Below are 72089 nucleotides of genomic sequence, written 5' to 3'. Positions count from 1 at the left end.
CCTTCATATTTCATTGGTGTAACTTGTACTATCTCCTCTTTCATTTCTGATTTTATTTATTTGAGCCCTCTCTCTTTTTTTCTTGGTGAATCTAGGTAAAGCTTTGTCAGTCTTTTTCAATATTTTCAAAGAATCAGCTCTTGTTTCATTAATCTTTTCTCTTTTTTCTGGTCTCTATTTCATTTATTTCCTCTCTGATCTTTGTTATTTTCTTTCCTTTACTAACTTTGGGATTCATTTGTTCTCCTTTTTTTTAATTAATTTATTTTAATTTTGGCTGTATTGGGTCTTCATTGCTGTGTGTAGGTTTTCTCTAGTTGTGGCGAACAGGGGCTACTCTTCATTGCAATGCACGGGCTTCTCATTGCAGTGGCTTCTCTTGTTGTGGAGCACAGGCTCTAGGCACATGGGCTTCAGTAGTTGTGGCACACGGGCTCAGTAGTTGTGGCTCATGGGATCTAGAGCGCAGGCTCAGTAGTTGTGGTGCACGGGCTTAGTTGCTCCACGGCATGTAGGATCTTCCCAGACCAGGGCTCAAGCCCATGTCCCCTGAATTGGCAGGCAGATTCTTAACCACTGTGCCACCAGGGGAGCCCCATTTGTTCTTCTTTTTCTAGTTTTTTAGGTGTAAAGTTAAATTGTTTGATATTTTTCTTGTTTCTTGCAGTGGGCCTGTATTGCTATGAACTTATCTCTTAGAACTTATTTTGCTGCATCACATAAATTTTAGTGTGCTGTATTTCCATTTTCATTTGTCTCAAGCCATTTTTTAATTTCTCCTTTGACGTCTTCATTGACCCATTGGTTGTTTAGTAGCATGCTGTTTAAGCTTGCATATTCATGAATTTTTCCATTTTCTTCTTGTAATTGACTTCTAGTTTCATTCCATTGTGGTTGGGGAAAAGGTTGATATTATTTAACTCTTCTTAAATTTATTTGTTCTGTGGTCCAACCTATGATCTCCCCTGGAGAATGTTCCATGTGCACCTGAGAAGAATGTGTATTATGCTGCTTTTGGATGGAATGTTCTGTGTATATCTGTCAAGTTCATCTGATCCAACGTATCATTTAAGGATGGTGTTTCCTTATTGATTTTCTGTCTGGATGATCTATCCAGTGATGTTAAGTGTGGGGTATTAAAGTCCCCTATTATTATTGTATTGCTGTCTATTTCTCCCTTTAGGTCTGTTAACATTTTCTTTATATATTTAGGTGCTCCTATGTTGAGTGCATAAATATTTACAATTGTTATATATGTTTGTTGAACTGATCCCTTTATTGTTATGTAATGCCCTTCTGCATCTCTTATTATGGTCTTTGTTTTAAAGTCTATTTGTCTGATATAAGTATAGGCACTTTAGCTTCCTTTTGGTTTCCATTTCCATGAAACATCTTTTTTCATCCCTTCATTTTCAATTTGTGTGTGTCCTTCTATCTGAAGTAGGTCTCTTGCAGACAGCATATAGATGGTTATTTTTTATTTAATCCACTTAGCCACTCTGTGCCTTTTGATTGGAGAATTGAGTCCATTTATATTTGAAGTAATTATTGATAGGTGTGTACTCATTACCATTTTCTTACTTGTTTTCTCCCTGTTTTGAAGTTTCCGTTTCTTCACTTTCTGTCTTTCTTTGTTGTTTGATAACTTTCTTTAGTGGTGCACTTAAATTTCTTTCTCATTATCTTTTTTTTAAACATCTTTATTGGAGTATAATTGCTTTACAGTGGTGTGTTTCTGCTTTATAACAAAGTGAATCAGTTATACATATACATATTCTCATTATCTTTTGTGTACCTACTATAGTTTTTGCTTTGTGGTTACCATGAAGCTTCATTAAAACAATCTATATTTTTAACAGTCTATTTTAAGTTGTTAACAACTTAAGGTGAACACATTCTAAAGCTCTATATTTTTACTCTCTTCTGCAGTGTTTATATTTTTGATATCACATTTTACATCTTTAATCTTGTGTATCCCTTAACTATTCTAGTTATAGTTTTTGCTACTTTTGTCTCTTATCCTTCATTTTAGCTTTATAAGTGATTAATCTACTACCTTTACTATATATTTACCTTTACCAGTAAGATTTATATTTTCATATGTTTTCTTGATTCTAATTAGCATTCTTTCCTTTCAGCTTAGAAAAGTCCCTTTAATATTTTTTGTAAGACTGTTTTGGTGGTGATGAACTTATCTAGTTTTGCTTGTCTGAAAAACTCTTTATTCCTCCTTTAATTCTCAATGATAACTTTGCCAAGTAGAGTATTCTCAGTTGGAAGTGTTTTTCTTTCAGCACTTTGAATATATCTTGCCACTCCCCTCTGGCCTGCAAAGTTTCTGCTGAAAAATCTGCTGATGGTCTCATGAAGATTTCTTTGCATGTAACAAGTCTTTTTTTTTTATTTTTCTTGCTGCTTTTATGATTCTTTCTTTGTCTTTAGCTTTTGGTTCTTTTTGTCTTGGTGTTTATCTCTTTGGGCTCATTTTATTTGGAACCATCTGAGCTTCCTGGATCTGTATATCTCTTTTCTTCCTCAGGCTAGGAAAGTTTTCAGCTATTATTTCTTCAAGTAAGTTTTCTGCCCCTTTCTCCCCATCTTCTTTTTCTGGGACCCCTATAATGTGATATGTCCCATAGGTCCCTTAAGCTAGCTTTACTTTTTAAAATTATTTTCTCTTTTTTGCTGCTGAGATTGAGTTCCATTTCCCTGACTTCAAGTTCACTGGTCCTTCCTTTCACTTTACCTAGTCTGCTACTAAAGGGGTTCCTTTCATATATTTTTCAGTTCAATTATTTTATTCTTCATCTCTTTGGTATTTTCTTATATTTGTTTTGTCTTTATTGAATTTCTCACTGTGTTCATCCATTCTTTACCCAAGTTCTGTGAGCATCTCTGTGACAATTCCCTTAACTCTTTATCAGGTAAATTACTTATCTCCATTTCATTAGTTTTGATGTTGTTTTTTCCTAAACCTTTATCTTGTTTGATGTTTTATCTTGTTTGATGTTGTTTTTTCCTGAGCTTTTATCTTGTTTTTTTTGTTTGGAACATAATCCTTTCTTTCTATGTATTAGATGAAACCATGACCTCTCCCAGACTTGAAAGAGTAGCCTTGTGTAAGAGATGAAGCTTATTATTTAACCTTACTCTATTTCTTTGCTTTCTCTCCAGCCATTGTGATTGTTCAAGCAGACTATTTTATTTTTAATATCTCCCAGTGTTGAGAGTGTGTTAAGACCTATCAGTGTGTCAAAAGAAGGTGGGGAGGGATTTCAGTCAGCTCCTAGATTCAGCCTTGTTGGAAGCTAGACCCTCAGGAAACAGCTTTTAAAATATACAAATATATACAGTCCTTTGGGACCACAAGCATAAACCCTGCTGGCCACCAGACCAGGTGATTTGGAGGTGTTTCCTGGTTACAGTTGCAAAAACTGGGGCCACAGGGGAATGTATACACTCCAGTCTGGTAGATACTCTCAAGCTGTTGTGAGATAGAGGGAGAGCATAAATATGATGTCCCCTAGCCTGCGTTTCCTGAGAGCACCTCTGCAGGCCTCTAGAACTGTGCCAGTCCAGAAGCCTACCCCTCAGACCAAAAATCTATAACAAGAAAATAGTCCTCTCTCACAGAAAGACAGGGTATGTTTCAATCTGCTGTCTGTGCAGTGTCCTGGGAGTGGTAGTCTGCCAAGAACCGTCTCTCTGATTTTTACAGTCCTGTGAGACCCAGCAATGAAAGCACCCTGGCCACAAAAGCCAGGTGTTCTCTTGAGTGGCAGCCATAATACTGGGGCCCCAGACAGAAAAACCAAGGCACCAGATATGTGTAAGAGCTCCCCTCTGAGAGATGCTGGCACTCTAGAGCACAGTAGAGGGAAAGTTCAAAGATAACATCCATCTTCCAAGGTCTCTTGAAAGGTTTACAGTCAGCCCTTAGATATGTGTTTAATTAGAAGCCTTCCCCTCAGGCTGCAGCTATAATGAAAAACCTATAAGCTTCTTCACAGAAAGGCTGAGCTTCTGGGCCTGTTGCCTCTTGCTATGGCCAAGAGCCTTAGCTATTTAAGAATACTCTCTCCATGCATTATGGTCCTGTGAGACCTGTGAGTGTAAACCCCACTGGCCACTAGAGCCAGCAATGTAGAGGTGTCCCCTGGCAGCAGCTGCAAAAATTGGGCACCAGACAGGGTATAAGCTCCTCTTTGGGAGATGGAGAGCTGGGGCAAGGCAGAGGGAAAGTGCAAAGATTCATTAAGAGCAAGTATGCCAGACCAAAAGTCTGACCCTCAGGCCAAAGCTCCTGGGCAAGTAAATGGGCCCCTCTCTCAGGAAGACTGGGGATATGTTTTAGTCAACTATCTGTGCCATGCTTTGGAGGTGGTAATCTGCCAAGAACTCTCTCTGATTATTACAGTCCCATTGGACCCAAGGACACAAGTGCCCCTGCCCTCCAGATCCAGATGATCAAGAGACATTCCCAGGGCTGCAGCCACAAAAACCAGGGCACCAGACATGTGTAAAATCTCCTCTCTGGGAGATACGGGCACTGTGAAGTGTGGCAGAGGGAGAGCGTGAAGGTGTCACTCACCAAAGAAAAGGAAAAAGAAAAAGGCACCTTCCAGTGTGGAGAAAAGGGAACCCTCCTACACTGTTGATGGGAAAGTATACTGATACAGCCACTATGCAGAACAGTATGGAGGTTCCTTAAAAAACTAAAAATAGAACTACCATATGACCCAGCAATCCCACTACTGGGCGTATACCCTGAGAAAACCATAATTCAAAACGAGTCATGTACCACAGTGTTCATTGCAGCACTATTTACAGTAGCCGGGACATGGAAGCAGCCTAAGTGTCCATCAACAGCTGAGTGGATAAAGAAGATGTGGCACATATATACAATGGAATATTACTCAGCCATAAAAGAAACAAAATTGAGTTATTTGTAGTGAGGTGGATGGACCTAGAGTCTGTCATACAGAGTGAAGTCAGAAAGAGAAAAACAAATACCGTATGCTAACACACATATATAGAATCTAAAAAAAAAAGATGGTTCTGAAGAACCTAGGGGCAGGACAGGAATAAACATGCAGATGTAGAGAATGGACTTAAGGATACGGGGAGGGGGAAGGGTAAGGTGGGACGAAGTGAGAGAGAGGCATGGACATATATACACTACCAAATGTAAAATAGATAGCTAGTGGGAAGCAGCCACATAGCACAGGGAGATCAGCTAGGTGCTTTGTGACCACCTAGAGGGGTGGAATTGGGAGGGTGGGAAGGAGATGCAAGAGGGAGGGGATATGTGGATATAAGTATATGTAGACCTGATTCACTTTGTTATACAGCAGAAACTAACACAATAATGTAAAGCAATTATACTCCAATTAAGATGTTAAAAAAAATAAAATTAAAAATAATAAAGGCACCCACCAGCTTTAGCTATGTAGAGGGAGAGTGCAAAAATGGTTCCCACCAGCTCATCTGTTCCCAGAAAGTTTCCCAACAGACCCCTGCCCCTCAGGCCTACACTTTTAAGATTGGCAAATGAATCTCTTTGTCATAAAGTCTACGCATTTTTCAAATGGCTGCTTCTGCACTGGGCCCTGTGGTGAGTGTGTGCATGAACCCTTTAAGAGCAGTTTCTCAGTTTGCTTTAGCATTTTGGGTCTTATGGTCACAATCTCTGTTGCTTTCAAAACCAGATGATTTGGGGGCTTGTCTGACAGGTGCAGATCTTAAAAGTTGGGGTGCCTGATGTGGGGTATGAACCCTTTGCTCCTCAGGGAGAAGCTGTGGGTTTGTGATTTCCCTCCTGAATGTAGGTCTTTCCAGGGGTTTATGGAAAGACCACATCTCTGCCTCTTCTACTTGCCTTTGTGTGACCCTTTTCTTGTTTGCCCGTTGGAGGAGTTTCTTAGTTGTTTTTCAGCGGAAATTGTTCCATATGTAGCTGTAGATTCAATGTCCATGGGAGGAGGTGAGTTCAGGATTGTCCTATGTCACCATTTGGGACCACCTCTCTTGCATGAGTTGTTTTTTTTTTTTTTTTAAGAGTTGTTTTGTCAGAAAACTGGTTTACTGGCATGTGAGATTTACTTTTCCCAATATTGTTTTAATTTTTGTTTAAGGAAGACTAGAATAGTTGTTATACCTGTGCTAGAGTAGTCCTAATTTCAATGCATGGCCTTTCTGGGAAATCAGTTGTACATTCAGGATGTTCCACAAGGTCTCTTCACTCTGGCTTGTCAGAACTTCAGCACTTCGTAGCACAGGATCACCTGCAGAAACTCCACTCAGCTCAAAATTCAACAGTGGCTCTTCTCTACCAGACTTCACTTTTTAACCGAACGTTCAAGGGGACTTTCAGAAAGACTGTGGAGCTCTGTCTCCGCACAGCTTTCCCCAGTCTGGGATCTGCATATTTGAGGATCTGATCCTCAAATTTCTAACACCTCTGCAGTGCTAAATCCAATCACTGTATCTTCTACCAAGGGAACTGAAGATTTGTGTTTGGGTCTACTTTCCTGTGCCATAATATGGAGAAAGCCCTCAGCAGAAGGCCAGCGTAAATGTGGAGTTCACTTCACGTACTTCCCTTTCTCAAGGATCTCTGCTCTACGGTAGAGTCTCTCTATTGCCTAAAAATAATTGCTTCATGTATATTGGCCAGAATATATGTATTATCTAGTTTTATAATTGTTTTAGACAGGAGTATAATTCTAATACCTATTACTTCCTCATGGCCAGAATTCAAATTTTTTTCTACAGTGTTCTTAATTTTATATCCAGTCTAATCTCATGAGGAAACATATGGCTAAGAGTAATTTGTCTATATTAGTTAAATGTGTGGGCCTTGGAAATAGCATTCTTAGGCTCAAATTCTGGTGTGGCCATTCCTGAGTTGTAATACTTGGGCAAGTTACCTAGTCTTTCTGTGCCTCAGTTTCTTCATTTATAAAATGTGAATAGTGATAGTTCCTAACTCGAAAGTTCTAGTGGAAGTTACACAAATTAATATATGATGGAAGAACTAAAGTGTTACAATTACCCATACCTAACATAGACTTCTATGGACAAATAAAAATAACACACCCAGGCAAATTGTTACTGCCATGACTTTATCACACGTATAACCAAGTCCTTGTATTTTGTTCCCCAAGGAGAATTTCCAATAGGGAAGAAAATGAAATAATTGATCTTTAAGGTATTTGGTCTAGGCAACAATTTATTGGTTGGTATTTCTCTTCTCCTGACCTTCCACAATGTGGAATAAGTACACTCCAGATGATCATGGTTAAGGTAGGGAAGTGGGGATACCAACCATTGTACTGAATGTTATTTCAACCATCTTCTACGGAACAAATAAATGCTAGAATTAAATGAAGACTTAGCTTCCATACAATACAGTTTGTGCTTTTGTTTAAGAACTGTGCATTTGTTTATCTAATCCACTTATGTTACAAATTGCCATGGGGGTTAAGCATTTAGAAAGTAATCCTATGTGAATGCTTCTCCAACATTTAATTCTCCCTCAACCCAGATTATTTTTTCACTTCTGCAGTTCTGTAAGTCCTCCTCCCCAGTCAGGAAAATGTATCTCCTCGAAGGAAATTGGAATATGTCTCCATCATTTATTGGGTATCACAAACTTTTGCATCAGTTTCAAGTGGTTGCAAATGGAATCTTCACCTACGCCAGCTTCTTCCCCTTAACAAGGGAGAGAGTGACTTCTGTTTCTCCTGGGCATAGGGAAATAGATATCTTTGCTCATATACCACTGCTATGGCCATGTTACTTCTTAGAGTACCTGATGACTATAATAACTTCATACAATAAATGAGATTTTTTTCCCAAAGACCACCTTGATCAGTCTACATGAGGCTAGTGGGGAAAATAATTTTCCACCTCTTAACGTGACTTTTACACTACTATTTATAAAATAGTAGTTCTGTTCTGAAATGTGCCCATCTTCTATCCAGGCTCCCACCCAGTTACACCGAGAGATAGTGCCTCTGCTTGAACCTTCCAAATGGGAGGGACCACACTCACATTGTTTCTTGCTGTGAACCTCTCATTTCCACCCTAATAGCAGGCACATGTGTTTCACTTCACCGTGCTTCACATCTCTCTTCTCCAACAGCAACCACACGCATAGAAGTCAATCCTTGATCTTCAACCTTTCCTTCTCTACTGGCTCCTTCCCATCAATATTTAACATGTTTAAGCCTCTCTCATCTAAAAAAAAACCCCACTAATTCTAAAATGTTATTGATGGATATGAAACACCTGTTCTTCCCCCTTTTTGTAGCACAGCTTTTTGAAAGTTTTCTTTGTAGTCTTCAGTCACTCCACACACACTCATCAACCTACTGCCCTCTGGGTGTTGTCCCAGGTTTACTGTTCACATTGGTCTCTTCCACTCCTCCTGTAAGCATTGCAGTTTCCCAAGCGTATACTATGTCTGCTTGCTCCAAGACTTTTTACGCCCTGTTCCCTTTCTAGAACACTCTCACTGCTATTGGTCCAAATTCTTTATATAATAGAAACTATTTTTACCAAGGTCATCATTGGTGATTCCAGTGTTCCTTTTCAGTCATTTCTGTAGCATTTGATGCTGTTGAAATACTCTCTTCCTCTCAGGCTATGAGTCTGTCCTCTTGATCCTCATCCTCCCTCTAGCTATAACTGTGTTCCCTTCACAGGCCCCTCTACTTCCTCTAATTAAATATTGGTGTTCCTTTAGCTTTGATCCTAATCCAGTTCCATGGAAAATGTTATTCTCTTTCAGCTTCAATTGTCATCACCATCATGCTTTCAAATCTCTTCCCTATTTTATGTCTCTCTAAAATTTCAGAGTAATATATCCAAATGCCTCCTGGACATTTATACTTATAAGTTTACAGCCACTTCAAACTTACCAAATCAAAAACTAAACTCCTTACTCATCCATGGCTGCAACTTCTCATTTGTCACCTATCTAAGTGAGTGTCACAATCATTTTCCTGATTACCTAAATCAGAATCCTGAGTATAATCCATAACTCTATTCTTCTCCATATATAATCAATGACTAAAATCAGTCAATTCTTCATCCATTATATATTAACATTCTGTTCATGTTTCTTCATTTCCATTATTATTCCTTTAATCAAAGTTATTGTCACCTCTTAACTAGATAATACTAGTGTAAGTACGAGTTGCCCTTTCTGCCTCATTTGGCCCTTGCAATACATAATGCTGCCTCAAAGAGCTTTCATAAGTGCAAACTTACATCTGCCATTCCCCAGCCTAAAAGCTTTCTACAGCTCTTCCCTGTGCTAAGGAAAAGTCCAAACTCCATATCACCCTAACATGATATGGGTATGGCCTAATCCCTGCTTATTGTTCCAGGTTTATTTCTCACATTGGTCTCCTCCACTCATCTTCTAAGCTTCAGCCATACAGAATTTATTTCAGTTCCCTGAGCATGTATTATGCCTGCTTGCCTCCAAGCCTTCTCATGTGCTGTTCCCTCTTTCTAGAAAACTCTTTTCACCCCCATTCATCAGGCTAATCCTCCTGTAGATTTCAGATCTCTCTTTGTATGTTCATTTTCTGTGGAAATTTTCTGTAATCCCCTGACTGATCTGGGGTGTCCATCCCATGTATTCCTATTATACCCTGCAATCTCCCTGTAAGGCATATATATTATCTGCCTTTCCTGTAAATAATAAACAATATGACTATGGTACCCGTATCTTTCTTGTTTGCCATTGTGCTCCAGTGCCAGGCACAATGTATGGCATATAAATATATGTTGAAATATGAATGAATGAATATATACATTAAAAATTCCTTAGCAAAACATTTTTAAGTGCCTTCATATTCTTCACCTTGCTGGTGTTTTTGGTCTTATCATATCCCCACAGCCCACTATACTATGTTACCCAAGCACTTATGGTTTTCCAAGGAGATTATATTCTCTGCTACCTCTATGCCATTGCATATCTCAATACCCGTCTCTAGAATGTCCCCACATACCCTCTTCTACTAGATCACTCATCTGAGCCTTCAACTCTTCCACAAACCAATTTTTCCAGAATTCACTGACATATTATGCTCTGGGTTCCCAATACCTGTAGGAGCGTTTATGTATTATAGCACTTTTCACTGGTGCACCAATAGGATTTTTCTCCTCAAAGCTAAAGGAAATATTTTTGTATATCTTTTTATCAGACATCTAGTAGAGAAGCTAGCAAATTACTAGCAGAAGAACTAAGTACTGCTTATTAAATGAAAGAGGGAAAGAAAAATCATAGTCACTTGTATACTCTTCTAGTAGCCTGATGAGAGCAGATAAATTTGGCCATTAGCCTAAAATGTCTGAAAGTCAATTCTCAGGGAACATTCAATCAAATAAAAATTATATATTAGTATGTCTTACATTCCATGTTCATTAAGGGCAAAGTTTGTTAAGCCATTTCTTCATAGTCAATTAAAAAAACTATATTTTAGAAATGAGTGGTAAATCATAACCCCTGAGAAATCTTATCTGATTTGAATAAACCAAATAGTTTTGCTAACTTCATTCTCTAAATAGAAATTCTGCTGCCAACTGTATTCACATTAGATGAAATGGAAGGCCAAAGGCTTCATTTAGTCAACTACACACCTGTTCCTCAGCATGAACTTGATGTTAACCAAATTTTTCAGGAAGAAAAAACTATCTTATTTTGGTTTTAATTTTTAGATATTTTAACATTTCTGCTTTTACAAAAAATATTTTAACAACAATGTTGCCCTAAAATGAGATGCAAAATGTATACAACATATGCATGAAATACATTTTTTATACTCTTAATATAAAAACTAAGGAGGTTAACAATTCAGATAATTATTACATGAGTTATTAGAGGAATAGCATAGAACTAAGGTTGTGATAACATCTAGATTTCCTTTCATGTAAAAGTCGTTTATTTGTTGTTTTGCTGAAGTATTTTCTTAAGAGCTATCATGTTTTAAAATTACTACACAATCCAGTTTTAAGCTTATAATGTTACAAAATTGAAGAGAGAAAAATAACGCATAAAGTGCCTGTGATACCTTTATGTGTAAGTTTGAGAATCATTAAGTAGCTGTCACTCTTTCCAAGCATCAATTACTCTGCTCTGGATTTACTTACTCCACTCTGTATAATGAGCCCCCAGAGCACGTTGCATCACAGGGGAAAGCACACATTCTTCACTTGCGGTCAGTGGGATGTGGTTAATTTGAAATCACTTAAACTATTATATCTGTCAAGTGCAGTTATTTTATTTTCAATTCACATCAGTGTTTTAGTATGCATGTCAGTTACTGGGTCAAACTGGCAGATTAATTTAGGGGCATTCTGTTGCAATGCTCTTTATCACTACCATCAAATGCAGGCCACTGTTGAAAGTTAATACCTGCCCGTTAAAATTGATTGCCAAAGATATCACACTTAATGTAAACAATAATGTATAGATAAGAAAATGGTGCTAAATTAGAGATTATGGCTCACAGTTCCTATAGTATGGGGACATTCAGTGATAGAAAATATTTCAGGAAAATTGGACTTCGAAAGCAACAATATGCTGAAAGACACCTTCAGAATGCTCTAAGAAACCTGGAAAACATGGTGGGGCTTTTCGTATTATTTTAACTTGTTATATTTGCTATAGGCAGGATTTAAAATAGTGTGTATGAGTGTAAATATAAGTGTGTATATGTATATAAATATTGAGAGAGAAAATATGAAGCTATTTTAAGACAATTATTTAAAGGTGAATATTGCATTGATGTAAACAGTCTAGGTTGGACTTGGAAAAAGCAGAAGTAAGGATGCTGCAACACTAGCTTAGTCTATCCCATTAATAAATAGCCAGGAATTAATAAAAAGTAATAGCATTGAAATAAACACTTGGGAAATATACTATCACAATACCATACATACTGCATTAGTAAATAGTATTTTTACCAGATGTAGCCAGGCTTTCATCATTTTATAATACTGCTAACAATACTAAGCATTTGAAGGCCTATGACTTTCTTGGAGGTTTCCTGAATAAGGTAAAGCCCTGATTAATAGTACCTGGGTTGCAAAGATACAAAATTCAAAAAACAATAATAAAAACTGATCAGACACCAAAAAGTTTCATTCCCTCAAAAAGGAAGAACTATATACTCTGGAAACAGTTCTTTGAAGTTATACCTCTTTTATGGAAGTTGTAGGACAGCAGGAAATAGAGCATTGCCTTTATTCACTGGCACCCAGAAAACTGTAACCTTCAAACATCTGTGTGAAACTAGAAGTCACACACACACAAAAAAACAAGCACAGCCCAAGAAGACCCAGAGATGCACATATAGAAGAAACCCACATGAAACCTTCTGACCATGACAGAAACTTCAAAAGGTCTTGCTTTGAAACACTACGTAATACTGCATCAAGGATGAGAGAGCAAAGTATTGCTGGTAGAAAGTAGTGAGATCTTTGCTATCTGGGGAGTGTGAGTCAGAATCTAACCCATTTTTATATCACTTTCTTGACACTTTAGCACCATGAGTCTTGATCGTTTACAATACACGTCTCTTAAAAACTCATGTATTTCTGATCTAGTAAGTAAATCACAAGCTGTAGTACAGCAAAAATGGTAGCTCTAAATTAAAACTATTAACAACAAAAAAAGCTTACCCTTCTCATTAAGTTCTGAAACACATGAGTTCTACCTGTATGTTCTTTGGGGAATATGTTTTTCTAATACCCTGAATTATTCGGTTAGCTAAAAGTTGGGAAAAGCAACCAAAATTTTGCTTTTCTTGAAAGTCTTTCTAGCCATTTTGACACTGAAGATTACATTCTAGTGACTTTGCAAAAAGTATATACTTATGGAAAACAAAAGCATTTAAAAGTAAATATCTTTCAAACTACCTTGACCCTATAGTTAATGATCAGGTTGCTAGGTTAAAAGTGGTTAATGGAAAATATCTTCATTTTGAAGTCAACACAGTTATATGTGAGAGTCCCTAACTTGAGTTTCTGTTCAGGTGTGTTTCTGTGGAAACTAGTTATTAATCAGTAGGATAATAATTGGTATATAACATTACTAAAGGGTTTTGTAGTCAGGTTTGAAAAGCACAAGATTAATCTATTAGACTGCTTTTTATGTTTGGTATGGTTTTACTGTGCTAATATGCACATATATGATCATAGGACACTCTTTTGTAGATCCCACATAAAGGATACTTTGGAGCATTATACATACACATCTAGTACTAGTGCTAAATATAAGGGTTAACTTAAGTTGTTGCATTTTCTCTAGCCCAGCTATTCTCAAACAGTGTTATTCATTAGAATCATCTGTGAGGCTTTACATAAAAATGCCTGGAACACATCTCAGATCTATTGAGGAGGAGCATTGGGGATAGGGTCTTTAGTTGTATGTTTATAAAAAGCTTCATGGATGGTTCTAAAGTGAACCCCTATTTAAGAAACACTGCTGTAAATATTTTTACTTATTTCTCCAATTTTTATCTCCAGTGATATCTCTATATCTCTTATATTTAATCATGTTGTCTTATATTTTGTAGCTCAATAGTCTTCCGTTGAAAGCCAAATGAACATAGCAATATTCTAGAAAGTCTTTTTTGATTGATGTATAGTTGATTTACAGTGTGTTAATTTCAGCTATACAGCAAAATGATTCAGTGATACATATATAGACATGCTTTTTTATATTTTTTTCCAGTATGGTTTATCATAGGATATTAAATATAGTTCCCTCTGTTTTGTTTTATCTCTATTAGCATTATAAGAACCACTCCTATTTCTTTTCTAGCTTTATCAGATGCAATTAATGAATGTTGTTGACTGAAAAGCAAATGAATTAGTGTTCTATAGCATTCACTGTTTTGCTCTTCAGGTTTTTTTTCCATTATCAAAATGTATTAATGGACTTTAATTTTTGAGTGCTTAACTTAAAAATAAATAATAAGATGATGAGGAAATAAGTCATGATTTTATCATCTACTTGTTAACAGCCAGGATGTTTTGCTGCCAGTGATAGCAACCCAACTCAAAGTACTTTAATCAAATATGGAAGGCATTTCTTCTTTTTTTTTTTTTTTAATTAGTTTCTGCTTTATAACAAAGTGAATCAGTCATACATATACATCTGTTCCCACATCCCTTCCCTCATGCATCTCCCTCCCTCCCACCCTCCCCATCCCACCCCTCCAGGCGGTCACAAAGCACTGAGCTGATCTCCCTGTGCTCTGCGGCTGCTTCCCACTATCTATCTACCTTACGTTTGGTAGTGTATATATGTCCATGCCTCTCTTTCGCTTTGTCACAGCTTACCCTTCCCCCTCCCCATATCCTCAAGTCCATTCTCAAGTAGGTCTGTGTCTTTATTCCCGTTTTGCCCCTAGGTTCTTCATGACATTTTTTTTTTAAAATTCCGTATATATGTGTTAGCATACGGTATTTGTCTTTCTCTTTCTGACTAACTTCACTCTGTATGACAGACTCTAGGTCTATCCACCTCATTACAAATAGCTCAGTTTCGTTTCTTTTTATGGCTGAGTAATATTCCATTGTATATATGTGCCACATATTCTTTATCCATTCATCCGATGATGGACACTTAGGTTGTTTCCAGCTCCGGGCTATTGTGAATAGACCTGCAATGAACATTTTGGTACATGTCTCTTTTTGAATTATGGTTTTCTCAGGGTATATGCCCAGTAGTGGGATTGCTGGGTCATATGGTAGTTCTATTTGTAGTTTTTTAAGGAACCTCCATACCGTTCTCCATAGTGGCTGTACCAATTCACATTCCCACCAGCAGTGCAAGAGTGTTCCCTTTTCTCCACACCCTCTCCAGCATTTATTGTTTCTAGATTTCTTGATGATGGCCATTCTGACTGGTGTGAGATGATATCTCATTGTAGTTTTGATTTGCATTTCTCTAATGATTAATGATGTTGAGCATTCTTTCATGTGTTTATTGGCAGTCTGTATATCTTCTTTGGAGAAATGCCAATTTAAGTCTTCTGCCCATTTTTGGATTGGGTTGTCTGTTTTTTTGCTATTGAGCTGCATGAGCTATTTATAAATTTTGGAGATTAATCCTTTGTCAGTTGCTTCATTTGCAAATATTTTCTCCCATTCTGAGGGTTGTCTTTTGGTCTTCTTTATGGTTTCCTTTGCTGTGCAAAAGCTTTGAAGTTTCATTAGGTCCCATTTGTTTATCTTTGTTTTTATTTCCATTTCTCTAGGAGGTGGGTCCAAAAGGATCTTGCTGTGATTTATGTCATAGAGTGTTCTACCTATGTTTTCCTCTAAGAGTTTGATAGTTTCTGGCCTTACATTTAAGTCTCTAATACATTTTGAGCTTATTTTTGTGTATGGTGCTAGAGAATGATCTAATCTCAAACTTTTACATGTCCCTGTCCAGTTTTCCCAGCACCACTTATTGAAGAGGCTGTCCTTTCTCCACTGTACATTCCTGCCTCCTTTATCAAAGATAAGTTGGCCATATGTGCATGGGTTTATCTCTGGGCTTTCTATCCTGATCCACTGATCTATCTTTCTGTTTTTATGCCAGTACCAGACTGTCTTAATTACTGTAGCTTTGTAGTATAGTCTGAAGTCAGGGAGCCTGATTCCTACAGCTCCGTTTTTCGTTCTCAAGATTGCTTTAGCTATTCGGGGCCTTTTGTTTTTCCAAACAAATTTTGAAATTTTTTGTTCTAGTTCTGTGAAAAATGCCATTGGTAGTTTGATAGGGATTGCATTGAATCTGTAGATTGCTTTCGGTAGTAGAGTCATTTTCACAATATTGATTCTTCCAATCCAGGAGCATGGTATATCTCTCCATCTATTTGTATCATCTTTAATTTCTTTCATCAGTGTCTTATAGTTTTCTGCATACAGGTCTTTTGTCTCCTTAGGTAGGTTTATTCCTAGATATTTTATTCTTTTTGTTGTGATGGTAAATGGGAGTGTTTTCTTGATTTCATTTTCAGATTTTTCATCATTAGTGTACAGGAATGCCAGAGATTTCTGTACATTAATTTTATATCCTGCTACTTTACCAAATTCATTGATTAGCTCTAGTAGTTTTTCGATAGCATCTTTAGGATTCTCTATGTATAGTATCATGTCATCTGCAAACAGTGACAGCTTTACTTCTTCTTTTCCAATTTGGATTCCTTTTATTTCCTTTTCTTCTCTGATTGCTGTGGCTAAAACTTCCAAAACTATGTTGAATAAGAGTGGTGAGAGTGGGCAGCCTTGTCTTGTTCCTGATCTTAGTGGAAATGGTTTCAGTTTTTCACCATTGAGGACAATGTTGGCTGTGGGTTTGTCATATATGGCCTTTATTATGTTGAGGAAAGATCCCTCTATACCTACTTTCTGCAGGGTTTTTATCATAAATGGGTGTTGAATTTTGTCGAAAGCTTTCTCTGCATCTATTGAGATGATCATATGGTTTTTCTCCTTCAACTTGTTAATATGGTGTATTACATTGATTGATTTGCGTATATTGAAGAATCCTTGCATTCCTGGGATAAACCCCACTTGATCATGGTGTATGATCCTTTTAATGTGCTCTTGGATTCTGTTTGCTAGTATTTTGTTGAGGATTTTTGCATCTATGTTCATCAGTGATATTGGCCTGTAGTTTTCTTTCTTTGTGACATCCTTGTCTGGTTTTGGTATCAAGGTGATGTCGGCCTCGTAGAATGAGTTTGGGAGTGTTCCTCCCTCTGCTATATTTTGGAAGAGTTTGAGAAGGATAGGTGTTAGCTCTTCTCTAAATGTTTGATAGAATTCACCTGTGAAGCCATCTGGTCCTGGGCTTTTGTTTGATGGAAGATTTTTAATCACAGTTTCAATTTCAGTGCTTGTGATTGGTCTATTCATATTTTCTATTTCTTCCTGAGTCAGTCTTGGCAGGTTGTGCATTTCTAAGAATGTGTCCATTTCTTCCAGGTTGTCCATTTTATTGGAATAGAGTTGCTTATAGTAATCTCTCATAATCTTTTGTATTTCTGCAGTGTCAGTTGTTACTTCTCCTTTTTCATTTCTAATTCTATTGATTTGAGTCTTCTCCCTTTTTTTCTTGATGAGTCTGGCTAATGGTTTGTCAATTTTGTTTATCTTCTCAAAGAACCAGCTTTTAGTTTGGTTGATCTTTGCTATCGTTTCCTTCATTTCTTTTTCATTTATTTCTGATCTGATCTTTATGATTTCTTTCCTTCTGCTAGCTTTGGGGTATTTTTGTTCTTCTTTCTCTAATTGCTTTAGGTGCAGGGTCAGGTTGTTTACTCGAAATGCTTCCTGTTTCTTAAGGTGGGATTGTATTGCTATAAACTTCCCCCTTAGAACTGCTTTTGCTGCGTCCCATAGGTTTTGGGTCGTCGTGTCTCCATTGTCATTTGTTTCTAGGTATTTTTTAATTTCCTCTTTGATTTCTTCAGTGATCACTTCGTTATTAAGTAGTGTATTGTTTAGCCTCCATGTGTTTGTATTTTTTACAGCTCTTTTCCTGTAATTGATATCTAGTCTCATAGCATTGTGGTCAGAAAAGACACTTGATACAATTTCAATTTTCTTAAAATTACCGAGGCTTGATTTGTGACCCAAGATATGATCTATCCTGGAGAATGTTCCATGAGCACTTGAGAAAAATGTGTATTCTGTTGTTTTTGGATGGAATGTCCTATAAATATCAACTAAGTCCATCTCGTTTAATGTATCATTTAAAGCTTGTGTTTCCTTATTTATTTTCATTTTGGATCATCTGTCCATTGGTGAAAGTGGGGTGTTAAAGTCCCCTACTATGATTGTGTTACTGTCGATTTCCCCTTTTATGGCTGTTAGTATTTGCCTTATGTATTGAGGTGCTCCTATGTTGGGTGCATAAATATTTACAATTCTTATATCTTCTTCTTGGATCGATCCCTTTATCGTTATGTAGTGTCCTTCCTTGTCTCTTCTAATAGTCTTTATTTTAAAGTCTATTTTGTCTGATATAAGAATTGCTACTCCAGCTTTCTTTTAATTTCCATTTGCATGGAATATCTTTTTCCATCCCTTTACTTTCAATCTGTATGTGTCTCTAGGTCTGAAGTGGGTCTCTTGTAGACAGCATACATATGGGTCTTGTTTTTGTATCCATTCAGCCACTCTGTGTCTTTTGGTGGGAGCATTTAGTCCATTTACATTTAAGGTAATTATTGATATGTATGTTCCTATTCCCATTTCCTTAATTGCTTTGGGTTCGTTATTGTAGGTATATTCCTTCTGTTGTGTTTCTTGCCTAGAGAAGTTCCTTTAGCATTTGTTGTAAAGCTGGTTTGGTGGTGCTGAACTCTCTCAGCTTTTGCTTGTCTGTAAAGGTTTTAATTTCTCCATCAAATCTGAATGAGATCCTTGCTGGGTAGAGTAATCTAGGTTGCAGGTTTCTCTCCTTCATCACTTTCATTATGTCCTGCCACTCCCTTCTGGCTTGTAGGGTTTCTGCTGAGAGATCAGCTGTTAACCTGATGGGGATTCCCTTGTGTGTTATTTGTTGTTTTTGCCTTGCTGCTTTTAATATGATTTCTTTGTGTTTAATTTTTGACAGTTTGATTAATATGTGTCTTGGTGTATTTCTCCTTGGATTTATTCTGTATGGGACTCTCTGTGCCTCCTGGACTTGATTAACTATTTCCTTTCCCATATTGGGGAAGTTTTCAACTATAATCTCTTCAAATATTTTCTCAGTCCCTTTCTTTTTCTCTTCTTCTTCTGGAACCCCTATAATTCGAATGTTGGTGCGTTTAATGTTGTCCCAGAGGTCTCTGAGACTGTCCTCTGTTCTTTTCATTCTTTTTTCTGTATTGTGCTCTGCATCATTTATTTCCACTATTTTATCTTCCACCTCTCTTATCCGTTCTTCTGCCTCAGTTATTCTGCTATTGATCCCATCTAGAGTATTTTTCATTTCATTTATTGTGTTTTTAATCGATGCTTGATTCATCTTTAGTTCTTCTAGGTCCTTGTTAACTGTTTCTTGCATGTTGTCTATTCTATTTCCAAGATTATGGATCTTGGAAATAGAATCTTGGATCAGCTTTACTATCATTATTCTGAATTCTTTTTCAGGTAGACTGCCTATTACCTCTTCATTTGTTAGGTCTGGTAGGTGTTTATCTTGCTCCTTCACCTGCTCTGTGTTTTTCTGCCTTCTCATTTTGCTTATGTTACTGTGTTTGGGGTCTCCTTTTTGCCAGCTGCAGATTCGTAGTTCCCGTTGTTTTTGGTGTCTGACCCCAGTGGCTAAGGTTGTTTCAGTAGGTTGTGTAGGCTTCCTGGTGGGGGGGACTAATTCCTGTGCTCTGGTGGTTGAGGCTCGATCTTGTCTTTCTGGTGGACAGGTCCACGTCCAGTGGTGTGTTTTGTGGTGCCTATGGCCTTATTATGTTTTTAGGTAGCCTCTCTGCTAATGGGTGGGGTTGTGTTCCTGCCTTGCTAGTTCTTGGCATAGGGTGACCAGCACTGTAGCTTGCTGGTCGTTGACTGAAGGTGGGTGCTGGTGTTGGGATGGAGATCTCTGGGAGATTTTCGCTGCTTGATATTATGTGGAGCTGGGAGGTCTCTTGTGGACCCGTGTCCTGAAGTTGGCTCTCCTACTTCAGAGGCACAGCACTGGCTCCTGGCTGCAGCACCAAGAGCCTTTCATCCACCCGGCTCAGAATAACAGGGAGAAAAAGTAGAAAGAATGAATTAGTAGAAGAAAGAAAGAGAGAGGGAAAGAAAGGAAGAAGGGAAGAAAGGAAGGAAGGAAGGAAGGAAGAAAGAAAGGAGGGAGGGAGGTAGGAAGGATGGAAAGAAAGAAGGAAAGAAAGGAGGGAGGGAGGGAGGAAGGAAAGGAAGAAAGACAGGGAGGGAGGAAGGAAAGAAAAAGAAAGTGGAAAGAAGAAGGGTGGGAGGGAGGAAAGAAAAAGAAAGAAGGAAAGGAGGAGCGGAGGGAGGGAGGGAGGAAGGGAGAGTAGGAAAAAAAGAAAGAGCAGGTAAAGTAAAATATAATAAAGTATGAAATATAGTAGCGTTATTAAAATTAGAAAGTAATTATTGAAAAAAAAAAAAAAACCGGACCGATAGAACCCTGGGACATATGGTGGAAGCAAAGTTATACAGAGAGAATCTTACACAGAAGATTACACATACACATTCACAAAAAGAGAGCAGGGGGAAAAATCAAAAATCTTGCTCTCCAAGTCCACCTCCTCAATTTGGGATAATTCGTTGTAAAAAGAGGAAAAGGGCGAGAAGTCTGAAATCTTGCTCTCTAAGTCCACCTCCTTAATTTGGAATAATTCGTTGTAAAAAGAGGAAAAGGGGGGAAAGTCTTAAATCTTGTCCTCGAAGTCCACTTCCTCAATTTGGGATGATTCGCTGTCCATTCATGCACTCCACAGACGCACGGCACATCAAGTGGACCGTGGAGCTTTAATCCGCTGCCTCCGAGGCTGCACAGAGAGATTTCCCTGCCTCTGCTCTCACAGCTCCCCGGTCTCAGCCTTGGACCTGGCCCCGCCTCTGCGCGTAGGTCGCCGGAGGGCGTCCGTTCTTCGCTCAGACAGGACGGGTTTAAAGGAGCCGCTGATTCGGGGGCTCTGGCTCACTCAGGCAGAGGGGAGGGAGGGGCGCGCAGTGTGGGGCGGGCCTGCGGCGGCAGAGGCCGGCGTGACGTTGCAGCAGCCCGTGGCGCTCCGTGCGCTTTCCCGGGAAAGCCGTCCCCGGGTCTCGGGGACCCCGGCAGTGGCGGGGTGCACAGGCCCCCCGGAAGGCGGGGCGGACAGTGACCCGCGCTCGCACACAGGCCCCGCGGCGGCGGCGGCAGCGGCGGCGGTGGCGGGCCGCGGCGGCGGCGGCGGCGTGGCGGGCCGCGGCGGGCGGCGGTGGCGGCGGCGGCCCACGCCCGTCTCCGAGGTCCGTGCCTTACCCGCGGCTCGTGCCTGTCTCCGGCGCTTCCCCAAGCAGCCCTCTTAATGCCCTCTCCTCGCGCACCAGGAAACAAAAGGGAAAAAAGTCTCTTGCCTCTTCAGCAGCTCCAGACCCTTTCCCCGGACTCCCTCCGGGCTAGCCGTGGTGCACTAACCCCTTCAGGCTCTCTTTCTGCCTCCAGCCCCAGTCCTCTCCCTGAGCTCCGACTGAAAGCCGATACCCGAGCCTCAGCTCCCAGCCCCGCCCGCCACGGCGGCCGAGCAGACAAGCCTCTCGGGCTGGTGTGTGCCTGAGGGCACCGGTCCTCTGTGCCAGAATCTCTCCGCTTTGCCCTCCGCACCCCTGTTGCTGTGCTCTCCTCCGCTACTCCGAAGCTTTCCCCCTCCGCCACCTGCAGTCTCCGCCCGCGAAGGGGCTTGTAGTGTGTAGAAACCTTCTCCCCTTCACGGCTCCGTCCCACTGGTGCAGGTCCCGTCCCTATCCTATTGTCTCTGTTTATTCTTTTTTTCTTTTGCCCTACCCAGGTATGTGGGGAGCTTCTTGCCTTTTGGGGGGTCTGAGGTCTTCTGTCAGCGTTCAGTAGGTGTTCTGTAGGAGTTGTTCCACGTGTAGATGAATTTCTGATGTATCTGTGGGGAGGAAGGTGATCTCCGCGTCTTACTCTTCCGCCATCTTCCTCCGGGCTCCGGCATTTCTTCTTAAATGAAAAACCATGGCTAAGGCAGCCATTGGTAGGATTGTATCCAAGTGTCCAAAAAAAGCATCAGTAATCTTTCTCTCCTTCTCTCAGCTCACTTTTTCTGGGGTTGTCATTTTTCTCAGACTGGCTCTCCCCACTTACTAACAAAGATGGCCAACCAGCAGCTCTAAGCTCTAAGCTTTCTTGATCACTCCAGATGCAAAAGAAGGTCTCATGACCAAAATGCCCAGCAGAAATTCTGGCATTGACTCTTACTGGCTCAGCTTCAATTACAGACCCATCCCTGAGCCAATTATTATAGATGGTGTTGGTAGAATATTCTGATTGGCCAGATGATTATGCCCAGATCTACCCCCAAATCCAATTAAGGTGATCAGTGGTTGACAGATCTTTTCTCAGTGGAAATGAGGTATACTATTACCAAAAAAAGGAAGGGGTGCTGAGTAGATGATAGTAAGGAAGGGCTTTTGAAATTTCTAGCAGTTTTGACCTTTATTCTCTATGAAATACCTTATTAATGACATTAGACTTCATTGGTAGCAGTTAATATTTTGAAAAAGACAATTTTCACTGCTGGTGGGAAAATATAAATTGAAAAATTCTTTATGTCAAATGGTTAATTATGTTTTAACAGTTAATAACTTTAATCCCAAAAGACATTGAAGCTAACCATTTGATTAATAGCTAAAGTTTCATTATAAAGTAAATGTATGAATTCACTGATCATAAACATTTCCTGCAAAAAAAATGAATTCCAGTTATTCAAGAATTAAATTGTAAAACGTCATCTTTCTGTGGCTCCCTTTATTTCTCTTAGAGACAGCCCGTGAACTTCTTGTTTTTCCTAAAATAATCAATTAAAGCAAAAAGAAATTTAATTAGAACCAATCATGTCAATACTACTTTAAAAAAAGTACTAGAATATTATATCTATGTATAATGAATCAAAAACAAAACCAAACGAAATATAAATGCTTCCAGAAAGTTAATATCAAAATACATAATGCCCTTCATAGTATTCACCATGACAGATTTTACTTATTCCATTAACTTTTCCATTATCTTAAAATATTTTGAAACTCCCTTTTGGGAAGAGTCTTCAAGACTAGTTTATAAGCCACTTGAGATAAGCAGTTTTGTTATTTTTTATCATGTCACATATCGTATCCACAGTTAATTAAAACAACTTAAATCTACATCTCACTCAACAGATTTGACCTGAAATTACTCCCAGCCAATTCCTATAATCATATCTGTCCAAAAAGGTGACTTGTCATAGTGGAAGACACTCAAAGACTGGAACATATGAAGTCAGAGAGTTTCAAATAAAAAAACATTTTTCATGTCCAAAACTATCCAAAGAAGATTTTATGTAATCTTCAGAATAAGTGGATAACTTGCAAGAGGACAAAATTGAAGGGAAAGACTTCCATCTGAAGCATGTCATTACTTTAGAGTCTCTCTTAATATTTACATATTTACTGTGTGTTATGAAAATTGTCAATAAATATAGCTGTGTAGGTAAAACATACTTTATTTTTTAAAATTGAAAGACCATATTAAAGGTGAAGCCTAAAAAGAAGAGATGATATGAACTCAGGCTAGATGCCCTTACTTGTATGAGATTTTTTAATATATATTTTAGTTATTTTTCATTAAATCTTCCATTTTATATTTTTAACTCAAAAGTATATTTTACCCCTTTACCTACCATTACCCATCTCTAACACAATGTTTCTTTAGCTGAGAAGCAGAACAATTTCAGAATCATAACTTTCAGTGAAATCAATCAGCTGATAAAGTGGCAGGTTCGTGCCTCTGCTAAGATTACTGTGCTCATGAAGCCAAGTTCACAGGTTTGATCCCTAAGTGGGCCAATTTACTCTGCTACAGGCAGTCCCTCAGACCCTGGCCTGACATCCTGCAAATGGGAGCCATCAGTCATAAGGAGAAGCTGGGGGAAAATGTAGGTGAAGTAGAGCCAGTTCACCCCCACTGTAGGAAAAGAGCTCCATGTCCAAGCCAGCTGATGGTTATGCTGTGGCATTTCTCTTGTAAATAAAAGAGGGAACTATCTTCCAAATGATAGTGAATTGGTACAGGTCACAGTGTAAATCTGATTTCCAGAAATGTACTTTAATATCAAGTATGTCAATAATTACTAAACTAGCAATGAATAGTTGGTTTGATTAGTGTTGTACCAAGAATGGTAGGAGGTGTAGGGAGACCCCAAAATAATGTATGAATTTATAATGTATTCATTACCAACTTCCACAAAAAAGATTGGCTGCTGCTCAAACAAAAGAGAAAATGTAGCTACTAGCTGAGAAATTATGATAATAGATTGGATAAAACATACGAAAACCATCAAAGCTTTATGTGTCAAACTTTTATTTAACTCTTTATTGAGGAAACTAGAAAGATGACAAAATAAAATTTGAGAAATTGGAATTTTTTAGTCAGTAGGAAAAAAAAACGCTGAAATAAAGTACCAAATTAGATACAAAATTAGTTAAAGTCCTACAGGGGAATAAAACCATCACAGCTTAGCAGTTTTACAGAACTGTAAAATGGCCCTATGCAGTTGTGTAAACAAAGTTATATTCCCTTAGAGCATATTAGAAACAGCTAGGGAGTTTTAAAAAATACTGATAACTAGGTCTTACCCCAAATATTCCCATCTACTTGGAAACTGAGTAAGGCCTGAGCAGCAGGGTTTTTAAAACCTCCCTGAGTGATTCTAATGTGCAACCAAGTTTGAGAACCTCTGCCCTAGAAAGTGTCACGGACTTTTACAAGGGCTTTCAACAATTTGCCCTCGAACCTTGCTATTCAAAATGTGTAGCATCGTCTAGCAGCATTGCAGAATATGGGTTCCCCACTCCAGATGCACTGAGTCAGAATCTGCATTTTAAAAATATCACCAGATCATTCAGGTCATTAATATTAAAGTTGGAGAAGGATTTTTTTCTTTAATTTTTTTTTAAGATTTTTTTTTTCAATGCCGACCATTTTTAAAGTCGTTATTGAATTTGTTACAATATTGCTTCTGTTTTGTTTTGGTTTTTCGGCCTGAGGCATGTGGGATCATAGCTCCCCAACCAGGGATCAAACCCACACCCTCTGCATTGGAAGACAAAGTCTTAACCACTGGACCACCAGGGAAGTCCCTGGAGAAGCACTTTTGTAACACGATATTAAAAGGACTTGCAATCATTTTTCCCCTTATTTCCAAGTTTTAGAAAAATTTTCCTAAGATAACACCAATAAGAAATTGCCAAATATTTCTAAAAAGGCCATAAATAGCACTGTAAAAATAGGAATGCTGGTGGAGAGGGGAATCAACTCTAAGCTTGAAAACCTGCTCTAGATCGAGCAATGGCCCCACTTCCCAGGATCCTCAGCCCCAGATGCAGTAGGACTGGGAGTATTTAAGTTGAATGGATGGGTGTTTAAGGGATCTTAAGGGTAAACATCATGTTCTGTGTATCCTTTACTAAGGGCTGCTGGGAACTGGGCCAGTGAGGGGTGGGGCCACCCACGTGTGCCAATCATTTTTAACAATCATGTAGCAAGCACAGCATAGGAGCTATGAAGAAAAAAATAGAAATAGTATTTGAATACTAATTAGGGCAAAATACAGATTTTCAGTGAAAGGTTTTTTTAATTGAAGTATAGTTGATTTACAATGCTGTGCCATTCTCTGCTATACAGCATGGTGACTCAGACACATATAGACATTCTTTTTTTAAATATTCTTTTCCATTATGGTTTATCCCAGGAGATTGGATATACTTCCCTGGGCTATACAGTAGGACCTTGCTGTTTATCCATTCTAAATGTAATAGTTTGCATCTACTAATCCCAAATTCCCAATTGATCCCTCTCCCTCCCCCTGTCCCCCTTGGCAACCGCAAGTCTGATCTCTCAAGTCTGTGAGCCTGTTTCTGTTGTATAGGTAGGTTCATTTGTGCCATATTTTAGATTCCACATACAAGTGATATATGGTATTTGTCTTTCTCTTTCTGACTTAACTTCACTTAGTATGATAATCTCTAGTTGCATCCCTGTTGCTGCAAATGGCATTATTTTGTTCTTTTTTATGGCTAAGTAGTATTCCACTGTATATGTACCACATCTTCTTTATCCATTCATCTGCCAATGGACATTCAGGTTGTTTCCATGTTTTGGCTATTGTGAATAGTGCTGCTATGAACATAGGGGTGCATGTATCTTTTTGAATTATGGTTTTGTCCAGGTATATGCCCAGGAGTGGGATTGCTGGCTCATACAGTAATTCTATTTTTAGTTTTCTGAGGAACCTTCGTACTGTTTTCCATAGTGGCTGCACCAACTTACATTCCACCAACAGTGTAGGAGGGTTCCCTTTTCTCCACACCCTTCCCAGCATTTGTTATTTAGTGAAAGTATTTTAAACAACTTACCCAGCATCAAGTTGCTGAAATTTTGATGGTGAATGTATCAATCCAGACTTAGTGTTAACTTCATTTTGTGAAAGATTGACAGGGGAGTTTACTGCCTTTTGAGTATGAAAATTTAGGGCATAGTTATCTGGCAACAAGACCTTTGATATGGCAATTGACACCTCAGGAAACATAAACAATGTTCTTACATGGAGCTTTCCAGAAATATTAAATGAATTTCACTTTAGCCTGAAAGAATGACAACTATACACCTTGGATTTTCAAAGTCATTGCCAATTTTCAATCTTTTAAATTCATAAATTTATTCATTAGATATTAAGTACTAGGTACTTTCCTAGGTTTACAATGACATACTAAAACACATGGCTCCTGCCTTCATGGAACTAACAGTCTAGTAAGGAACAAGGATATTAAACAATGAATAAAGATTACAAATATTATTGTCATACTGAGTGAAGTCAGTCAGAGAAAGAAATATCGTCTGACATTGCTTATATGGGGAATCTTAAAAAAATGATACAAATGAACTTATTTATGAAACAAACAGACTCACAGACATAGAGACTGAACTCATGGTTACCAAGGGGGGAAGGGTGGGGGGGAGGGATAACTAGGGAGTTTGGGATTGACATGTACACACTGCTATATTTAAAACGGATAACCAACAAGGACCTACTGTACGGCACAGGGAACTCTGCTCAGTATTCAGCAACAACCTAATTGGGAAAAGAATTTGAAAAAGAATAGATACATGTATATGTATAACTGAATCACTCTGTTGTACACCTGAAACTAACACAACATTGTTAATCAACTATTCTCCAATATAAAATAAAAAGTTAAAAATAAATAAATAAAATAAAAAACAAATGTTATTGTTATAACAAAGCTTGATAAGTGTACTAAAAGAACAGGGTGATTTCAATGAAAATGACATTCAATATGTAACTAAATGTGATTTATTATCTATAACTTTACAAGGTTTATCAATAAGTTCCCAAGTCATAAAACAATTTCAATCATAAAATACATGAATTTCACAAAGGCTGCCAAATGCACTCAACTCTGCTTAACTCCTCAAATGGTAAGAAACATCCAAAAGCTCTGACAGTGCTTCTCTGACATTCTTTCTTCATTATGGCAATATGGGTGGTTTTCTCTGAGCAGCTGAATTTGTGATGTGTCTTCCAAAGACCTAAAAATCACAGAGACTTTAGTTAGAGTGACTGAAATGACACACAGATATTGATGCAGGTACCTTAAATCCTCTCTGGAATATGAATGGAAATCATAGAATCATATGTGTATACATATATCATACTGATATATATACTTATACCACACTGATATATGAATAATATTATATATGTGGTGTGATATTGGAGATTATGTGTGTGTGTGTGTATATATCCATACACACACACACAACACATATTTCCACTTCCATATATATTTAGATAATCTCCAATTTCAAAGATTCTGATTTGGTATCATATTTTTTATTAAACCTGGTAGAGAACTACAAATATTACAAATGAAAGATTTGAAGCCTCTGTGTGATAAGATTGCCTGAAGTGTTTTCTTAGTTTTGGGCTTGTTTTGTTTTGTCTTGTCTGTTTCTTCATGGCTATATAAATGTGTTTGTCCTCTCTAGATAATATACTTGGTCTTACCCTACTTAAGTTCAGGCTTGATAGTAACTATTATCTTTTGCATTATTTATTCAAAACCGCCTCTCCCCTTAACTCACTCATTGCTTTCATTACTCCTGGTTCCCCTGACCCCTTGCCTCTAAGCATCAGCTCCCGATGCCTGTTACTTACACTCCTGACTCTGTGATGGCCAGTTTGAAACATGCTTCTCATGTTGTAATCCTCAAAACACATAGATCTAAAACTCAAATTCTCCTTCTTCCAAAGAGCCCAGGGATAGGAAATTTGCCATGTTATTTAACAATAAAAGAAATGTACACATAATTAATAAAGCAGTGAATCAGGTAAAGTAGTCCTTCTACACTGTCAACTCCTGAATGATTTTCTTCCTTTTTCCCCCCAGTTTTATTGAGATACAATTGACACATAACATTGTATGAGTTTTAGGTAAACAATATGGCAATTTGATACATGTAATATAGTGAAATATATACCACAGTCATTCTAGTTAATCTATCACCACACATACTTAAAATTTTTTCCTTATGATAAGAAATTTAAGATCCACTCTCTTAGCAACTTCCAAATTATAATACAGTATTATTAACTTCAGTCATCATGCTATACATTACATGCCAGAATTTAGTAATCTTATAACTGGGAGTTTGTACCTTTTCAACACTTTCATCCACACCCGCCCCCCATCTGGTAACCACCAATGTGTTGTAAGTTTGTTTTCTTAACTCAATATATAAATGATATAAATTCGACATATAAATACAGTATTTCTCTCAGTCCGATATATTTAACCATATTGTTGCAAGTGGCAGGATCTCCTTTTTATTATGACAAATAATATTCCATTGTATGTATATGTGTGTGTGTATATATTCTTTATCCATTAATCATTCAATAGACACAGGTTGTATCCATGTTTGGCTACTGTAAATAATGCTGCAATAAACATGCAGATATCTTTTTAAGACAGTGACTTAATTTCCTTTATATGTATTCAAAGGTGATATTGCTGGATCATTGGGTAGTTCTTTTAAATTTTTTGCAGAACCGCCATACTGTTTTCCACAGTGTCTGCACCAATTTACATTTCCAGGAACAGTGCATAGGGTCCCCTTTCCTCCACAGCCTAGCCAACATTTGTTAGCTCTCGTCTTTTTGATGATAACTTTTCTAACAGGCGTGAGGTGATATCTCATTGTGTTTTTGATTTGCATTTTCCTGATGATTAGTAATGTTGAATACCTTTTCATGTACCTGTAAGCTATTTGTATCTCTTTGGAAAGATGTCTATTCAGTTCTTTTGCCCATTTTTTTAATGGACTGTTTGGGTGGTTTTTGCTATTGAGTTGTATATGTTCTGTATATATTTTGGACATTAACCCTTATCAGATATGATTTGCAAATATTTTCTCCTGTTCTTAGGTTACCTTTTCATTTTATTGATGGTTTCTTTGTACAGAGAAATTGTACAAAGAAACAGAAGCTTTTTAGTTTGACATAGACTCACTTGGCTGTACAGAAGCTTTTTAGTTAGACATAGACTCACTTGTTTATTTGTACTTTATTGCTTTTGCTTTAGGTATCAAATCCAAAAAAATCATTGCAAAAGTCAATGTCAAGGAGCTTAATCCCTATGTTTTCTTCTAGAAGTGTTATGGTTTCAGGTCTTACACTCAAGTCTTTAATCCATATTGAGTTCATTTTTAAATATGTTATAAAATAGTGATCCAGTTTTCCCAACACCGTTATTAGCCTGTTATTTCCTCCTCTATGTTTTTGGCTCCTTTGTCATAAATTAGTTGATCATATGTGTTGGTTCATTTCTGGGTTATCTATTCTATTCCATTGATCCATGTTTCTTATTTTAATGCCAATATCATACTGTTTTGATTACTATAGCTTTATAATATAGTTTGAAATCAGGAACTGTGATACCTCTAACTGTTCTTCTTTCTCAAGATTGCTTTGGCTATTCAGAGTCTTTTGTGGTCCCATACACATTTTAGGATAGTATGTTTTTGTCAAAAAATGCCATTGAAATTTTGATAGGGATTGCATTCAATCTGTAGATTGCTTTGGACAATATGAATATTTTAACAACAGTAATTTTTCCAATCCATGAGCACAGAACATCTTTCTATTCATTTGTGTCATCTTCAATTTCTTTCATCAATGTCTAGTAGTTTTCATTGTGCAGGTCTTTCACCTTAGTGGTTAAATTTATTCCTAGATATTTTATTCTTTTTGTTGTAAGTGGATTATTTTCTTAATTTCTCTTCATTCATCATTAGTGTATAGAAATGCAACTAATTATATATATATATATTTATATCCTGTAATTTAGTGAACTTGCCCATTAACAGGGTTTTTTTTTTTGACAGAGTCTTTAGGGTTTTCTATGTATACTATCATGTTATCTACAAATAGAGACTTCTTCCTTTCCAAGTTGGATAACTTTTATTTCTTGCCTAATTGCTCTAACTAGGACTTCCAGTGCTATGTTAAATAAAAGTGACAAGAGTGAGCATCCTTTTCTTGTTTCCGATTTTAGAGCAAAGGCTTTCAGTTTTTCACCATTGAGTATTATGTTCACTGTGGGTTTGTCATATATGGCTTTCATTATGTTGAGACATGTTCCCTTTATACCCACTTTATTGAGAGTTTTTATCATGATTGGATGTTGAATTTTGTCAAATGCTTTTTGTGCATCTATTAAGATGACATATGACTTTTACCCTTCATTTTGTTAATGTGATGTACCACATTGATTGATTTGCAGATGTTGAACATTTTTGCATCCCTGAAATAAATCCCACTTGATCATGGTGTATGATCTTTGACTGCATAGTTGAATTTCATTTGCTAATATTTTGTTGAGAATTTTTGCATTTTGTTCCTCAGAGATATTGGTCTGTATTTTATTTTCTGTAGTGGCCTTGTCTAGTTTTAGTATGAGTAAAACTGGCCTCATAAAGTTTGTTTAGAAATGTTCCCTCCTCTTCTATATTTTGGAAGAGTTTGAAAGGATTCGTAATTCTTTAATTTTTTGATAGAATTCACCAGTGAAGGCATCTGGCTTAACTTTTGTTTGTTGACGGGTTTTGGATTACTGATTCCATCTGCTTACTAGTACTTGGTCTGTTCAGATTTTCTATTTCTCCATAAATTAATCTTAATAGGTTGTATCATTTTAGGAATTTATTTTTTCTAGGTTGTCTAGTTTTGTGGCATATATCAGTCCCTTATGATCCTTATGATTTTCTTTCTGTGGTATGGTCTCCTCTTATTATCACATCTCTTTCATTTCTAACTTTATTAAAATCCTCTTTTTTCTTTGCGATACTATCTAAGGGTTTTTCCATTTTATTGTTTCAAAAGACCAATTATTAGTTTTATTGATCTTTTCTATTGTCTCTTATTCTCTTTTTCATTTATTTCCTCTCTGATCTTTGTTGTTTTTTTCATTCTAAGCTGGGTGCTACCTGTTGATTATTTCTCAAACCTCTGTGTTTGAGAAACATCTATGATTCTCTCCAAAGGCAATACATTCCTTATTTACAAAAGCCTCATCCTCTCTATCCTGCAAAAAAAAACAATGGTAGGAGCAGTGCTGTTGATAGGGAGAAAGAAGGCAGGAGCAGTGCCTTTGAGATGAATTTTTCTTAATATGAACAGAACAAAGGATAAATAATGTGTAAGCTTTCTCAAGGAATGTTCTCTTTAGATGATAGAAGAAATGAAGTTTCTCTGCTGTTAAATATAAAAGGATTATGGTGAGAATTCAAACTATAGAAGTGTTTAATTCATTCACATAATTCAAAATATCAGCATTTATTGATGCCTGACATAATGGCAGGCATTAAGCTAGACACTGGGCATAAAGTTTTGAAAGACACAATATAGTTCCTACTTTTATAGATCTTATGGTCCAACGGGATGAACACATAGAAAACAACAATAACAATTCATTTTATTTTTTTAATTTTTATCTTATATTGGAGTATAGTTGATTTACAATCTTAGTTTCAGGTGTATAGCAAAGTGATTCAGTATGTATATATATATGTGTGTGTGTGTGTGTGTGTATTCTTTTTCAGATTCTTTTCCCGCATAGGTTATTACAGAGTATTGAGTAGAGTACCCCATGCTATGCAGGGGGTACTTGTTTATTATTTTATGTATAGTACTGTGTATATGTTAATCCTAAATTCCTAATTTATCCCTTCCCCCCATCTCTCCCCTTGTTTGTTTTCTAAGTCTGTGAGTTTGTTTCAGTTTTGTAAATAAGTTCATTTGTATCATATTTTTAGATTCCAGATATAAGTGATATCATATGATATATGTCTTTTTTTGTCTGACTTCACTTTTTTTTAACACCTTTATTGGAGTATAATTGACTTACAATGGTGTGCTAGCTTCTGCTTTATAAAAAAGTGAATCAGTTATACATATATATATGTTCCCATATCTCTTCCCTCTTGCATCTCCCTCCCTCCCACCCTCCCTATCCCACCTCTCTAGGTGGTCACAGACCACCGAGTTGATCTCCCTGTGCTATGTGGCTGTTTCCCACTAGCTATCTATTTTATGTTTGGTAGTGTATAGATGTCCATGCCACTCTCTCACTTTGTCACAGTTTACCCTTCCCCCTCCCCATATCCTCAAGTCCATTCTCTAGTAGGTCTATGTAGTTATTCCCGTCTTACCCCTAGGTTCTTCATAACTTTTTTTTTCTTAGATGCCATATATATGTGTTAGCATACAGTATTTGTTTTTCTCTTTCTGAATTACTTCATTCTGTATGACAGACTCTAGGTCCATCCACCTCACTACAAATATCTCAATTTCGTTTCTTTTTATGGCTGAGTAATATTCCATTGTATATATGTGCCACACCTTCTTTATCCATTCATCTGATGATGGACACTTAGATTGCTTCCATCTCCTGGCTATTGTAAATAGAGCTGCAATGAACATTTTGGTACATGACTCTTTTTGAATTATGGTTTTCTCAGGGTATATGCCCAGTAGTGGGATTGCTGGGTCATGTGGTAGTTCTATTTGTACTTTTTTAAGGAACGTCCATACTGTTCTCCATAGTGGCTGGACGAATTCCCATTCCCACCAGCAGTGCAAGAGTGTTCCCTTTTTTCCACACCCTCTCCAGCATTTATTGTTTGTAGATTTCTTGATGATGGCCATTCTGACTAGTGTGAGATGGTATCTCATTGTAGCTTTAATTTGCCTTTCTCTAATGATTAATGATGTTGAGCATTCTTTCATGTGTTTGTTGACAATCTATGTATCTTCTTTGGGGAAATGTCTATGTAGGTCTTCTGCCCATTTTTGGATTGGGTTGTTTGTTTATTTGATGTTGAGCTGCATGAGCTGCTTGTCAATCTTGCAGATTAATCCTTTGTCAGTTGCTTCATTTGCAAATATTTTCACCCATTCTGAGGGTTGTCTTTTGGTCTTGTTTATGGTTTCCTTTGCTGTGCAAAACGTTTTAAGTTTCATTAGCTCCCATTTGTTTATTTTTCTTTTTATTTCCATTTCTCTAAGAGGTGGATCAAAAAGGATCTTGCTGTGATTTATATCATAGAGTGTTCTGCCTATGTTTTCCTCTAAGAGTTTGATAGTGTCTGGCCTTACATTTAGGTCTTTAATCCATTTTGAGTTTATATTTGTGTACGGTGTTAGGGAGTGTTCTAATTTCATACTTTTACATGTACTTGTCCAGTTTTCCCAGCACCACTTATTGAAGAGGCTGTCTTTTCTCCACTGTATATTCCTGCCTCCTTTATCAAAGATAAGGTGACCATATGTGCGTGGGTTTATCTCAGGGCTTTCTACCCCGTTCCATTGATCTATATTTCTGTTTTTGTGCCAGTACCATACTGTCTTGATTACTGTAGCTTTGTAGTATAGTCTGAAGTCAGGGAGCCTGATTCCTCAAGCTCCATTTTTCGTCCTCAAGATTGCTTTGGCTACTTGGGGGCTTTTGTGTTTCCATACAAATTGTGAAATTTTTTGTTCTAGCTCTGTGAAAAATGCCAGTGGTAGTTTGATAGAGATTGCATTGAATCTGTACATTGCTTTGGGTAGTAGAGTCATTTTTAAAATGTTGATTCTTCTAATCCAAGCACATGGTATATCTCTCCAACTATTTGTATCATCTTTAATTTCTTTCATCAGTGTCTTATAATTTTCTGCATATAGGTCTTTTGTCTCCTTAGGTAGGTTTATTCCTAGATATTTTATTCTTTTTGTTGCAATGGTAAATGGGAGTGTTTTCTTAATTTCACTTTCAGATTTTTCATCATTAGTGTATAGGAATGCCAGAGATTTCTGTGCATGAATTTTGTATCCTGCTACTTTACCAAATTCATTGATTAGCTCTAGTAGTTTTCTGGTAGCATCTTTAGTATTCTCTATGTAGAGTATCATGTCGTCTGCAAACAGTGACAGCTTTACATTTTCTTTTCTGATTTGGATTCATTTAAGTTCTTTTTCTTCTCTGATTGCTGTAGCTAAAACTTCCAAAACTATGCTGAATAGTAATGGTAATAGTGGGCAACCTTGTCTTGTTCCTGATCTTAGTGGAAATGCTTTCAGTTTTTCACCATTGAGGATGATGTTGGCTGTGGGTTTGTCATGTATGGCCTTTATTATGTTGAGGAAAGTTCCGTCTATGCCTACTTTCTGCAGGGTTTTTATAATAAATGGGTGTTGAATTTTGTCAAAAGCTTTCTCTGCATCTATTGATATGATAATATGGTTTTTCTCCTTCAATTTGTAATATGGTGTTTCATGTTGATTGAGTTGTGTATATTGAAGAATCGTTGCATTCCTGGAATAAACCCCACTTGATCATGGTGTATGATCCTTTTAATGTGCTGTTGGATTCTGTTTGCTAGTATTTTGTTGAGGATTTTTGCATCTATGTTCATCAGTGATATTGGCCTGTAGTTTTCTTTCTTTGTGACAGTTTTGTCTGTTTTTGGTATCAGGGTGATGGTGGCCTCATAGAATGAGTTTGAGAGTGTTCCTCCCTCTGCTATATTTTGGAAGAGTTTGAGAAGGATAGGTGTTAACTCTTCTCTAAATATTTGATAGAATTTGCCTGTGAATCCATCTAGTCCTGGGCTTTTGTTTGTTGGAAGATTTTTTATCACAGTTTCAATTTCAGTGCTTGTGATTGGTCTGTTCATATTTTCTATTTCTTCCTGGTTCAGTCCCGGCAAGTTGTGCATTTCTAAGCACTTGTCCATTTCTTCCAGGTTGTTCATTTTATTGGCATACAGTTGCTTGTAGTAATCTCTCATGATCCTTTGTATTTCTGCAGTGTCAGTTGTTACTTCTCCTTTTTCATTTCTAATTCTATTGATTTGAGCCTTCCCCCTTTTTTTCCTGATCAGTCTGGCTAATGGTTTATCAATATTGTTTATATTCTCAAAGAACCGGTTTTAGTTTTATTAATCTTTTCTCTCATTTTCTTCATTTCTTTTTCATTTATTTCTGATCTAATCTTTATGATTTGTTTCCTACTGCTATCTTTGGGGTTCTTTGTTCTTCTTTCTCTAATTGATTTAGGTGAAAGTTTAGGTTGCTTATTTGAGATGTTTCCTGTTTCTTAAGGTAGGATTGTATTGCTATAAACTTCCCTCTTAGAACTGCTTCTGCTGCATCCCATAGGTTTTGGGTTGTCGTGTTTCCATTGTCATTTGTTTCTAGGTATTTCTTGCTTTCCTCTTTGATTTCTTCAGTGATCTCTTCATTATTAAGTTGTGTATTGTTTAGCCTGCATGTGTTTGTATTTTTTACAGATCTTTTCCTGTAATTGATATCTAGTCTCATAACATTGTTTTCAGAAAAGATATTTGATATAATTTCAATGTTCTTAAATTTACCAAGGCTTGATTTGTGACCCAAGATATGATCTATCCTGGAGAATGTTCCATGAGCACTTGAGAAAAATGTGTATTCTGTTGTTTTTGGATGGAGGGTCCTATAATTATCAGTTAAGTCCATCTTGTTTAATATATCATTTAAAGCTTGTGTTTCCTTATTTATTATCATTTTGGATCATTTGTCCATTGATGAAAGTGGGGTGTTAAAGTCCCCTACTATGACTGTGTTACTGTCAATTTCCCCTTTTATGGCTGCTAATATTTTCCTTATGTATTGAGGTGCTCCTCTGTTGGGTGCATATATATTTACAATTGTTATATCTTCTTCATGGATTGATCCCTTGATCATTATGTAGTGTCCTTCTTTTTGTCTTGTAATAGTCTTTATTTTAAAGTCTATTTTGTCTGATATGAGAATTGCTACTCCAGCTTTCTTTAGATTTCCGTTTGCATGGAATATCTTTTTCCATCCCCTCACTTTCAGTCTGTATGTGTTCCTAGGTCTGTAGTGGGTCTCTTGTAGACAGCATATATATGGGTCTTGTTTTTGTATCCATTCAGCCAGTCTGTGTCTTTTGGTGGGAGCTTTTTTTTTTTTTTTAAATTTATTTATTTTTATGTTTATTTTTGGCTGTGTTGGGTCTTTGTTTCTGTGTGAGGGCTTTCTCTAGTTGCGGCGAGCGGGGGCCGCTCTTCATCGCGGTGCGCGGGCCTCTCACTATCATGGCCTCTCGTTGCGGAGCACAGGCTCCAGATGCGCAGGCTCAGTAGTTGTGGCTCATGGGCCTAGTTGCTCTGCAGCATGTGGGATCCTCCCAGACCAGGGCTCGAACCCATGTCCCCTGCATTGGCAGGCCAATTCTCAACCACTGCGCTACCAGGGAAGCCCTTGGTGGGAGCTTTTAATCCATTTACATTTAAGGAAATTATCGATATGTTTGTTCCTATTCCCATTAATTGTTTTCGGTTTGTTATTGTAGGTCTTTTCCTTCTCTTGTGTTTCTTGCCTAGAGAAGTTCCTTTAGCATTTGTTGTAAAGTTGGTTTGGTGGTGCTGAACTCTCTCAAATTTTGCTTGTGTGTAAAGGTTTTAATTTCTACATCAAATCTGAATGAGATCCTTGCTGGGTTGAGTAATCTTGGTTGCAGGTTTTTCTCCTTCATCACTTTAAATATGTCCTGCCACTCCCCTCTGGCTTGCAGAGTTTCTGCTGAAAGATCAGCTGTGAACCTTACGGAGATTCCCTTGTGTGCTATTTGTTGTTTTTGCCTTGCTGCTTTTAATATGTTTTCTTTGTATTTAATTTTTGATAGTTTGAATAATATGTGTCTTGGAGTGTTTCTGCTTGGACTTGTCCTGTATGGGACTTTCTCTTCTTCCTGGACTTGATTAACTATTTCCTTTCCCATATTAGGGAAATTTTCAAGTATAATCTCTTCAAATATTTTCTCAGTCCTTTTCTTTTTCTCTTCTTCTTCTGGCACCCCTCTAATTCAAATGTTGGTGTGTTTAATATTGTCCCAGAAGTCTGAGACTCTCCTCAGTTCTTTTCAGTCTTTTTTTTTCTTTATTCTGCTCTGCAGTAGTTATTTCCACTATTTTATCTTCCAGGTCACTTATCCATTCTTCCGCCTCAGTTATTCTGCTATTGATCCCATCTAGAGTATTTTTAACTTCATTTCTTGTGGTGTTCATCGTTTTTTGTTTCCTCTTTAGTTCTTCTAAGTCCTTGTTAAATGTTTCTTGTGTTTTCTCTATTCTATTTTCAAGATTTTGTATCATCTTTACTATTATTATTCTGAATTCTTTTTCAGGTAAACTGCCTATTTCCTCATCATTTGTTAGTTCTGGTGGGTTTTTATCTTGCTCCTTCATCTGCTGTTTTTCTGTCTTCTCATTTTGCTTATCTTACTGTGTTTGGGTTCTCCTTTTTGCAGGCTGCAGGTTCGTAGTTCCCGTTGTTTTTGGTGTCTGTCCCCAGTGGCTAAATTTGGTTCAGTGGGTTGTGTATGCTTTCTGGTGGAGGGGACTAGTGCCTGTGTTCAGGTGGATGAGCCTGGATTTTGTCTTTCTGGTGGGCAGGTCCTCGTCTGTTGGTGTGTTTTGGGATGTCTGTGGCTTTATGATTTTAGGCAGCCTCTCTGCTAATTTGGTATTACGTGGAGCTGGGAGGTCTCTTGTGGACCACTGTCCTGAAGTTGTCTCTCCCACCTCAGAGGCACAGCATTGACTCCTGGCTGGAGCACCAAGAGGCTTTTATCCACACGGCTCAGAATAAAAGGGAGAAAAGAACGAACGAATGAGTGATAGAAAGAAAGAGAGAGAGAGAAAGAGAGAGGATAAATTAAAATAAAATAAAGTAAGATAAAATAGAATAAAGTTATTAAAACAAAAACTAAAAGATAATTAAGAAAAAAAATTGTTTAAAAAGTTAAAAAAACAACAACAAAAAAAAAACGGATGGACAGAACCCGAGGACAAATGGTGAAAGCAAAGCTATACAGACAAAATCTCACACAGAAACGTACAATACACACTCACAAAGAGGAAAGGAGGAAAAAATAATATATCTTCCTTCCAAAATCCACCTCCTCAATTTGGGATGATTCATTGTCTATTCAGGTATTCCACAGCTGCCGGGTACATCAAGTTGATTGTGGAGGTTTAATCCGCTGCTCCTGAGGCTGCTGGGAGGGATTTCCCTTTCTCTTCTATGTTTGCCTAGCCCCCAGGGTTCAGCTTTGGATTTGGACCCGCCTCTGCATATAGGTCGCCTGAGGGTGTCTGTTCTTCGCTCAGACAGAATGGGGTTAAAGGAGCAGCTGATTCGGGGGCTCTGGCTCACTCAGGCTGGGGTGAGCAAGGGGTACGTATGCGGGGTAAGCCTGTGGTGGCAGAGGCCATCGTGACATTGCAGCAGCCTGAGGCACGCTGTGCATTCTTCTGGGGAAATTGTCCCAGGATCCTGGGACCCTGTCAGTGGCGTGCTGCACAGGCTCCCGGGAGGGGAGGTGTGGATAGTGACCTGTACTCGCACACAGGCTTCTTGGTGGCGGTAGAAGCAGCCTTAGTATCTCATGCCCGTCTCTGGGGTCCGTGCTGATAGCCGCAGCTCGCACCCGTCTCTGGAGCTCCTTTAAGTGGCGCTCTTAATCCCCTCTCCTCACATACCAGGAAACAAAGAGGCAAGAAAAAGTCTCTTGCCTCTTTGTCAGGTCCAGACTTTTCCCCGGACTCCCTCCCAGCTAGCTATGGCTCACTAACCCCCTGCAGGCTGTGTTCATGCCGCCAACGCCAGTCCTCTCCCTTCACTCTTACTGAAGCCCGAGCCTCAGCTCTCAGCCCCGCCCGCCCCTGCGGGTGAGCAGACAAGCCTCTCGGGCTGGTGAGTGCTGGTCAGCACCGATCCTCTGTGCGGGAATCTCTCCACTTTGCCCTCTGCACCCCTGTTGCTGTGCTCTCCTCCGCGGCCTGAAGCTTTCCCCTTTCTGCCACCCACAGTCTCTGCCCACAAAGGGCCTTCCTAGTGTGTGGAAACCTTTCCTCCTTCACAGCTCCCTCCCAGTGGCACAGGTCCTGTCCCTATTCTTTTGTCTCTGTTTATTCTTTTTTCTTTTGCCCTACCCAGGTACATGGGGGAGTTTCTTGTCTTTTGGGAGGTCTGAGGTCTTCTGCCAGCGTTCAGTAAGTTTTCTGTAGGAGTTGTTCCACATGTAGGTGTATTTCTGATGTATCTGTGGGGAGGAATGTGATCTCTGCGTCTTACTCTTCTGCGATCTTCCCAAAACCTTCTGACTTCACTTATTATGATAATCTCTAGGTCCATCCATTTTGTTGCAAATGGTCTTATTTCATTCTTTTTTATGACTGAGCAATATTCCATTGTATACTTGTACCACATCTTCTTTATCCATTCATCTGTCAATGGACATTTAGGTTGCTTCCATATCTTGGCTAATTGTAAATAGTGCTGCAGTTAACATTGGGGTGCATGTATATTTTAGTATTATGGTTTTCTCTGGATATATGCTCAGGAGTGGGATTGCTGGATCATATGGTAGATCTATTTTTAGTTTTTTAAGGAACCTCCATACTGTTCTCTGTAGTGGCTGTACCAATTTACATTCCCACCATCAGTGTAGGAGGGTTCCCTTTTCTCCTAACCCTCCCCAGGATTTATTGTTTGTAGACTTTTTGATGATGGCTATTCTGAGCAGTATGAGGTAATACCTCATTGTAGTTTTGATTTGCAGTTCTCTAATAATTCGTGATGTTGAACACCTTTTCATTTGCCTTTTGGACATCTGTATGTCTTCCATGGAGAAATGGCTATTTAGGTCTTCTTCCCATTTTTTGATTGGGTTATTTGTTTTTTTGATATTTAGCTGTGTAAGCTGTTTCTATATTTTGGAGAGTAATCCCTTGTTGGTCACTTCATTTGCGAATATTTTCTCCCATTCTGTGGGTTATCTTTTCATTTTGTTTATGTTTAAAAGCTGTGAAGGACTTCCCTGGTGGCACAGTGGTTAAGAATCTGCCTGCCAATGCAGGGGACACGGGTTCAATCCCTGGTCTGGGAAGATCCCACATGCCACAGAGCAAATAGACCCATGCGCCACAACTACTGAGCCTGTGCTCTACAGCCCATGAGCTACAACTGCTGAGCCTGCATGTCACAGGTACTGAAATCCATGCGCCTAGAGCCTGCACTCCAAAACAAGAGAAGCAACTGCAGTGAGAAGCCCATGCACTGTAACAAAGAGTAGCCCCCGCTTGCTGTAGCAACAAAGACCCAACACAGCCAATAAATAAATAAGTAAGTAAGTAAGTAAGTAAATGTTCCTTTAAAAAAAAAACTGTTCAAAAGCTTTTAAATGTACTCAGGTCCCATTTGGGTTTTGTTGTTGTTGTTGTTTTTCTGTCTTTGCTTTTTTCATGAGCCTTTATTGGGTGTTCTGTGGGCAAGGGAGAGGTCCAGCCTCATAGAAATGAGGAGGGGGCGTGTCTCAGGATGAATGAACTTCGTGATCCTCTTGGAATAAGTCACATCTTTACGTAGCTGCTGGGGGGGGGGTTCCCTCTCTGAGTCTCTGGGGGTTCTGATTCATCTTCCCACTTCAAGGAATCCTCTTGGCCTTGGCTGCCCAGAGGAGCCTGGGCCAGGTGGGACTCCAACTGCAGAGATGGGGTGGCTGGGCCTGGGGCTGGAGGAAGATTTGGGAGCCAGCGGCCACTTGGAGTTGGGGGGCCAGGGGAAAGAGATTGAATAGAAGCTTTTGTCCTTCTGATTCTTGCTGGAGATGTCCAACACCTTCCCCTACACAGGCCATGACTCACTCTTCCTTGGGGCCCTCTGGGGCTGGTATAGGGCATTGCTGTAGAGTGGATTCCCTGCCTCTCTATTCCAGCAGTGGCAGCGGCCCCAGATCCAGGTGCCCAGAGCGAAAGTGGCCACGGCCCCAGTCACCAGCAGTGTGAAGGAGAGCCCTGCAGAGGTGGTGGTGGTTTTTCCCATTTGTTTTTTGTTTTGTTTTTATTTTCATTACTCTAGCAGGTGGCTTCAAAAAGATATTGCTGCGATTTATGTTAAACACAGTTCTCCCTATGTTTTCCTCTAAGAGTTTTATAGTATCTGGTCTTACTTTTAAATCTTTAATCCATTTTGAGTTTATTTTTGTTCATGGTGTTAGAGAATGTTCTAATCTCATTCTCATATATGTAGCTGTCCAGTTTTCCCAGCACCAAGTATCAAAGAGACTCTCTATTCTCCATTGTATATGTAGAACAAAAAAATCCAAGATTTTTTTGTTCTACATCTGCAAAAAGTGCCACTGGTAATTTGATAGGGATTACATTGAATCTATAGATTGCCTTGGGTAGTATAATCATTTTGACAACATTGATTCTTTCAATCCATTTGTGTCATCTTCAGTTTCTTTCATCAGCATCATGTAGTTTCCAGAGTACAGTTCTTCTGCCTCCTTAGGTAGGTTTATGCCTAGGTATTTTACTCTTTTTGATGAGAAAATAAATGGTATTGTTTCCTTAATCTCTCTTTCTGATGTTCTGGTGTTAGTGTATGGAAATGCAAGAGATTTCTGTGTATTAATTTTGTATGCTGCAACTTTACCAGATTCATTGATGAGCTCTAGTTTTTTGTAGTGTGTTTAGGATTTTTCTGTGTATAATATCATGTCACCTGCAAACAGTGACAGTTTTACTTCTTCTTTTCCAATTGTATCCCTTTTATTTCTTTTTCTTCTCTGATTGCTGCGTCTAGAACATAAAACTATGCTGAATAAAAGTGGTGGGAGTGGACATTCTTGTCTTTTCCTGATCTTAGAGGAAATGCTTTCAGCTTTTCACCATTGAGTATGCTGTTAGCTGAAGGGTTGTCATATATGGCCCTTATTTGTTGAGGTGGACTCCCCCTATGCCCACTTTCTGGATAGCTTTTATCATAAATGGGTGTTGAATTTTTTCAAAAGCTTTTTCCTGCATCTATTGAGATGATCATATGTTTTTTGTTCTTCAATTTGTTGATGTGGATTATCACACTGATTGATTTGTGCATATTGAAAACTCCTTGCATCCCTGGGATAAATCCCACTTGATCATGGTGTATGATCCTGTTTATGTATTGTTGAATTTGGTTTGCTATTATTTTGTTGAAGATTTTTGCATCTGTGTTCATTAGTGATATTAGACAGTACTTTTCTTTTTTGTGGTATCTTTATCTGGTTTTGGTATCAGGGTAATAGTAGCCTCATAGAATGAGTTTGAGAGTGCTCCTTCCTCTGCAATTTTTTGGAAATTGTTTCAGAAGGTTAGGTATTACCTCTTCTCTAAATGTTTGATAGAATTCGCCTGTGAAGCCCTCTGGTCCCTGACTTTTGTTTGTTGGGAGTTTTTTAATCACAGGTTCATTTTCAATACTTGTGACTGGTCTGTTCATATTTTCTATTTCTTCCTGGTTCGGTCTTGGGAGATTGTACCTTTCTAAGAATTTGTCCCTTTCTTCTAGGTTGTCCATTTTATTGGCATATAGTTGCCTGTAATAATCTCTTATGGTCCTATGTATTTCTGTGATGTCAGATGTAACTTCTACTTTCTCATTTCTATTTTTATTGATATGAACCCTCTCCCTTTTTTTCTTAGTCTGGCTACAGGTTTATCAATTTTGTTTATTTTTTCAAAGAACCAGCTGTCAGTTTCATTGATCTTTTCTAGCGTTTTCTTCATCTCTGTTTCATTTATTTCTGCTCTGATCTTTATGATTTCTTTCCTACTAACTCTGGGTTTTGTTTGTTCTTTTTCTAGTTGCTTTAAGTGTAAGGTTAGGTTGTTTATCTGTGATTTTTCTTGTTTCCTGAGGTAAATATAAACTTAACTCTTAGAACTGCTTTTGCTGCATCCCATAGGTTTTGGATCATCGTGTTTTTGTTTTCATTTGTCTCTAGGTATTTTTTGATTTCCTCTTTGATTTCTTCAGTGATCCATTGGTTGTTTAGTAGCATATTGTTTAGCCTGTTAACTGCATGTTTGCATTTTTTACAGTTTGTAGTTGATTTCTAATCTCATAGCATTGTGTTTGTTTGGAAAAGATGCTTGATATGATTTCAATTTTCTTAAATTTACCAAGTCTTCCTTTGTGGCCCAGTATGTGATCTATCTTGGAGAATATTTCATGTGCACTTGAATATGTATTCTGCTGCTTTGGGATGGAATGCTCTATAAATACCAATTAAGTCCATCTGGTAATGTAGCATTTAAGGCCTGTGTTTCCTTATTGATTTTCTGTCTAGATGATCTGTCCATTGATGTAAGTGGGGTGTTAAAGTCCCTCACTATTATTGCATTACTGTCAATTTTTCCTTTTATGGCTGTAAGCGTTTGCCTTATATATTGAAGTGTTCCTGTATTGGGTGCATATATATATTTACAATTGTTTTATCTTCTTCTTGGATTGATCCATTGATCATTATGTAATGTCCTTGTTTGTTTCTTGTACAGTCCTTATTTTAAAGTCTATTTTATCTGAGTATTGCTATTCCAGCTTTCTTTTGATTTCCATTTGCATGGAATATCTTTTTCCATCCCCTCACTTTCAGACTCTATGTGTCCCTAGGTCTGAAGTGGGTCTCTTGTAGACAGAATATATGTGGGTCTTGTTTTTGTATCTAGTCAGCCATTCTATGTCTTCTGGTTGGAGCATTTAATCCATTTACATTTAAAGTAATTACTGATAAGTATGTTTGTATTGCCATTTCGTTAATTGTTTTGGATTTGTTTTTGCAGGTCTTTTTTCTTCCCTTCCTGCTTTGTTCTCTTCTCTTGTGATTTGATGACTATCTTTATTGTTGTGTTTGTGTTCCTTTTTCTTTTTTGTGCATATATCTATTGTATGTTTTTTGTTTGCCTTTACAATGAGGAATTGATGACAGTCTATATATATACAAGATTGTTTTAAGTTGCTGGTCTCCTCATTTCCAATATTCTGCATTTGTTCTCTCTTCTTCTCATGATTGCTGGTTTTGATGTCATATTTACGTGTGGATAATTTCCTACCTTTACTGTATGTTTGCCTTTACCGGTGAGCTTTCCCATTTGTAATTTTCTTTGTGTGTGTGTGTGTGTGTGTTACACAGGCCTCTCACTATTGTTGCCTCTCCCGTTGCGGAGCTCCGGATGTGCAGGCTCAGTAGCTGGCTCACGGGCCCAGCTGCTCTGCAGCATGTGGGATCCTCCCAGACCAGGACATGAACCTGTGTCCCCTGCATTGGCAGGCAGACTCTCAACCACTTTGCCACCAGGGAAGCCCTGTAATTTTCTTGTTTCTAGTTGTGGCCTTTTATTTTCCAAATAGAGAATTTCCTTTAGAATTTGTTGTAACACTGATTTAGTGGTGCTGAATTCTCTTAGCTTTTGCTTGTCTGTAAAGTGTTTGATTTCTCCATTCAATCTGAATGAGAGCCTTACTGGGTATAATATTCTTGATTGTAGGTTTATTCCTTTCATGACTTTTAATATATTATGCCACTCCCTTTGGCCTGTAGAGTTTCTGCTGACAAACTGGCTGATAACCTTATGGGGAATCCCTTGTATGTTATTTGTTGCTTTTAATATTTACTCTTTGTCTTTAGTTTTTGCTAATTTCATTAGTGTGTGTCTCAGTGTGTTCCTCTGGGTTTATCTGTATGGGACTCTCTGCACTTCCTGGACTTGGTTGACTGTTTACTTTCCCATGTTAGGGAATTTTTCAGCTATTATCTCTTCAAATATTTTCTCAGATCCTTTCTCTGTCTCTTCTCCTTCTGGGACCTCTATAATGTGAATGTTGATGCATTTGACATTGTCCTAGAAGGCTCTTAAACTATCCTCATTTCTTTTCATTATTTTTTCTGTTCCATGGCAGTGATTTCCACCATTCTGTCTTCCAGCTCACTTATTCATTTTTCTACCTCATTTATTCTGCTATTAGTTCCTTCTAGTGTATTTTTCATTTCAGTTACTGTATTGTTCAACTCTGTTTGTTCTTTATATCTTACAGCTTTTATTTCTTGTATTTTCTTGGTCTGTGCCTCCATTCTTTTTCTGAGATCATGGATCATCTTTACTATCATTTCTCTGAATTATTTTTTGGGTAGATTGCCTATCTCCACTTCACTTAGTTGTTTTTCTGGGGTTTTACCTTGTTCCTTTGTCTGGAACATATTCCTCTGCCATCTCATTTGTCTAACTAACTAACTTTCTGTTTTTGTGGTCCAACAGCCTGCAGCACTGTAGCTCTCTTGCTTCTAGTGTCTGCCCCCTTAGTGGGTGAGGCTGGTCTAAGAGCCTTGTGCATGCTTCTTGGTGGGAGAGACTAGTGCCTATGCACTGTTGGTTGGAGCTGGGTCTTGTCCCTCTGGTGCACAGGGCCATGTCAAGGGGTGTGTTTAGAGGTGGCTGTGAAGTCAGGAAGACTTTCAACAGCCTGTCTGCTGATGGGTGGGGCTTGTGTTCCCACCCTGTTGGTTGTTTTGCCTGAAGCATCCCAGCATTGGAACCTAAAGGCTGTTGGGTGGGGCCAGGTCTTGGCATCAAAATGGCAGCCTCCAGGACAGCTCACACCAATGAGTACTCCCCCAGTACCTCCGCCAGCAGTGTCCTTGTCCCTGTAGTGAGCCAAAGCTGCCCCCAACACCAGGAGACCCTCCAAGGAAAGCAGGTAGGTCTGGCACAGGCTCCTATGAAGTCACTGATTTTTCCCCTGGTCCCCAGTGCCCACAGGACCCTGCATGCACCCTTCAAGAATAGGGATCCATTTCCCCCAGTCCCATGGAACGCCTGCAATCAAGCCTTGCTGGCCTTCAAAACCAGATGCTCTGGGGGCTCCTCCTCTTGATACCAGACCCCCAGGCTGAAAAGTCTGATGTGGGGCTCAGAGGTCTCACTCCTCTGGGAGAACCTCTGAGATATAATAATTATTTTCCTAGCTTGTGGGTCACCAACCTAGAGGGTATGGGACTTGGTTGTATCACAAATGCACCCCCCTACCTTTTCACTGTGGCTTATTCTTTGTCTTTGGAAGTAAAATATCTTTTTTGGTAGGTTCCAGTCTTTTTTGTCAATGGTTGTTGAGCAGTTAGTGAGTTAGTGTAATTTTGGTGTTTTCATTAGAGGAGGTGAGCTCAGGTCCTTCTTCTCTGCCATCTTGTCCTGGAATCTTGAATGCATTTTTATAAATCAATGTAAATTATCTGGCAATGATCTTTTGGTTTATGTTATCAAATCCCCTCTTTTCTCCAGTTAGAGTAAATGTCTTTCATACTCTGAAAATATGAGTTTGCTAAAAGTCTTAAATGGGCAAATCCATTTATGGAGTCAAACTCAAAAAGTGAGTTAGGGGGATACACCACAATTAGAACAAAATTGCATGTACTCTTTCTAAACAAATCTCAGTATGGTTTTTTTTCAGTTTAAAAACATCTGTGACAAAGAGGAAGTTTGCTTTTAAAAAACCTGCCAAATCTTTCCATATTTGAAGGACCTAAACCTTCTTTATCATTTGAAGAAAGATTACTATTACTCATTTGTGAGGAATATATGAAGTATTAAGGAAATAGTTATTGGGTATCATCTCTTAAATGGAAATCAAATAATTTGGTAGTAGGAGGGCAGAGGCATTATGAGATGGTGAGGAAAGAAGGAAAAAATCCCAAATCCATTCCTGTCCCTGCCTTAATTTCTCCTGAGTCCCCACCAAGTGTATCCCCAAACTCATCCAACTTGCTTCCAATACAACACCTGCCCACTAGGGAACACTTTTATTTCATCTATAAAAAAGAGTAAGGAAATGCCTAATTCTTCTACTTTAGCATTACTACAGGTAGTTCAGAAATTCAGAATTAATATATAAAAAACTTAAGTCATAAGGTAAATAAAGGTGAAAAAGCAGAGAACGTGTTAACTTGTAAAATGGGAAGCTCAGTGTTGGCATGTAAAAAACAATAATTGTTAAAATGGGTGGTGTGAAAAGATACCACCCAAACATTTATTCTGTATGTCTGCATTAGTGAATTGCACCATTCTCCACCTTGAGGCTCAAGACAGAAATGGGGGGGGGGGGGATCCTAGATTCTATTCTCTCCCTCATTTTCTATTACTGAATTACTTTCACCTACACACTGCTCATCAGTTAGTTAGGCACTGTTTAAGTCTTTCTGAAACCATCCTTTCTTCTCTATTTCCACTGTTATTTCTGTGTGTGTGTATGTGAATGTTTCAAGCTCCCGTCATGTCTTATCTAACCTAAAGCAATAGCTTGCTTCCAGTCTCATTTTTCTCATCCCACTCACTCATCTTGCTGGTATATTGCCAGAGTGAACTTTCTAAAGGGCAATTCTGATCTTGTTACTCTCACACTGAAATTCTTCAGGAGTCCCTCTACAGCTTTAAGGTTAAAGTAAACAAGTTTTTAACCTGCCTTCAAGGCCCTTCACAATGTTTGTTTGTCCTTTCTAGCTCTCCAGCATTTCCCAATTCACAACTCATTTATAAATATTTATATTGGGGGATTTTTAATAGAAGCCTGTGCAGAGTATGGGAAGAGTACACAGAAGGTGGTCAGGAAGCTTCATAGAGGAAGTTCCCAGGGGAGAGGGGGGATTAGATGCTTCCCAAACAGGTGATGGGAAGGAACAGAAGATGCTCATGCATATGAGCAGGGATAGATGCACAAGGCTTGGTGAGACCAGGACATGGTTCAGTAGAGTGAGGTTTACAATACAATGTGTTGGTCATGGGAGGGGAAATCCCTGAAGTAAGGAAAGAGGTTCAAGGGTAAAATCCCAGAAATCTTTGTAACCCAAGGTAACGAATTTGAAATATGGAGAGGTCATCAACATTCTACTAAAAATACTGCAGGCCGGTTAAGGGGAGAGAGAGAAAAATAACAAGAGTTAGCAAAGTCTTCTCTGAAAATAAGTCACTTTATGGTTGATCACAATTATATTAAGATTGTTAATTTAAAAAATCATGACAGACAATGGAATATTATTCAGTGCTAAAAAGAAATGATCTATCAAGCCATGAAAGACATGGAGGAACCTTAAAGTCATAATTACTAAGTGAAAGAAGCCAATCTGAAAAGGCTACATACTGTATGATTCCAACTATATGACATTCTGAAAAAGGCCGAACTACGGAGACAGTAAAAAGACCAGTGGTCTTTGGTGGGATGAGAGGAAGGAATGAACAGGTGAAGCACAGAGGATTTTTAGGGTAGTGAAAACTCTATGGTATTAAAATGATGGATACATGTCATTATATATTTGTCCAAACCCATAGGATGTACACTAAGAGTGAACCCTAAGGTAAACTATGGGCTTTGGGTAATTAGGATGTGTTAATGTAGATTCATCAATTATAACTAATGTACCACTCTGGTGAGTGATATTGATAATGGGGGAGGCTATGCATGTGTGGGCACAGGAGGTATATGGGAAATCTCTGTACCTCACTTTCAACTTTTTTGTGAACCTAAAACTGCATTAAAAAATAATGTCTTTAGGGGCCTCCCTGGTGGCGCAGTGGTTGAGAGTCCGCCTGCCGATGCAGGGGATACGGGTTCGTGCCCCGGTCTGGGAGGATCCCATATGCCGCGGAGCGGCTGGGCCCGTGGGCCATGGCCGCTGGGCCTGCGCGTCCGGAGCCTGTGCTCCGCAACGGGAGAGGCCACAACAGTGAGAGGCCCGCATACCGCAAAAAGAAAAAAAAATAATAATAATAATGTCTTTAAAAATAAAAAAAAATGAGAGCACTACAAGAAATTATCACAGTTACCAAAGTGATGTTTCAAAAACGTAAGTCAGATCATGTTGCTTCCTTATTTAAAAGCCTCCATGGCTTCTCAGGGCATTTGGAAGAAAACTGAGAATTCTTACCTTGCCTTCAGATGCCCTAAATGATCTGGCCCCAGACTTCCCTCTCCAACAGTGTGTCCTCCCCTCTCCACCATGCTCATTATGACATGTCAGTCACGGTGACATCTCTTCTGTTTCTCAGCGATGCCAACATCAATCCTTCTGTAGGGACTCTGCACTTGTTCCTCCCCCACCCCACCCCAGAGTTCTCATTATCATGAGTTTTGCATCCAGCCTCCTGTTTATCATTTGGATTTTCAGCTCAGTCGGCATCCCCTCATAATTATCTTAATTCTATGTGTGCTTGTTCATTAGCTGTCTCTCACACTAGAATACAAATTCCTGTTGAAGGGAGACCTTTTCTGCTTTCTTTAGGACCCTAATGCTGGCACCCAGAGGACTTTCTGGCACATAGCACCTCCTCAACAAATACATGTTGAATAAGTGAAAGAGAAGCTGAGGTGCCTCTTTTACAAAAGAAAACAAAAATTGGTATCAAAACATCTGTTACCTTATGTTTTCTATGTATTTATACACAATATTATATTTATATGCATATATTTGTGGTGTCCTTCTTTGTAATGAACACAAAAATGGAAAAATAAACATAGCAGCTACCAAATAAGTAAAATGTGAAAAACCCTCAAAAGGAAACAAATGAGAAAGATATAGGTGGCCCCACATGTGAAATATTTAACCTGTGTAGTTTGCCTCTTATTCCCCTGCAAACCAAACAGTCCTAAGGAGAATAAAATGAGGAGCTGGAAGAGCTCATCCTTGATCCCATCTGGAGAGCTAGTACAAAGACAGACTTAGAAGAAAGGGGACGAAAACATGCTGGGGTCACAGAAGGAAACTGAGTTGAAAGGAGGGAAAAAATCTGCATTCCAAGTCATTTGGAACAGAAAGGAAGGGAGACATTATCAGAAGACAGTGTTCACCAGAGGCACAGTCTGAAAAAGAAATCGACATCTGTGAAAGTCTGGTGCGCCCCAGATCTGAGGGGGCAGATGAAGATTGTTTATGTAGCACAAGAAGGTGTTGGAAGAAGGAAGGAACAAGCTCACATGGAAACATATGCTCTCCGAAGCTACTTGAAAAATAAAACATGCAGCGGAGAGAGAAACATCTGTGTTGCACACAGGCAGACCACCAGTAGTGAAGCAGGCTTGAGGTAGAAGCGAAAGGCGTACACAAACAAGACCGGACGTTATGTCTTGTCAAAATGACATGTAAAGGCTCTGGGTCTGCATATTATTCTCTGGTGAGTTAATGGGAATTCAGCCATCTGGGGAAATCAAGGATGAGTAAACTAGCTGCCTTGGTGTGTTTTCACAGTTTTACAGAAAAGACAAAGCATGCACAAGTTTTTCCAGGGCTACTTTTTTTCCTACTTGGGGAGGGGGGGCAGTGGTGGAAACCTTTAGAGTACAGTTTATTTTTTTCTTTGAGAAACATTAGAACTTTTATTCCAAATCTACTGCAGCAATAGAAGCAGCTGGATTTCTCATCCTTTGACCATAGATTTTCAGCACATAATAGCCTTAGAAAGCACTACTTCACATTAATCAATGAATGTAGGAATTTTTGTAAAACATTAGACAGATATATTTAAGAACATTAAGAACTTTGAAATCTTCAATATTCATCTTAATTGCTAAAACTGGTTATAATATTTAATAATTTGCTAAAGTGTAAAAATAAATTTATATATACTCTTTATACTTATTGGTAAAATGAAAAGTTAAAAATCAGAAATCAAGACAATGTAGGTTACATAGAACAAACTAGAATTTTACCATGTTATAATTTATTATAACACAGATACCTGTCTATGTGTAAGTTTATATAAAACATGTAGCCATATTCATTTTTACATGGATATAAACATAGCATGAGTTTATATACAGAATCAATCTTTAATTATAAATACCAACTCATTTCTAAAAGGTAGGGTCGCAGATGAATGATGATGCCAAAAGTAACAGAGGCAAATAAAAAAATAAAACTTCAAGTCTGTGGCATCTGATATCCACCATGGGATTCCTGAAACTATTTAGAAAATCTATATAAAATGTGTAGAAAACACAAATAACTAAGGAAAGAAAACTATTAAAATTATAGAAACATATTTTGCAGTATCTTAATAAGAATGTCAAAGACCTAAGCATATACAACAATCAAAAAAGAGTAAGTGTGGGGTAAACATAGAAACCGTAGAGTAACTTTAGCATAAATGTGGCATAAGTGTAGACTAAGTGTGGTTGCAAAAATGAAACTGAAAAAAAATGTTTTAGTCTATAGTATAGAGATAAGCCAGGTCCAGGTCGAATCACAAATGTTAAATCAGTGATGTTTGGCTTTTGTGAAATCTTGGAAGCCTTTGTGCCCCCCTCCCTAAGCAAGTGCCCACCGCCCAGTCACAACGAGGCTGTTCTGCGTGTAATTCACATAACTTTTCCTTCTCTTCATTCTGCCACAGTAATACCACCACTGTGTACTACACCAGCATTCCTTGACTTCTGCTATGGAGGGAACTTTCACCTAACATTTATTGAGAATTCACTAAGTGCTCAATTTTCATTGTATTATCTTATTTAATTCTTATAACAACCCTGTACAGTTTTATTATTCCTATTTTTAAAGACATGGAAACTAACACTCAAATATAGAAATTATATAAAATGGTGAATTAAAAATTGAGATAAAGATGTTACTCCGAAAACTAAGTCATTTCTCATAAACCATATTTCCTCTTAAATAATTACTGGGTTATTATTAATCTGATAATGGCATTATGCCATGACTCTAAATTATCACTGTCAATTGTCAGCCATTATAAAGGGGGAGAGATTTTTTTCATCCCTCTGAGTATTCAAATGATACATGGTTATTATATAAATTTCTAAAATATAGAATAATATGAAGATAAACAATAATGTCAATTTAACCAAATCACCCAGAGGGGAAAACCATTATTAACATTTTGAATTAATATCTTTTAGCTTTGTGTGTCTGTTCTCCCAATTATATCTACACAAAAAACTGACACATTTGAAAAATTCCATGCAGCATGACAGCCCTTTGAGAAGGATCACTTTGATCAGATCTTTCCTAAAGTCCCAGTGGCTGAGTCCATTTGATGGTGAGCCTTTCATCAGCCAAAAACCAAATTCTAATGCTCAAATCAAGGAAAATTGAAGAATGACTTCAATTCACTCACTCTCTTACAAAAATGACAAAAATACTGACACAACAACTAAAAGTAACCATTTCTAGAACTCTAGAAATTAACCAAAGCTAAGGGCTGTATTGCAAGGCTTGAAATTCCATGCGCTGCCATGATATCTTTGAGCCTGATAGGGCCCCAGAGGCCCAGCCAGGACTTCCTCTGCCCTCGACAGATATGCCTCTCACTACCCCAGTCAGGAAGGCTCCCTGCCCAGGTAGTTCCCCCATCTGCTGTGCAAGCTGCATTCTACCTGTCCCTCAGTCTAACTGGTTTCACCACTGTGCCAGCCAGCAAAATTATTCAAACAAGTCCCATCCTCCTGAGACAAAAAAGGGCACCCCACACCCCTGTTACTACAAAGCCTATCTCCCACAGCCTTTTCTGCCTCACTGTATTTCCAAGTGCAGCCTCTGTGTGGCCTTGCATGGCATGTGATGTCCTCTTCCCACAGGCTGTGCGTGTATGTGATGAATAAACTGACAGTCTCATCTGCCCAATGGTGGATGTCCTGTGTTCAGCCAGCTTATGCTATTTAGGTTATTGGAGCCCTCCTGCATCAGTGGAAGGAATAGGAATGATCAGAACAGGAACAAAGTCATCTATGCAAGGGCAACTATTGAATGTCTCTAGAGAGTGGGGTCTATGATATTTTAAGTTGGGGCTATTCCCGTCTCTCTGCTCTCAATACTCCAATGTTGCAAAAGGCATGAAATGCTAACAGTCCTGCAGCCAGTGGACAGGACTGTACTTTTTTGGAGTTCTAAGAAATGCCACCTCCAGAATACAGTTAATATAATGTTCAAACATTCAGCTCCATGGGAAATCTCTGTTACTGACATATTACACCTTTTTATTCTATTTTATTTAACTCAGATTTCAGCTTAGTCAAGTGGGGGAAAAGAGGGGTACTACCCTCAGGTCATTACTGAAACAATTCCAGTCTGGTAGCAACATTGCAGCTGTCTAAAGCTATTATTTCAATTGGGGAAAAGAAAAAAAGCCTGGTCAGGAATTTAAAAGGAAATCTTGGAGAATAAAATGGCTACAGGAAAACTTGAAAACCTCCAACATAACTCTGGACATCTAAAAAACTTTAAAAGCATGTATACAGCCCAGGAAAGACTTGGTTAAAAAGAAAGCTCTTTTAATTGCTGGTTGAACTTGAGGCCCTGAGCAAGCAGTAAATGAAAGCTATGGTTGTCTTATAAATGACCTGAAGTTTGAAAGCATGCTTTCTAACACAGACCTCCTTGGAAAAAGGGAGAAGATATACAGACAACATATTTAAGGATATTTTCTCATCAAAAATTGGACTTGCTGACCTCTTAACCCAAATCAGAGGTGATTCATAGGAAGGCAGGTTTAAAATTTTATGTAAGAATTGTTTTAAATTAAATTAAAATATTTAGGGCTTCCCGGGTGGCGCAGTGGTTGAGAGTCCGCCTGCCGATGCAGGGGACACGGGTTCGTGCCCCGGTCCGGGAAGATCCCATGTGCCGCGGAGCGGCTGGGCCCGTGAGCCATGGCCGCTGAGCCTGCGTGTCCGGAGCCTGTGCTCCGCAACGGGAGAGGCCACAACAGTGAGAGGCCTGCATACCGCAAAAAAAAAAAAAAAAAAAAAAAAAATATTTAAAAACTTTTTTTTTTTTGAGGTATGCGGGCCTCTCACTGTTGTGGCCTCTCCCATTGCAGAGCACAGAAGGCTCAGCGGCCATGGCTCACGGGCCCAGCCACTCCACGGTATGTGGGATCTTCCCGGACCAGGGCATGAACCCGTGTCCCCTGCATCGGCAGGCGGACTCTCAACCACTGTGCCCCCAGGGAAGCCCTAAAATATTTTAAAACTTATAATTTAATTTAAAAAATCCAGGGAATTCAATGGTTGCACAATGAAGGAAATACAAAATCTACAGAATTAGTCCAGGTGAATCTCTGAGCAATACACAACAATGAGAAAACAACAAGGAAAACAAAATTCCAGCAACAACAGTGAAATCTGAGCAGTGGGGAGAGACTTGATACCAAAGATCTACAATATATTATCTAAAATTTCCAGTTTTCAACAAAAACTTAAGAGACATGAAAAAACAAAGCAAAAAATGTGCCACATAAAAAGGCAGAAAAGAGCTAAAACATAATGTCCCTGAGGGAGCTCAGATTTTAGACTTAGTAGTACATAATAATGTTAAAAGATCTATTATAAATATGTTTAAAGAGCTAAAGAAAATCATATCTAAAGAAATAGAGAAATATGACAACAATGTCTCACCAAAGTTTTTTAAAAACTTAAGACCCAAATATAAATAGTTCTGCAATTGAAAAGTATGATAACTGGGGGAAAAAATTCATCAGAGGGACTCAAAAACAGAGTTCAGTTAACAGAAGAAAGAATCATCAGACTTCATACTTCAAGAGAGATTATCCAGTCTGAGGAGCAGAGTAAAGGAATAAAATGATGAACAGGGCCTCAGAGACTTGAGAGACACCAAAAAGCACTCCAACGTACACAGAACAGGAATTTCATGAACAGGAGAGAGAGAGAAAGAACAGAAATGATATTTGAAGAAATATTGGTCAAGAATGTCCCAAATTTCATGAAAAATATTAAGCTACTCATCCAAGAATCTCCATGAATTCCAGGTAAAATAATACTGAAAAATAATCACAACTAGGCATATCACAGTCCAGTAGAGAAGAGTCAAAGATGAAGAGAAAATCTTGACAGCAACAAAACAAAAAGAAGTTATATACTAGCATTTCTTAAAAAGATTTAAAAGCTGACTTTTTTTTTTTTTTTTTTGCAGTACACAGGCCTCTCACTGTTGTGGCCTCTCCCATTGTGGAGCACAGGCTCCGGATGCACAGGCTCAGTGGCCTTGGCTCACGGGCCCAGCTACTCTGCGGCATGTGGGATCTTCCCGGACCGGGGCACGAACCCGTGTCCCCTGCATCGGCAGGCAGACTCTCTACCACTGCGCCACCAGGGCAGCCCATAAAAGCTGACTTTTGTTAGAAACCATGGAGTCCAAAAAGCAGTGCAATGACATTCAAAGTGTTGGGAAAAGAAGTCTGTAAACTTTTTTAAAAGTTCATTTATTTGAGGGCTCTGTTGTTAGGTGCATATGTTTACATTTGTTCTGTTGTAGCCTCCTAAGGTATAAAGATATAAATTCTATATATGGCAAAACTATCCTTCAAAAAATGAAGGATAAATTAAGACAACATTGCTAGGAAAAAAAAAAACTTAGAGAATATGTGTGTAACAATCCCACCCTACAATAATTACTAAAGAGAGTTCTTAAGGCTGAAATGAAAGGACACTAGACAGTAACTTGAATCCACATGAAGAGATAAAGAGCATCAGTAAACATATCTACATAAGTAAATATAAAAGAATAAATGTCTTTTTGTAATTCTTTTTTTCTACCATTTTATTCAAAGGCAAATGCATAAAGTAATAATTATAAACTTTGTTGATGACCTTGTATAAAATGTAATTTGTATGACAATTACAGAACAAAGGAAGAGAGAGAGAATGGCTCTCTATCAGAACAAAGAATATATGTATGCTATTGAAATTAATTTGGTATCAATCTAAACTGGAATAAGATATCAAATAAAATTCCCAGGACAACCACAAAACCAAAAAAAATCTCTCAAAACTAATTAAAAACAAGAAAATTAAAATGGTATACTAAAAATAAATCTAACACAAAAGAAGACAGTAATAAGGGAATAGAGGAACAACAACAACAAAAAAAGATGCTCAACATCGCTAATCATCAGAGAAATGTAAATCAAAGTCACAATGAGATATCACCTCACACTTGTCAGAATGGCTATTATCTAAAGCAACACAAATAACAAATGTTGGCAAGGATGTGGAGAAAAAGGAACCTTTGTACACTGCAAGAGGGAATGTAAATTGGCACAGCCACTGTGGAAAACAGTATGGAGGTCTCTCAGAAAACTAAAAGGAGAACTACCATATGATGCAGCAATTCCACTCCTGGGTATATATATATATATCCAAGAAAAAACAAAAACAGAACACTAATTTGAAAAGATATATGAACCCCAGTGTTCATAGCAGCAATATTTATAATTGCCAAGTTATGGAAGCAACCTGTGTCCATCAACAGATGAATGGATAAAGAAGATGTGATACACACACATACACACACACACAATGGAATACTACTCTGCCATAAAAAAGAATGAAAATTTACCATTTACAGCAACATGGATGAACTAGGAGAGTATTATGCTAAATGAAATAATGAATATGTTAAATGTAAATGGAGAAATTACTCCAATCAAAAGGCAGAGATTAAAAGACAGATTTTTTAATTACCTACTTATTTACTTTTTACAAAAGACACATTAGATTCAAAAACACAAGTAGATTGAAAGGGAAAGGTGGGAAAATATAACAAAGACACTAAACCAAAGAAAGAGTAAGGGGCTATATTAATATAAGACAAAACAGACTTTCAGAACAAAATTGTGTCTAGAGAGAAGAACATTTTATAATGATAAAATGGTCAATCCATTAGGTAGATAGAATAGGTATAAATATATGTACCTAGGATTGGAGACAAGATGGTGGAGTAAAAGGACCTTGAGTCCACCTCCTCTCATGAGCACACCAAAATCACAGCTAACTGTTGAACAGCCATCGATAAAAAAGACTGGAATCTACCAAAAGAGATGCTATACTCTACATCCAAAGACATAAAGAAGAAACCACAAGATGGTCAGAGGGGTGCACTCGCAGTATACTCAAATCCCATTCCACCCAGATGGGCAACCCATAAACTGGAGAATAATTATATCATTGAGATTCTCCCAAGGAGTGAGAGTCCTGAGCCCCATGTCAGGCTCCACAGCCTAGGGATCTGACATCAGGAGGAGGAGCCCCCAGAGCATTTGGCTTTGAAGGCCAGCAGGGCTTAACTGCAGAAGCTCCACACGACTGGGAGAAACAGAGACTCCACTCTTGGAAGGCACACACAAGTTCTCATGCACAGTGGAAACCAGACCAAAGGCAGTGACTCCATAGGAGCCTGTGCCAGACCTACTTGCTGGTCTTGGATGGTCTCCCAGGGAGTCAGGAGTGGCTGTGGCTCTTTCTGAGGTCATAAAATCTGGTGGCAGACATAGGGGAAACCTATATGAACTCTGGCTAGAGGCAGATATTTTGGGTCCTTGGCACCAAGACCTGGCCCCACCCAACAGCCTATAAGCACCAATGCTGGGATGCCTCAGGCCAAACAACTGATGTGGCAGGAACACAGTCCCACCCATCAGCAGACAGGCCACCTAAAGACTTCCTGAGCCGACAGCCACCTCTAGTCAAGCTGACAGACACCTCTAGACACCTCCCTACCCACCAGAGGGTCAAGATACAGCTCCACCCACCAGTGGGCAGGCACTGGCCCCTTCCACCAGGAAGCCTGCATAAGCCTCCAGACCAGCCTCACCCACCAGAGGGCAGACAGCAAAAGCAAGAAAACTACAATCATGCAGCCCGCAGAACTGAGCCTGCAAACACAGGTCAGAACCTACCCTCTAACCAGCTGGTCCCTGGCCCTTGGGTGATGAGAGAGGAGTGTACTGCTGGGACACATAGGACATCCCCTACAGAGGGCCACTTCTCCAAGGTCAAGAAAAGTAACTAAGCTACTACATACATAAACATACAAATAGAAATGTAAACAAAATGAGATGGGAAAGGAATATATTCCAGACAAAGGAACAAAATAAAACCTCAGAACAATAACTAAGTGAAGTGGAGATAGGCAATCTACATGAGAAAGAGTTCAGAGTAATGATCACAAAGATGATCCAAGAACTTGGGAAAAGAATGCATGCACAGAGCAAGAAGTTAGAAGAAGTTTTTAGCAAAGAGACAGAAAATATAAAGAACAACCAAACAGAGTTGAAGAAAACAATAACTAAAATGAAAAATACACTAGAAGGAATTACTAGCAGAATAAATGAAGCAGAAGAATGAACCAATGAGCCAGAAGACAGAGTGGTAGAAATCACTGCCATGGAACAGAATAAATAAGAAAGAATGAAAAGAAATTATGATAGTTTAAGAGATCTCTGAGGCAAACATACAGTAAAGGTAGGAAATCATCCACACACAAATATGATATCAAAACCAGTGTTTGTGACAGGAGGAGAGTACAAATCCAGGATATTTGAAATGCATTTGAAATTAAGAGATCAGTAACTTGAAAAAAATCATGTATATGTATAGACTGCTATATCAAAACCTCATGGTAACCACAAACCAAAGATCTATAATAAATATACAAACAGAAAAGAAAAAAGGAATCCAAATATAACACTAAAAATAGTCATCAAATCACAAAAGAAGAGAACAAAGAGGAAAGGAAGAATAAAAAGACTTACAAAAACAAATCCAAACAATTAACAAAATGGCAATAAGAACATACATATCAACAATTACCTTAAATGTAAATGGGTTAAATGTTCCAACCAAAAGACACAGACTGGCTGAATCAATACAAGAACAATCCTATATATATGCTGTCTACAAGAGACCCACTTCAGATCTAGAGACACATACAGACTGAAAGTGAGGGAATGGAAAATGTTATTTCATGCAATTGGAATGGAAAATGTTATTTCATGCAATTGGAAATCAAGAGAAAGCTGGAGTAGCAATACTTCTATCAGACAAAATAGACTTTAAAATAAAGACTGGTACAAGAGACAAAGAACACTACATAATGATCAGTGGATCAATCCAAGAAGAAGATATAACAATTATAAACATATATGCACCCAACACAGGAGCACCTCAATATTATAAGGGAAACGTTAACAGATATAAAAGGAGAAATTGACAGTAACAATAATAATGGGGCATTTTAACACTCCACTTATATCAACGGACAGATCATTCAGACAGAAAATAAATAAGGAAACACAGGCCTTAAATGCCATATTAGATCAGATGGACTTAATTGATATTTATAGAACATTCCATCCAAAAGCAGCAGAATACACATTCTTTTCAATGGAACATTGAAAATGGAACATTTTCAATGGAATGGAACATTCTCCAAGATAGGTCATATACTGGGCCACAAAGGAAGTCTTGGTAAATTTGAGAAAATTGAAATCATATCAAGCATCTTTTTCAACCACAATGCTATGAGATTAGAAATCAACTACAAGAAAAAACTGTAAAAAAACCCAAACACATAGAGGCTAAACAATATGATACTAAATAACAAATGGATCACTGAAGAAATCAAAAATATGTAGAGACAAATGGAAACAAAAACATGACGAACCAAAACCTTTGAGCTTCAGAAAAAGTAGTTCTAAGAGGGAAGTTTATAGTTACCTCAGGAAACAAGAAAAATCTCAGATAAACAACCTAACCTTACACCTAAAGCAACTAGAGAAAGAAGAACAAACAAAACCCAAGTTAGTAGAAGGAAAGAAATCATAATGATCAGAGCAGAAATAAATGAAACAGAGATGAACAAAACAATAGAAAAGATCAATGAAACTAAAAGCTGCCTCTTTGAAAAGATAAACAAAATGATAAACCTTTAGCCAGACTCATCAAGAAAAAAAAGGCAGAGGGCCCAAATCAATATGATTAGAAATGAAAAAGGAGAAGTTACAACTGACACCAGAGAAATGCATAGGACCATAAGAGACTATTACAGGCAATGATATGCCAATAAAATGGACAACCTGGAAGAAATGGACAAATTCTTAGACAGGTACAATCTCTTAAAACTGAATGAGGAAAAAATAGAAAATATGATCAATCACAGTACTGAAATTGCATCTGTGATTAAAAAACTTCCAATAAACAAAAGTCCAGGACCACAGGGCTTCACAGATGAATTCTATCAAACATTTAGAGAGAGTTAACACCTATCCTTCTGAAACTATTCCAAAAAATTGCAGAGGAAGGAACACTTCCAAACTCATTCTGTGAGGCCACCATCACGCTGATACCAAAACCAGACAAAGATACCACAATAAAAGAAAATTACAGTCCAATATCACTGATGATATCAAAAATGATATCATCAAAAATGATGATAGCAAAAATCCTCAACAAAATACTAGCAAACCAAATTCAACAATACATAAAATGGATCATACACCATGATCAATTGGAATTTATCCCAGGGATGCAAGGATTTTTCAGTATCCACAAATCAATTAGTGTGATATACCACATTTTAAAAATGATGAATAGGGCTTCCCTGGTGGCACAGTGGTTGAGAGTCCACCTGCCGATGCAGGGGACATGGGTTCATGCCCCGGTCTGGGAAGATCCCACATGCCGCGGAGCAGCTGGGCCCGTGAGCCATGGCCACTGAGCCTTGCACATCCGGAGCCTGTGCTCCGCAATGGGAGAGGCCACAAGAGTGAGAGGCCCGCATACCGCAAAAACAAAAAAACAAAACAAAATGATGAATAAAAACCATATGATCATCTCAATAGATGCAGAAAAAGCTTTTGACAAAATTCAACATCCATTTATGAGTAAAAACTCTCCAGAAAGTGGGCACAGAGGGAACCCACCTCAACCTAATAAAGGTTATATATGACAAACCTACAGCTAACATCATACTCAACAGTGAAAAGCTGAAAGCATGGCCTCTAAGATGAGGACAAGGCAAGGGTCTCTACTCTCACCCCTTTCATTTAACATCATTGTGGAAGTCCTAGCCACAGCAATTAGAAAAGGAAAAAATAAAATAAAAGGAATCCAAATTGGAAAGGAAGAAATAAAACTGTCACTGTTTGCAGATGACATGATACTATACATGGAAAATTCTAAAGACGCTACCAGAAAACTACTAGAGCTCATCAGTGAATTTGGTAAAGTTGCAAAATACAAAATTAATACACAGAAATCTTTTGCATTTCTATATGCTAACAATGAAAGATCAGAAAAAGAAATTAAGGAAACACTCCGATTTACCATTGCATTAAAAAACAAAATAGGAATAAAACTACATAAGGAGACAAAAATGCATGTACTCCAAAAAATATAAGTGGCTGATGAAAGAAATTGAAGATGACACCAACAGACCTAAAGGTATACCAGGTTCTTGAATTGGAAGAATCAATACGGTCAAAACAACTATAATACTGAAGGCAATCTACAGATTCAATGCAATCCCTACCAAATTACCAATGGTATTTTCACAGACTAGAACAAAAAAATTTTAAATTTGTATGTAAACACAAAAAACCTCGAATAGCCAAAGCAATCTTGAGAAAGAAAAACAGAGCTGGAGGAATCAGGCTTCCTGACTTCAGACTAGACTATAAAGCCACAGTAATCAAAACAGTAAGGTTCTGGCACAAAAACAGACTTATAGATCAATGGAACAGGATAGAAAGCTCAGAAGTAAACTCACAAACCTATAGGCAATTAATCTATGACAAAGGAGGCAACGATACACAGTGGAGAAAAGACAGTCTCTTCAATCATTTGTGCTGGGAAAACTGGACAGCCACATGTAAAAGAATGAAATTAGAACATTCTCTAACACCACACAAAAATAAATTCAAAATGCATTAAAGACCTAAACGTAAGACCAGATACTATAAAACTCCTAGGGGAAAACATAGGCAGGACACTCTGACATAAATAGCAGCAATATCTTTTTCAATCCATTTCCTAGGGTAATGGAAATAAAAACAAAAATAAACACATGGGACCTAATTAAACATAAGAGTTTTGCGCAGCAAAAGAAACTGTAAACATAATGAAAATACAACCTACTGAACCAGAGAACATATTTGCAAACAATAAGACTGACAAGGGATTAATCTCCAAAATATACAAACAGCTCATGCAGCTAAGTATCAAAAAAACAAACGACCCTATCAAAAAATGGGAAGAAGATCTAAATAGACATTTCTCCAAAGAAGACATACAGATGGCCAAAAGCACATGAAAAGATGCTCAGCATCACAAATTATTAGAGAAACTCAAATCAAAACTTCAGTGAGGTATCACCTCACACTGATCAGAGTGGCCATCACCAAAAAGTCTACAAATAATAAATGCTCGAGAGGGTGTGGAGAAGATGGAACCCTCCAACACTGTTGGTGTTAATGTAAATTGGTGAAGCACTATGGAGAACAGTATGGAGTTTCCCTTAAAAACTAAAGATAGAGCTACCATACAAACCTGCAGTCCCACTCTTGGGCATATATTCAGAGAAAACCATAATTCAAAAACATATATGCATGCCAGTGTTCGTTGCAGCACTATTTACAATATCTAAAACATGGAAGCAACGTAAACGTCTATTGACAGATGAATGGATAAAGAAGATGTGATATATATATATATATATACATATATATATATATATATATGTATATATATATATGTGTGTGTGTGTGTATGTATACACACACACAATGGAATATTACCAGCCATAAAAAAGAGTGAAATAATGCCATCTGCAGCAACATGGCTGGACCTAGAGATTTTCATGCTAAGTGAAGTAAGCCAGACAAAGATAAATATCACATGATATTGCTTATATATAGAATTCAAAACAGAAAGAGACTCACAGACATAGAAAATAAAATTATGGTTACCAAAGGGAAAAGGGGAGTGGGGAGAGGGGTAAATTAGGAGGTTGGGATTAACATATACACACTACTATATATAAATAGATAACCAACAAGGACTTACTGTATAGCATAGGGAACTATACTCAATATTTTGTAATAACCTGTAAGAGAATCTGAAGAGAATATGAATTTATATAATTACTGTGCTGTACACCTGAAACTATCATGATATTTTAAATCAACTATACTCTATTAAAAGTTAAAAAACAACCCAAAACATATGTACCTAACAACAGAGCCCCAAAATAACATGAAGCAAAAACTCTCAAAATTGAAGGAAGAAATTAGACAATACAACACTAATAGAGACAGCAACACACCAGTTTCAATAATTGTTATGAGTTGCATGAAGGGTAATTTCATTTTTTAAAAATAAATGTTTATTTATTTATTTTTGGCTGTGTTGGGTCTTCCTTGTGCACGGGCTTTCTCTAGTTGCCGCGAGCGGGGCCTACTCTTCGTTGTGGTCCACGGGTTTCTCATAGTGGTGTCTTTTCTTGTTGCGGAGCATGGGCTCTAGGCACGCAGGCTTCAGTAGTTGTGGCTCGCAGGCTCTAGAGCGCAGGCTCAGTAGTTATGGTGCACGGGCTTAGTTGCACCACGGCATGTGGGATCTTCCCGGACCAGGGCTTGAACCCATGTCCCCTGCATTGGCAGGTGGATTCACTGTGCCACCAGCGAAACCCATAATTTCATTTCTTAATTGAAGGCACCTAGTTCCATGCACTTTTCCCACACCAGAAACCAAGCATTTTTGACACATCCTCTTATTTACCTTCAATATCAACTCGTTACCAAATCTCAACATATATCGTAAATACATTGACTTCTTCTTTCCATTACCTGTACCACCACCTTAGTCAAAGCCACTACCATCTCTTCTTAGACAGGTCTAATAGACTTGCATACTAATCTCTCATTTTTCTCTTCACCCCTTTTAGTTCACTTTTCACATAACTACAAGTGTCTTATTTTTTGTAATGTTTGTTAGATCATGTCACTGCCCTTAAAGCAACATTTATAAGTTTCATTATACTTAAAATAAAATCCAGATTCTTGTCCATAGCTTACAAAGCTCTACATTATCTGGGCCTGCCTGATTCTCTAATTTTGCATTCCTGAAATCTCCATTCTCTTGCCACATAGCTCTTTTCTGTTTATCAAGCTCACCAAGCTTTTTTTCAATTTTGCTTTCAAGCCTGCTACTTCTTCCACCTTGAATCTTCCAGGTCTCAGCTTAAATATGTTCTTCCCCATAAAGCACTTCCTTGATCCCTCAATCCAAACCACATTTCCTTATCACTTGCTTTCATTGGGCACAATATGTTTTTCTTCATAGGGCTCATCATTTTTGATTACATAAATATTCATGGTATAACTTAAAAGATTCTTTGAAAACTTAAATCTTTATCAGTATTTATCTGATTTTTTGCTAATTTAACCCTAGGAAAAATATATACAGCAAACTTTAATTTGATATTCAAACTAATTACAAAAGGTGAAATGTTCCCTGTTACTTCTTCAGACTATACTTATCTTCTGCAAGTGATTTCTCTTCTTAGATGGACTGTGAGGCGAGAGGGAAAGATTTATAAGCCTCTTTATTTTAAGTAGCTGCAAAAATATGTTTTGTGGCTAAATTCTGGATTGATGTCTTTTTCCATATGATCAAAAATCCTTTTTATCTCTGGTTATCCCATTTCACTCACTGTCAACATGCATAAGCCTTGGTATTCTAAAATTTTATGAAGGTCATTCAAATATGCTTTAATCAGGCTTTCAACACAGACTCTTACATGGTCTTCATTAATAATAATGTCCAATGATGTCATGGTTTATGGTTATTTCAGACAAACTTTGAGGCATGTTAAGGAATATGGGGTTAAGAAATAGTGAGTGTGTGCAACTTCTTAGAATTAAAATGTGGAAGTATAAAATTGGTTAACATTTTTTGATAGTGTGTTTCCTTTGCTCAAAATGTTGATAATATTGATATTAAGAACATTGTTTTTCAGTTTTCAGAAAAGGAGATTAAAACTTTTTCATGTATTTTATTTCAGTAAAATTTTAACAGTCTCCTAAATTCCTGCCATTTGGAGATTATGGTAACCTTCCTGGAAAATCCTTTTCTACTAAAAGTGATTGATCAAATTGAGAAAGTTTGCCTAAGAGGAAGTATATTCCTTTGGTACCCACTCCTTCAAAATTTGGTGCCGTTTTTGTAACAAATGTTTTAACTGACAAACCATGTGACACTGTGCCCAGAAGGTATTTGTGAGAAATTAATCATGTGCCTTAAAGTTATTTTAGGAAAGGTAGATTCTGATTAATTTTCACTGTCAGTGTGTAAAAGGATGTACATTTTTACTTTTAAAACTATATACCGGGCTTCCCTGGTGGCGCAGTGGTTGAGAGTCTGCCTGCCGATGCAGGGGATACGGGTTCGTGCCCCGGTCCGGGAAGATCCCACATGCCGCGGAGCGGCTGGGCCCGTGAACCATGGCCGCTGAGCCTGCGCGTCTGGAGCCTGTGCTCCGCAACGGGAGAGGCCACAACAGTGAGAGGCCTGCGTACCGCAAAAAAAACAAAAAAAAAACAAAAAAAAAAACAACAACAAAAAAAACTATATACCATTTATATTGTGTAAGATTTTAGTTTACATCATATAATTTACCACCATAACACAGTCAGTGGTCTCTCTCTGCCTTGGACAGAAAATGCCTATCTATATACACATATAAATATACATGTACATACATGTCTTATGAATTAACAAGGTATTTTGGTGAAAAATGAGTAGGTGACTTGAAGCTCAATAATCAGAAAGCTATCTTTTAATGATTCTGTTCCTCTGTTCTATTATTCCTGAGTCCTATGTTTCAACAGCCTCCTTACTAATAAAAACCAGTTGTTGGGACAAAGTTTAACTCCTAAGTGTACTATTTTTCCAAGAAAAACATTAAAATTGGTCTCAAATGTGTGCTCACTCATAATGTAAGGATTTCAAGTTAATCTCATAAAATAAGATAAAGGCCATAAAACTGCTCCCGGACATAGCATAGACTTTAAAATTTTCAAATTCTAATTGACTGCAGGGAAATGACTCATTCCATTGACTAGTGGTAAATGTAGACATAAAAAACATCCAGATGCCCACTTCGCTAGGAAGCAAAGAAACAATTTAAAAAAATTTTGTGAAGCAAGAAAAGTCCCTAAAAAACAGCTTTAAAATTTTAAAGGGTCTTTAATGGGAGTTATATATTTCAGTGAAATACATTACCCTGAAGAAGGTGTCTGAGGCACAGTTACTTTGCTACTTTGTGTCACCTTGAGCCTCCATGAGTGCTGATCATGAGCCATGAGCCACTACACTTCCCAAAATGCTTGTAATATCTGGTATTTTTACATCATTATTTTGAAGAGTTTGAAACATTGTTGTTGCCCCTTTGAATATTCCTTTGCTCAATTATAAAAAAACAGAGAACATATATATTTGTCACATATGTATAATGTTGAAACATGATGAAAGCAACTGGCAATTAACCTATCAGAGATTGAGAGCAGATTGGAAGGGAATCCTATAAAGTGCAAGATTCCTTTTGACATGGCAACTCTAGAATTTTATGTAAAGGGATCTAAGGGGCAATCATCTAATTTAAATAGGAGGATAGAGGGACTGTCTAGAAGTGACAAAAAAAGCACTATTTTTAATTGGGTTGCATATTTATTTGGGATGGCTTCAATCTAATTTGCTTAGCAAGCACTACTTTTAACTTGGATTGTATCTTTGATTACCTGGTAGAAAAAAAAAGACACAATGGAGGACTCTGATGTTTTCACTATATGTAAAGAATCAAGAAAGCCAGAGTAGTCCCTGGGCAATTACGTGCCTTACTTGTTAAATCAGAATAAATATACAGAAATAGTACTAGAAGAACTTGCATGTGATTGAGAACTTGGATCTTAAAGATATTCTTAAATTTAGCTCCTGCCATCCATAACTATACTTATAGTGTCACCTATATGTCATACGTAAAGGCACTACATAGAAATCACTTATATACCATTAATCATATACTTAACTGTGGTCATTATGCTAGTCCTACTGCATTAATATATTTTCATGGTCAACAATTATCTTGATTAATTGTTATTCAGGACCTGCTCTCTGTTTACCTCATCCTCTATCTTACACATTACATGTTTGTTGAATTGAACAGGAAAAGTAAAAAAGGCTCCGTTACTTCAAGGGAGATGACTAGTCTAGGCTAGTCTAAAAGGCATTCTGAAAATATTCAAGCTACACCTTGAACAGAGTATTATGCAGATTTTTCCCATGTGGAATATAGGCCAAGTTCACACCTGGTGACCCTTAAAATGCTCTTCTCTGTTTCTTAGACCTCTTCCACATTTCCTTCCTATATTCTTCTGTATGTTACTTGCCTAACAGCACAGCCAGACAGGACCTCTTGATGAGTTCTCCAGATACCTCACAGTGTTCTACCTTTGTGCCTGTGTTCTAGGAATTTCTTCAATCCAGAATGCTGTTTATTATTCCTGTGGTTCCTACTATATTATTCATATTGTCTTTCTTGAAATTCTACTTCCAAAGACCTCTCAAATGCCTATTCTTCTGAAGCTTTTTTTGCTTTCTCCTCAATTATATATAATTGGCACATCACATCACTTCCCAATTTGTGCTTCTCTGTCAATATGACACTATGATATATTTCTACTCTGCATTATAGTTTTTTATCCTTGGCATTTATTTATCTATTTATTTATATCCTCTTTATTAAATTGTAATCTTTTGAAGACAAAGGATAGATACTATTCAATTCTGTGCACCTTTTAGCCACTGATGCTCCATAAATATTTATTGAATTGAAAGCCTATTTGCCAAAGTAGTAGTTCTCTGGGTTTCATATACATAGACAATCATAGATGGTAGTACTCAAGCAACCAATACCATGGTAGAGTGTAAAGCAACATGACCACCACCTGAAAACTTGTTAGAAATATACAGTCTCAGGACCTACCTCACACCCACTGAATCAAAAATCTGCGTTTTAAAAAAAACCCAGGTGATTTATATGCACCTTAAATTTTGAGAAGTACTGTATAAATTTCACATATTTTAGAATGAAAAAGTTTGTGTGTATCTAGACTTCACAATATACTAGATAGGACTCATTAGACAAGAAGGCTCAGTGGTTTCAGTCTGGGATGACTGATAGAAAGTAGGGAATCCAGGAGGCACACAGTAATCAGGAAAGGGAAATTCATTTATGCAAAGATATCAGCATTACAATGATGCAAAAATAAAGAATCATTTGATATCAGATGTTATATTCTAACTCAAGTTCAGAATCACTATGTCCTTTAACTGCAAAGAAAAAAAGATTGATATCAGGATATTCTACTCAAACTTGTACATAGAACTCATGGAAGTCTATAAAAAGATGTCTATAATTAAGAACGATTTTTCATAGAAAGAGAAGAATGAATTGCAGGGAATCATACTGTCAAATGAAAGAAGAATGAAAAGACTAATGCAATAATAGAATGAGAATTTATATCGGTCTGAGTAAAGGAAGTATCAGTAGGAGTGGAATGAAGAAATGGATTTGAAATACTTTGAAGAATGAACATCAGTGGAATATGGAGATGGGTTAGATGTAAGAGGAAGAGGGTTGTAAGGAGTTTGAAAATGACTGAGCTATGGAGTCTTGGAGAGCATTAACTGAGAGAACAATACAAAAGGAAAAACAGGGAGAGGGAGAAGAGCAGGGAAACAGGGGCACAACCTGAGAAATGATGCAGGGCATGGATTTCAGCTCCCCAACACCCACTGCCCACCAATGCCTGGTGCCCTTCTGCACAACATTTGGCCATCATCCTAGAAAGAGAAGATGCTGAGGGTCACTTCAAAGTTCTAGTGAATATCCATTTGATGACCAACAAAAGGAGATAACAGCATTAAGTATTTGAAAGTCATGTGCATGAAATGTTAATAGGAAAGACAACTTAATTAATATTTCTTCAACCTCTCCCTAAAAAACTTATCATTAACAACTCATACCTGTGCATACAGAAGTGTTGAGATCATCTCAAATTCTGTATCCTTTCTACTGTTACTGTTACATCCACTGTAACAAAATGAAACTAAAGTATGCAGGATGAGAACTTTCTCTTTATTCTTTCTATTTACCTATTTGGAGGAGGTGTGGTTGGTAAGGAAAAAAAGCCCATGCTCAGGGTCTATAGGAACCCAAGAGAATGAATATATAAATGAATTTCTGGCAAGGAAAGAATTTTTATTGGGGAGAATATTATTTTAGATGCTTATATACATATAAGGTTGTCAAGAATCAAAAGAAAAAGAATAGCATATTGTAAATTAATCTTTTTCTACCAATTTCCTCAACATATTCATAATTTTTGTATTTTATATTATAATTTAGTTGGTGTTGCATTGAAGGTTTTAGACATAAGGTTAAAAAAATAATCTAGGTCGCTCATTTACCTCTAAAAAGCAATCATTTCTGTGGTGTCATTTGTAAAATGAACTTCATGGTCCATTTAAATTTGGTAGGGATAGATGGGTTGGGTTAATTGGAGGGTGAAGTAACAATTTTCAAGAACCATATTGTCAAATATGTAAATAATTTCACACATGTTCTTGACTATCTCATAGAAGCAATTTGAACAAGGCTTTGGGAAAAATGTATTTTAGGAGCTACAGCACTCTAACTTTCCACTATAGTTTATCACTGTGAAAATCATTTCTATAATTGTGCAGTCTTGCTTACATTACTTGTTAATTAGCTTTAATTATACTTTCAGCCAATTACTCAAAATCTGACCTTTTCTAACAAAAGTCAGGCAAGAAGAATGTGGGTGAGGCACAGGAGCTATACTGTATGAAATAAACAAATTGGTGGTAGTAATTCTTTATTTTTTGCTTACCTACTCAACACTTGAGCAACCCCTTACTAGTTATATCTTCTCCTATCAATTTTTATGAAATCTATTACCTTTACCACAGAATTCCCTAAAAAATCTAGAATACAAAAATGTTTTTAACCTTTACAGAGTAAGTAGCTTAAATGGACTTTTGATTATCTGGAATGAATTTAGTTGATAGCTGTCATGGAATCACATCTTTATGTATTACCATCTATTTGAGAAAAGTATATCCTATAAATAAAACTTTGAGTTCTATTATCTGTAGGGAAATATATCTTTCATTTAATTTTAATCTGCTAGTGCTATTCCTTTTCAGAAAAAAAAAATTACCAGCTTAAATTACTTTCTAAGGTATGTAAATTTAGTACAAGCCATTTAATAGGACATGGGGAGTTGACAACGCCAGCGTCTTGTCCTTGTCTTTTTCTTTAGGTGAACCACCAAATCCTATAGCTGCTTGCACCTGAAATTTATCCTCACCAAGATTGGAGAACAATTAAAAACTCTGTGACTTTGTAAATTGTTGGGGATATTTTAAAAACACATCATCTTTAAATAATACATTTGGGAAAATTGAAAGGCATTTAATACTTATTTAAAGTAACATTTATTTTAACTCGTGACAAATATCCATAAAGGATAATTTTAAATTACCAATAAACTCTATAATATATGTCCTTTCAGAGTTTTACCTGATTCTTTTTACACAGCTGTGGTTAAACTCTATTATCAGTTTTATTTCACAGTTTTACACCAAAAATTATATCCAGGAGTTTTCAATATTATTTTTAAGTCCTTCATAAAATGATTTTTAATGGCTTCCTATCAGTCCATGTTATGTGTATTTTTTTTAACTATTGACATTAGTAACTTAATCATAAGTGATTCTGAGGTCAAGAGTTACGTTTACATCTTTAGAGTCCACAAGTTCTACTTCACTATAATATTTCCTGATAAAGTCAGCTTGCTTCTAGGCAGGAGGCATAAAATCTCCTGATGACATATGGTTGAATACTTAATTTGCTTTCAATGCTGTGAAAATCATACTTATAAATAAAATTTTGTCTGCATTTTAGATAATTTGAGTACTTGTTTAGTACCTTAATAGATTTGGTTACTTTATTGATATAGGAAATCAACAGCATTATGTAGATTGTGGTACTTTTAATAAAATTAGCATATTGGCTTTTCTTAGAAGGCCTGGAAGAATATGGAAAAGAATGGGAAAAACTTTGCATAGCCCCAAATTCTCCTTGATTTTACTCTAGGCTTTTCAGAACTCTGCCTTTGATGTTCTGTCCTCCCAGCTAAATTTCAAGACAATTGAGATTAGAGACCATATCTTAAAATTTTAAGATGGCACAATTTCTAGCAAAGTATTCTCTATATTAGGATCTTAACTACTAATGGTGATGAATATGATAATAGTGATAATAAAAACAAAGGGGAAGGAATGGTAAACTTTAAAATGTGAGCAGTCAACACATTAATTTTGGATGCACATTTAAGAAGCTCTCTTCAAAGGTCTCCATTCCCTCTGTACTTGTTGATGCATCCAACATGTACAGCACTGAGCCCTTAAACAACTCTTTAGTACACACTCCCATGTCTGCTTTGTTGGCTGAGTTGTATGTTTAATAAAAGTCAGTTATGTTTGAATACAAAATGTTTATTTCAATTGGGCTTGGAACAAAATTTACATAATTTAATTAAATATTTCATAACCGAGTAGAATATGAGTGCCAAGAGAAAGACAATTCTTGTTTCTATGAAATTTGAATACATTAGAAAGACTAGATAAAAGCCAAGGGCTGGAAAAAAAATGTTGCAGATTTAGATCTATGCAAGATAACCATAAAAGGCTAGAGTGAAAAAAAAGTTTTAATCCAGAAGAACTCTTAATTAGATTACTTCAAACGTGTCTTAAAGTTCTTGCTCTAATTCAAAGACAATGAAATCAGAAATTATAGATAATTCAAATGTGTTGTGATTCATTCAAGAAAGATGTTGAGGCCTTCCAATCAGCCTATCCATTTTATAAACAAAAACAGTTTTTTCCACACATATATTCAAAATTAAT

The sequence above is a fragment of the Mesoplodon bidens genome (genome assembly GCF_964165515.1).
Source record: "Mesoplodon bidens genome assembly, chromosome: 5".
NCBI classification, from domain to species: domain Eukaryota; kingdom Metazoa; phylum Chordata; class Mammalia; order Artiodactyla; family Ziphiidae; genus Mesoplodon; species Mesoplodon bidens.
The sequence above is the reverse complement of the archived record's forward strand: the minus strand, read 5'-3'. Positions refer to the sequence as shown.